The sequence below is a fragment of the Carcharodon carcharias genome, chromosome 16 (genome assembly GCF_017639515.1).
Source record: "Carcharodon carcharias isolate sCarCar2 chromosome 16, sCarCar2.pri, whole genome shotgun sequence".
NCBI lineage: Eukaryota > Metazoa > Chordata > Chondrichthyes > Lamniformes > Lamnidae > Carcharodon > Carcharodon carcharias.
Window position 1 is genome coordinate 42,992,965 of NC_054482.1, and position 60,948 is coordinate 43,053,912.

Consider the following 60,948-nt stretch of genomic DNA (forward strand, 5'->3'; position numbering starts at 1 on the left):
CTTGCAGTTCAAATTTAATGGGAATTACCAATTTAGGCCTCAGCATATTCTTATAAAAGCAACAGATTAAAGTTAAGACCTGAATCTACTTTTAAAATACTAGTTAATCTGCAGGAGCACTGCTAACAAAGATAAATTAATTTTTAAAAATTCTTTTAGTTCATTCACGGGATGTGATTATCACTGGCTGAGCCAGCATTTATTGCCCATCCCTAGTTGCCCTTGAGAAGGTGGTGGTGCGCTGCCTCTTGAACCTCTGCAATCCATGTGGTGTAGATACACTCACAGTGCTGTTACAAAGGGAATTCCAGGAATTTGACCCAGTGACAGTGAAGGAACGGCGATCTGTTTCCAGGTCAGGATGGTGAGTGACTTGGAGGGGAACTTCCAGGCAGTGGCATTCCCATCTATCTGCAGCCCTTGTCCTTCTAAGTGGCAGTGGTCGTTGGTTTGTTAAAAGGGCCTTGGTGAATTACTGCAGTGCATCTTGTAGATGGTATACACTGCTGCTACTGTGCATCGGTGGTGGAGGGAGTGAACGTGGTGCCAATCAAGCGGGCTGCTTTGTCCTGGACGGTGGGCAAGTGGGGAATATTCCATCACACTCCTGACTTGTGCCTTGTAGATGGTGGACAGGCTTTGGGGAGTCAGGAGGTGAGTTATTCGTCGCACGATTCCTAGCCTCCGACCTGCAGTTGTAGCCACAGTATTTATATGGCTAGTCTAGTTCAGTTTCTGGTCAATGGTAACCCACAGGATGTTGATAATGGAGGATTCAGTGATGGTGATGCCATTGAACATCAAGGGGCGATGGTTGGTTTCTCTCTTGTTGAAGATGGTTATTGCCTGACACTTGTGTGGTGCAAATGTTACTTGCCACTTGTCAGCCCAAGACTGGATATTGTCCAGGTCTTGCTGCATTTGGACATGGACTGCTTCAGTATCTGAGGAGTCGTGAAAGGTGCTGAACATTGTGCAATCATCAGTGAACATTCCCACTTCTGATCTTATGATGGAAGGAAGGTCATTGATGAAGCAGCTGAAGATGGTTGGGCCTACGGCACTACCCTGAGGAACTCCTGCAGTGATGTCCTGGAGCTGAGGTGACTGACCCCCAACAACTACAACCATCTTCCTTTGTGCTAGGTATGACTCCAACCAGCAGAGAGTTTTCCCCCTGATTCCCATTGACTCCAGCTTTGCCAAGGCTCCTTGATGCCACACTCGGTCAAATGCTGTCTTGATGTCAAGGGCAGTTACTCTCACCTCATCTCAGGAGTACAGCTCTCTTCTCCATGTTTGAAACAAGGTTGTATTGCGGTCAGGAGCTGAATGGCCCTGGCGGAACCCAAACTGGGCATCAGTGAGCATATTATTGCTAAGCAAGTGCCGCTTGATAGCACTGTTGATGACTCCTTCCATTACTTTACTGATTTACTGATGATCAAAAGTAGACTGATGGGGCGGTAATTGGGCGGGTTGGATTTGTCCTGCTTTTTGTGTACAGGATATACCTGGGCAATTATCCACATAGCCGAGTAGATGCCAGTGTTGTAGCTGTACAGGAACAGCTTGGCTAGGGGCGCGGCAGGTTCTGGAGCACAAGTCGTCAGTACTATTGCCGGAATATTTTCAGGGCCCACAGCCTTTGCAGTATCCAGAGCGTTCAGCCATTTCTTAAAATCTTAAGAAATTCAGGTGGAGTGAATCGAATTGGCTGAAGACTGGCATCTGTGATGCTGGGGACCTCCGGGGGAGGCCGAGATGGGTTATTTACTCGGCAGTTCTGGCTGAAGATTGCTGCAAATGCTTCAGCCTTATTTTTGCACTGCTATGCTGGGCTCCCCCATCATTGAGGATGGGGATATTTGTGGAGACTCCTCCTCCAGTCAGTTGTTTAATTGTCGTCCACCATTCACGACTTGATGTGGCAGGACTGCAGAGCTTGGATCTGATTCGTTGGTTGTGGATCACTTAGCTCTGTCTATCACTTGCTGCTTATGCTGTTTGGCATGCAAGTAGTCCAGTGTTATAGCTTCACCAGGTTGACACCTCATTTTTAAGCATGCCTGGTGCTACTCCTGGCATGACCTCCTGCACTCTTCATTGAACCAGGGTTGATCCCCTAGCTTGATGGTAATGGTAGAGTGGGGGGGCCATGAGGTTACTGATTGTGTTCGAGTACAATTCTGCTGCTGCTGATGGCCCACAGCACCTCATGGATGCCCAGTCTTGAGTTGCTAGATCTGTTTGAAATCTATCCCATTTAGTGTGATAGTGCCACACAACACAATGGAGAGTATCCTCAATGTGAAGGCAGGCCTTCGTCTCCACAATAATTGTGTGGTGATCATTCCTACCAATACTGTTATGGGCAGATGCATCTGCAGCAGGCAGGTTGCTGAGGATGAGGTCAATATGTTTTTCCCTCTTGCTGGTTGCCTCACAACCTGCCACAGAGCCAGTCTAGCAGCTATGTAATTTAGGACTCGGCCAGCTTAGTCAGTAGTGGTGCTACCGAGCCACTCTTGATGATGGACATTGAAGTCCCACCCAGAGTACATTCTGTGTCCTTGCCACCCTCAGTGCTTCCTCCAAGTAACGTGGAGGAGCACTGATTCATCAGCTGAGGGAGGGCAGTACGTGGTAATCAGCAGGAGGTTTGACCTGATGCCATGAGACTTCATGGAGTCCAGAGTCGATGTTGAGTATTCCCAGGACAACTCCTGACTGTATACCGCTGTGCTGCCACCTCTGCTGGGTCTGTCCTTCCGGTGGCACAGGACACACTCAGGGATGGTGATGGTGGAGTCTGGGACATTGTAAGGTATGATTCCATGAGGGTGACTATGTCAAGCTATTGCTTGACTTGTGTGTGAGACAGCTCTCCCAATTCTGGCACTAGCCCCCAGATGTTAGTAAAGAGAACTTTGTAGTGTCAACAGGCCTGCGATTGCCATTGTCATTTTCGATACCTAGGTAGATGCCAGGTGGTCTGTCCAGTTTCATTCCTTATGAATGAAAAAATGTTTGAATGAAAAAATGTTTATTTTCTGCTTGTCTGTTATTTAATTCTGTCTTTTCATGTATGTTTTCCTAGCTTCCACTCTGCCTATACCCCTCTTCCTCTCTCTTTATTTCACACGTACTTTCTCTAGCTGTTGTCTTGGTATCTGTGTTTTCCTATCATTCTTTCTTACATTTCCTCTCCTTTTCTGCTTGCACTTGTCACTGTCTCTGGTCTTCTGTCTTTCACCACCTATTGCAGTTTCACCGCCTATTGCAGTTTCACCACCTATTGCAGTTTCTGTCCTTCTGCGCGTGTCTTTTTTTATCTACACATCACTCTCCCTGTTTTTCAGTATGTATGTCTGCCTGTAACACATTTTCCCTTTCGGTCTATATGTTTTGCATACTACATTGCTTTTGCTGTGCCTCACTACCTCAAAGACAATGAATGAAAATAGATAAAATTAATTTAAGCTGCTAAACAAAATCCTCACTGATGTCACTGCACCTAGGGAGTTGCAATGGGTTGAACTTCTCAGGGCAGTTTGGGGCTGGTTTGGAAGTGGGGGGGAAGGGTGTGTAAAATTGGAATGGAAGTCGTTGTTTACAGATTTTACAAATGGCAGCTGTCATTGGAAAGCAGACTTCCCACATCAACATGGCTAAACAGTAATTACTTAACAAGCCAGTTGGCTGGAGATTTGCACCACATTTTCAATTTTACTGATGGCGCATGGGAGCCACATGGCTTCAGATCTTCACCTGGTTAAAGAAAGCAGCAAGGAAACCAAAACTGGCTCTCCCTGGCAGTCATCCAGGGTGGTGCACAAAGGACACCAGAAACCAAAGGCAGGTGGGAGACAAAAGGTGCACGTGCTGTGTCGATGTGCTGCTAGGGTGCCTCTGGGGGCAGTGAATTTTGATCCAAGTAAAGGAATGAAGGAGCGGTAGTGGGGGTAGGGGGGTTCTCTTGATAGGCCCTGCATAAGGAGAGATGCCAGATGCATCCTTGTGCCCCTACAGTCATTCGCTCATCTTCTTGGATGGGCACTACTGCTTCGGCATCAGTGATAGCTCAGTCACCCTAGTGCCCCGCCTCCTTCTCCGTGGGTGTCAGAATATGTAGGTCTACCAATCTTGGCCCTTTCCTTAGTATCATGTGCTGTCTTCTCCTCCAAGCACAAAAAAGAGCAATTTTAGTTTCCCCACAGAGACAGGAACAACACATATGCTGGTGCAGCACAGCTGTCCATGATGGGGGCACAGCAATATCAACTACATGTAATTCTCAAGGGACTTTGGAGGTCAGCAATGTCAAATAAGTGCTTCTCACTGAGATGCAGCCATGCCTCTGGCAGCATGTGCTACTGTCTGACCACATTACCACCAACTGAGTGGTCACTACCCTTGCAAGCATACCCTCTCGCATTGCCGCATGCAAGGCACAAAAGGGAAAAACTGTAAAGAGTACTCACAATGGCAGACTGAATGAGATGATTGATAAACTTGTGGCACTGGATCCAGGTTCTTATGGTGACCCCATGTTTGCTGATCTCCTTTGCAATCTCCATCCAGGCTGGTCGCCTCCTCCTGTCCCTCTGAAAGAGTACCATCCACCTTGCCCTGACAGCCTGGAATAGGACATGCAGGGAGCTATCATTAAACCATGGGGCCACCTGGCATCTTCCAACAATCACTGTAGCTACAGGCTTCCATTCAGCTCCATAATCACAAGGCAGGCAGTGATTGCAAGACTAGCAGCTCTTGTGGTGCCTTCAGCTAACGCCGCCTCCACTGCCTTTCTTCCCGTCTCTACAGTGTTAGTCAACAGCCCCTTCCCAGAGTTTATTGACCAGCTGCCCTGAGATTTTGAGCAGCCGGCTGCTGAATGCATGAACCTGTGGGTTAGCAGCAAAATTCAATGGCGTAGTATGGTGCAGAAGGATGCATCTCATTTGTGGTCTCTACCTGTCAATTTGCTACAATATAATTCATTTCTTTACTCCTTAACAGTGTAATTGCAGCTTTGTCTGCTGCGGTGGATATTGCTGAGTATAGGCTGTGTTACTGCTGCCCCATACTGCTTCATTCATGTTCCTACATTTATTAATTCGCAGAAAATACCTTATTTCATAGCCTAATGTAAAATGTGTACCACAGTGCTGCCGCATCACGATTAGACTTATCCTGTATTCTACTTCCTGTGCTTATGGCTATTTGATCTAAGTTGATATAAGTGCAAGAAAAGATGCACTGAACCAATTCCAATATTTCTTTAAGTGCTCTCACTCACATGCATTCTGGAAAAATATTTGTCTTAGATTATGCAAATGTGTACAATTTGTCTGTTTCTCTTTACAGTTTAGTTTATTTGCTTAGGTTTTTCTTCTTTCTTCTCTCTTTCCTTTAAAATTTTCTCTCTCTAATTTCTTGGTCTTTCTGTCTCCCAGTTCTCAGGACTATTTCTTCTCTGCATTGGTGAAATTTATTTAAGGATTTAATTCTTACATCTCAGTCTGTTTAGTCAGTCAAGCTGCAATTGAATCTAACAGCTTATCATGCAAATATAAAGTAGTAGAGATCTGAAGGGAAAGGCAAGTGATTTCACTATACATTAGTGATAATATAAACATAGCTGTAAAATTTCATCCAATTGCTATTTCTGGTGAAATGATAAACCTGGTCTCTTTTATGAAACACTTCTATGATTTCACTAGAAATAGCAAATATAGGAAATTATTCCACTACAGTTATGATTCTGTTTACTAATAGCGATTAGAGAAAATTTGCTACCCCATCCCCAGTCAGATACAAGGCTATGCCAGAAGCACTACAGTGAATCTTAGCCAATAAGCTTGCCCTAACAATGAGATTCATCAATAAGACTGCCTGAACTCTCTCCTTTATTTTTCTGGCTTTGATTGTTTCACTCCATGTATGAAATTTTATAGCTGATTGTTTCTTTCAATTTCACACCCTATCAGTTACTGGCATATGGTTCCATGAATACTGGGAACTCTCTGGCAGCTCACTCAAATAACCATTTCTTACGAGTAGAACTTTTAACTCAACGTGTGGGCGCGCACCCAACCTGGTCGAACACAAAATCGTGTGAGATGATATCGGGCGAGCGTCACAATGTCATCTTGCGCTTGCGTGATATTTCAATCAGCGGGTGCATGCAAAAGTCAGAAGCGCGCCCGCTGACAACTAGGAAGGCAATTAAGCCCATTAATGGAGCAATTGACTCAGATTTTTTGTCGTCCATCAAAACTTACGGTTGGCGGATGGACGAATTGGCCAGGCAGACTTTACGTTTTTCATGAAACCTCATGAAAAGGAAAAATCTACGGACAGCATTTTTATCATATATGTGTTCAGGTAACTGATTGTGATGCTTGGACATTTTATTCCTGATTTTAAAAACTTTATTTAATTGTTTTCAAGTCTTCAGCTCCCTGAGGCAGCTCCCTGCCATCAGGAGGCTTTCATTCAGCACCCGCCCTCCTCCTGCCCTGATCCCGGCAGCACTGAGCATTTCAGCATGCGCTTCACACTGGCTGGCCGTGTGAATTTTGCCCCATGTGTCAATCTAATCATGGATGAACTCTTCAACTTTGCAAGGTCTTACAGAGCTCCATCCTCTCCCCATCTGACATATACACATCATCAGCAGAGATCACTTGATCAGGAGTAGGATTCCTAGTTGTTTATCTCTTCCCTAGCCTAGAACAGCCATGGTTAATCAGTAGAAAAACAAGTACCACCCCAGCTGAGGGCAGCTAACTCAGCGACCTTGAAATGGGCAGCTAAAATATTTAACATTGCATGATAATTCAGTAGAATGTGCTTCCTTTAATAACTTACATAGGATGTACAGCACAGAACAAATCATTTGGCGCAACTGGTTAATGCTGGTATTTATGCTCCACACAAGTCTCTTCCCATCCAACTTTATTAGCACAACCTTCTATTCCTTTCACCCTCATGTTGTTTTTCTAGCTTCCCTTAAATGCTCTATGCTAATCAACTACTCCAGGGTAGTGCGTTCCACATAATAGCCACCTTCTGAATAAAGAAGTTTCTCCTGAGCTCTCTATTTGATTTATTAGTGACTATCTTATATTTATGTACCCTAGCTGTGGTTTCAACAGAAATGGAAACATCTTATTCCAATCTACATTATCAAACTCTTTCATAATCTTAAAGATCTCTATCAGATCACCTATCACCCTTCTCTTTTCTAGAGAGAAGAGCCTAATGCCTGTTTAAACTTTCTTTATCCTTGTATAAGCCTTGTCTAAATGTTTTTTGGGGGGGAATGGTAGTGCAGTTGCAATGTTACTGGACTAGTAATCCAGAGGTACAAGCTAATAATATGGGGGCATAGGTTCAAATTCCATCACATCAGCAGTTGATGGAATTTAAATTCAATTAATAATCCAGAATTGAAAAGCAAGTCTCAGTAATGGTGACAATTGTCATAAAAACCCATCTGGTTCACTAATGTCCTTTAAGGAAAGAAACTTGCTGTCCTTACCTGATCTGGTCTATTGTGACTCCAGATCCACAGCAATGTGATTGAATTTTAACCGCCCTCTGAAATGGTACAGCAAGCCAATCGTTTCAAGGGCAATTAGGGGTGGGCAGCAAATGCTGGCCTTGCCAGAGATACCCACTTCCATGAAACAATAAAGAATAAAAACATTCTCCACTATCTCTATATCCTTTTTATAATAGTCTGTAAACCAGAATTGTTAACAACATTATAAGTGTGGTCTAACCAAGAATCTATACACATTTCTCTAATTTTCAATACCAGCTCTCTAGGAATGAATCCCATAGCTTTTATTGCTTTACTTACGACCTTATTAACTTGCATCACCACTTCTACTGATTTGTTGTTTGTACCCCTAGAGCTACCCATTTTTTCTGCTCCCACCTCATTACCATGGTTGTAATATGCACTCAGCAGGGCGCTGAACAGTATTGTGCATTGTGCTGAGAGCATGTATTCTAGCCTGCTCTGTTCTCAAAGTAATATTGGGTCATTAATTGGGCTAGAAGAGGGATGCAATGGTTCCACTCGGCTATGAAATAAGGTATTTTCTGCGAATTAATAAACAGTAAACACAGCCTATACTCAGCAATATCCACCGCAGCAGACAAAGCTGCAATTACACTGTTAAGGAGTAAAGTAGCAAATTGACAGGTAGAGACCACAAATGAGATGCATCCTTCTGCACCATACTACGCCATTGAATTTTGCTGCTAACCCACAGGTTCATGCATTCAGCAGCCGGCTGCTCAAAATCTCAGGGCAGCTGGTCAATAAACTCTGGGAAGGGGCTGTTGACTAACACTGTAGAGACGGGAAGAAAGGCAGTGGAGGCGGCGTTAGCTGAAGGCACCACAAGAGCTGCTAGTCTTGCAATCACTGCCTGCCTTGTGATTATGGAGCTGAATGGAAGCCTGTAGCTACAGTGATTGTTGGAAGATGCCAGGTGGCCCCATGGTTTAATGATAGCTCCCTGCACGTCCTATTCCAGGCTGTCAGGGCAAGGTGGATGGTACTCTTTCAGAGGGACAGGAGGAGGCGACCAGCCTGGATGGAGATTGCAAAGGAGATCAGCAAACATGGGGTCACCATAAGAACCTGGATCCAGTGCCACAAGTTTATCAATCATCTCATTCAGTCTGCCATTGTGAGTACTCTTTACAGTTTTTCCCTTTTGTGCCTTGCATGCGGCAATGCGAGAGGGTATGCTTGCAAGGGTAGTGACCACTCAGTTGGTGGTAATGTGGTCAGACAGTAGCACATGCTGCCAGAGGCATGGCTGCATCTCACTTATTTGACATTGCCGATCTCAGGAGTGACTAGTGGTAGATGGCCAGGGAGGTCAATTTCTGATGTCTGGACCCAAGGACCTGGCAGCTGTACTACAAGTAGTCAAATGACCTCATGCGGTGGTAAAGGTCAGTGAATGCAACTTCACATGACACCTCCTACCCACTACACCATTAGCCTCTTATGCTGCTCAATGCAGCCATCATTCACCCAGCAAAACTCCTCACATTAAAATCCAGATACTCCATATCACCCTAACACACCTACCAATGCTGCCAGCCTCAAACTCACCCCTTGTTGTCTCCACATGCCTCCAGCTATTCAGCAATGGCAGGCATATCACACAAACACAGCACTATTCAGTCATCCGAACAAGGGGCAGGAGTAGGCCATTCAGACTGCTCCGCCATGTAATAAGATCATGGCTGATCTGATAGTAACCTCAAATCTGCATCCCACCAATAACCTGTCACCCTCTTGCTTACCGAGAATCTATCACCCCTGCCTTAAAAATATTCAAAGACTCTGCTTCCATCACCTTTTCAGGAAGAGAGTTCCAAAGACTACGATCCTATGAGAAAAAAAATTTCATCTCATCTCTGTTTTAAATGGGCAGCCCTTATTTTTAAACAGTGACCCTTGGTTCTAAATTCTCCCACAAGAGGAAACATCCTTTTCACATCCGCCCTGTCAAGACCCTTCAGGATCTTACATGTTGCAACCAAGTCACCTCTTACTCTTCTTAATTCCAGTGGATACAAGCCTAGCCTGTCCAACCTTTCCTCAACCCACCTATTCCAGGTATTAGTCTAGTAAACCTTCTCTGAACTACTTGCAATGCACGTACATCCTTCCTTTAATAAGGTGGCCAATACTGTACACAGTACTCCACTTGTGGTCTCACTAGTGCTCTGTATAACTAAAGCATAACCTCCCTACTTTTGTATTCAATTTGCCTTGCAATAAATAATAACACTCTATTAGCTTTCCTAATTACTTGCTGTACCTACATACTAGCCTCAATTGGCCATTGACAGGATGGCAGGCGCACAGCTGATATTGCTGCGCCCCTACCTACCTGAAAATTTTAATGGGGCACCGTGACATCAGGAGTTCCACTGAGCCCCACCCCCCCACTCGCTGATGGGAAAATCCTGCCCTTTATTTCATTTGCCAGACCTTTGCCCATTCACTTAACCTATCTATTTCATTTTGTAACCTCCTTATGTCCTCCTCACAAATTACTTTCCTACCTATCTCTGTGTCATCAGAAAATTTGCCAACCATCCCATCCATCCCTTCATCCAAGTCATTCATATAAATTGTAAACAATTTAGTTGAGGTCCCAGCACTGATCCCTGTGGCACACCACTCTTTGCATCTTGCCAACCTGAAAAAGACCCGCTTATGCCTACTCTCTGCTTCCTATTAGCCAGCCAATCTTCTACCCCCTATACAATGAACTTTTATTTTCTGCAATAACCTGTGATGTGGCACTTTATCAAATGCTTTCTGGAAATCTAGCACAGTACATTCACCAGTTTCCCCTTATCCACAGCATATTACTTCCTCAAAGAACTCCAATAAGTTGGTTAAACATGATTTCCCTTTCACAAAACCATGCTGACTGCCTGAATACACTGAACTTATCCAAGTGCCCTGTTATAGCTTATTTAATTATAACTTCTAATATTTTCCCTTGGCAGAGTTTAAGCTAACTGGCCTGTAGTTTTCTACTTTCTGTCTCCCTCCCTTTTTGAATAATAGAGTTACATTTGCTATCTTCCAACCTAATGGACCCTTCCCTGAATCTAGGGAGTTTCAGAAAATTAAAACCAATGCACCAACGATCTCATTAGCTACTTTTTTTAAGACCCTAGGATGAAGTCCATCAAGACATGGGCACTTGTCATCCTGCAGCTCCAACAATTTATTCAGTACCATTTCACTGACATTCTGTCCTCCATCTCGCAGGACAATATGACACACAATAGAAGGGAACAGATAACTGTTGTGGGACAAGGATGCCTGCATCCCCTGAGCCCTACCGAGCAGACGGGTCTCCACATCACAGGGCCAACAGTGACAGAGTCCACGGCATCCAGCACCACTGAGAACATGGAGAATGATGGTATGTTCCTGCCTTATGTCCCTTCTCAATTCCCAGATCACCCTCATCCTGCGATGTGGCAAGTTAGCAAGCTGCTGATGTTGAGACCATGGACCACTTGCTTCCCACATCAACCCCCTTCCTTCACCACAGCCTTCCCCTCTCTGATTTTCTATCTTCAGGTTCTCAAGAACTGCTGCCTACCCAGCCATGGCATACCCCAGAAGAGGAGAGTGAGCAACAGCACAGCACCAATGAGGCCCATCACTTGATCTGACATTCACAGCCATCAGCTCAGATCCTGGCACTGCACATACCTGTGACAAGTATAGAGTTGGGACTAGCAGATAGTGAGTCATCAAGGCACAAGTGGGCTGCAACCAGGCCAAGGGGAAAGGATAGTTTCCACCTCAACAGAAGGTGAAGTCACAGGAATTTTGCTGAGAGTTCTTAGAAGAGGACTTCGATAGGGTGGCATACAGCAGTGTGCAGAAGGGCATGTACGCTGAAATGCTGGATACATTGGCTGGCCTGTCAGGCAACTCACTGTCATTGCCACTATCAATGAGCACAGAGGAGTCTGGGTCCATGTTGGCACACAGCATGGTGTAGAGCTTGTCCTCTCCACAGCCTATGCTCCATTTCCCTGTTGTGCTGCTGACCCAGAGGCATTGCAACGGCAGCCACCATACCTGTTGCAGCCTTTGAGTTGAAGGGTCACCCTTCTACCCATATGAGAATGCAGCAACGCTCTGGCAAATTCAGAAATTCACCACAACATTTGCTGAAACACTCCGGAATGCTTCCAGACACCTTGCAATATGGAAGTTCTTTAAAAAAATGACCTTATCTGCCGTTTGCTTGCCCTTTAAGGAACATTAGTGGAGGGCCCATCTTACAGTTTAATACAAGAGTGATATGCAAATTTGTCGCTTTGACCCATATGGGCCAAATTTGGTAACCTGGCCTCACAGCATCTTATTGGGCTGTATGGTATCAGGATAGCATTTATTCATAGTCTTCCGGTGCACGCTAGAGACACTGATGCACTGCAAGAAAATGCAGGATGCACCAGAAGTAATTGGAGGTGCAGCATTCCCTACTAAAATGGTACTAGGACTCAGCTGGAAATTCTTGCCCTAATTTCCAAGCATTACATGGCCTCCTTAATCTTCCTACAAAAATATAGCACCTCACACTTTATACTACAGAAGAAAAGGGTGCTGACTGGTTAGCAACTCAACTCTGATTGGCTGCGATGTTGCCACAGAGAATGCATTGGGGAACTATAGACTCTCCATGCTTCCAGGTAATTCAAAAAATGCACAAGGCTTGAATATATTCATTTTGTTTGCAGAAAGCATGTCCCTGCATATGAATGTATGCTGTTTCTAGTAAGCATAAATGAGCCATGTTAGGAGCTTTAGTGTAGCCATTGGCACACTTAGGATTGTTCAGCAAGTGCTGCCCATTCATGGAATCACATTTAACAACAGGTCTTTTGTTTTAGGTTTTGCAGGCACAGGTTGGTTGCGTACATATTTCATTTACTAGTTAACACCCTTTTATTCTGTAGCATGAATTGTTGTTATTGTTTCAAATTTGGTAGTGCTGCATTTGTCCTGATGAATGCAAGATGAAAGGCTTCAGCAACATGTATCAATTTTCAGTAAGACAGAACTCGTGAAATATCTCCATCCATCCTTCACTGTCATGAAGCTGTTAATGTATATAATATTATTGGAAAATATTTTTCTTTTAAAATAGAGGTTTAGTCTGTGGGTGTGGCTTAATTGGATTAAAGCCAGCTGGTCTGCGTGCTTTGATATGTACTAGTTTTGATATGTAAGAGAGATAGAGTGTATCTGCATTTTTTGAATAGAGCATTAAAGAAGTGGGGTGAAAACTACCACCTAGCTAGTAGATACCAAACAATATGTTTATATTACTAATAAAATTGGTACTATGAAAGGAGTTTTACTGTTAAAAGGTGCAGTTCAAAGAGGCTTTTGATACAATGAAAATGTATATTTAATGATTGGTGCTTAGTATAACTTCAGCAGTTTTCGTGTGTGCAGGGCAGAGGCAATGTAGGATAAAAACCTGTAAGCCCACCACTGTGTATACAAGGAACCAAAGTAAAAAGAATTTCGTTTTGAATTTGTTAGGTGAAAATGCTTTTGCTGGTGTCTGGTTAAGTCTATGTGTTGTTGTTGCCTTAATGGAGATTAGTTTGGGAATTTGTTAAGTTATGATAGTATTAATTTGTAGTCATGTGTATATATATTTTAATCTATGTAAATTAATAAAATGCTTCAGCTAGTTTAATGTAAAACCTCGAGGACTGGTGGTCTGATTCCTGAATTTAGAGTCACATTTCAAACACTTAAAATTATAGGTTATGACAGTTGTTTAAAGTTTCCCTCTAGGATTTTTAAATAACTCAGCTTTACCAACAGCACTGGTCATAACAATCACACAAAGACTAACATAGTGAAACAAAGCACAAGCTTAGCTTGACCCAGGAATATGAGTGAAAAACTAGGAAAAGGGTGAAGTAAGTGTGAGTAAAATTCAGATGTCTTTCTTCTGCCAATTAATCATATTCTCTCACCCAGAAAGTGAAAATATGATTTCATTTGAGAATATGCAGGAAACATTAGCAATAAATGAACTTTTTGTACTGGCATTTTTCAACAGACAATTAAAGGCTCCAAAAATTGTATTCAGACTAATGTTGCAGTCAAACCATTTCCTTTCTAACACAGTCCAAACGTTTAATAAGACTTTTGTTCATTTAGTGAGTGAAATATTATAAAATAAAAGTTGGCTTCTTGTTTCAATATCAATTAAGTATAACAAGTTTTACACACTACAATGTCTCTTTGAGGATGCTCTTCCCTTCCTCATCTTACAACTTTTGAGCCATACGGTGCCATTTTTCTCAAAGGTAAGCACTAATGCTGCTCTTAAGTCAGACACCAGAAGGCCTAGGACAGCAGTCAGACTACGGTTCTTGCAATATTCTCCTCTTGCCTCCTTATGGGGGATAGGAATCAGAAAGTCAGGAGAGTTGGAAGAAAGACCAACTCCAGAGTATCATATATTAATGCTTTGATGTTCTCTGCTACCATGCCATCTCTTCAACAGCAAATTCCTTCACAAGGTCACATTGTATGAAAAGACCTTTTGGCCCATTTGCTTTCATGCACCCAGAATACCCAACACTTTCTTCCAACTAATATACTGACATCATAACTGGGGAGATGGTGGCGTAGTACTAATGTCACTAGACTTGTAATCCCAAGGCTTACACTAATGCTCTGGAGACATGGGTTCAAATCTCACCTTGGCAGCCAGTGAAACGTAAATTCAATTAATGATAAAAGAAACCTGGAATTGAAAGCTAGTCTTAGTAATGGCGACGATGACATAACAATCAATTGTTGTAAAAACTATCTAGTTTACTAATGTCCTTACCTAGCTTGAGCCAAATATGTAGGACTCTAGGCACACTGCAATGTTGTTGACTCTTAATTGCCCTCTGAAATGGATTAGCAAATCACTCAGTTTAAGGGCAATTAGGTATGGGCAACAAATGCTGGCGTTGTCAGAGACATCCACATTCTATGATAGAATAAACAAAAAAAATCATTCCCCTAAATAGACTAGATTTCAGTTCAGCAGCACACCTAAAGAAAGGCATCTCCTGACAATGCAGAGCTCCTTCAGTACTGCATAGGAGTACCATGCACTCAAGATCAATGTGAAACTTAATGTGACCCAGAGGTAAAAGTGCTGCCAAGTTAGCACACTGAAAAATAAACACTAAACAGCTTATTTTAAAAGTACAGAAACTAATTTAATTAAGAAGTTAATTCTAACTTTGTGTCTTGTTTGGTAAATTTTGTAAGATTATTTAGCCACTTATAGAACACTTCTCTGCATCCTCTCCTGCATATGAAATTAAGTACTCTGTTCACTTGGAGATAACTTTTAATGTGAATAGGATGCTGATGGCAGATAACATCTGTTTTTTTTGGTGGCTTTGGGGGTTTAAGCAGGAGCACACGATTATTTCATGTTGATTATTCAACGTCATCAGAGGGTTAGCGTCAGAGGATATAAGACCTAGAATAACATGGAAAGGCTTAGTCTATAAGGGAACAGTCTGTGCAGAACCACAAAATCGAAGCACCAAAAATAAATTCCACAGCTTTCTTCACCAACTGAGTATCTGCATGAGGACTTGGAGAGGTGAAGACAGGATTGTGTGCACAGAAGAAATGATTTGATACGTTTGTTTTTGGGAAGGATTCTGTTGATCCATAGAGCAGAAAGCATATGACAAAACATTTTAAAATCTGTGCTTCCATATATAGTGAAATATGAAATAAATATATATATAATAGTAAAGAAAAGCAGTATTGTGCAAATATGATCTGAATTTTATTTCAACTTCCTTGATGAGATTGTGAATAATGTTTTAAAGAAAGATTTGTATTTTTATAATGCTTTGCATGACCACTGGATGTCTCAAAGCACTTTACAGCCAATGATGTACTTTTGAAGTATAGTCACTCTTGAAACGTAGGAAATGCGGCAGCCAATTTGCACACAGCAAACTCCTACTAACAACAATGTGATAATGGCCAGATAATCTGTTTTTTGTGATGCTGATTGAGGGATAAATATTGGCCAGGATACTGACGATAGTGACCCTGCCCTTCTTCAAAATAGTGCCGTGGATCTTCTACAACCACCCAGTATGGCAGATGGAGCCCCAGTTTAACATTTTATCTGAAAGATGGCACCTCTGACAATGCAATATTCCCTGGGTACTACACTGGAGCATCAGTGTTGATTTTTATGCTCATGGCCTGGAGTGGAACTTAAACCACAACCTTGTAACTTAGAAGGAACAGTGCTATCAACTGAGCCACTGCTGACACTAAGTACGTATTAACATGTACATTATGCTGGAGTTTGTCACTAGAGTGCATTTTACTGAGTAAAATGTTTAAAAATGAGAGGGATAAGCCACATCTTTTCTGCAGTTGCTGCATGAACCAGAACAAATAGAAGACAACACTGACATTTATCAGCAGGAAAAGCACTGGATCAAATGGGATGGGTTTCCAGAATTTTCATTGTAACATTATTACTGTATCTTCTCCTTCTAGTTTTGTTAATTTTAATGTCTAGAAATTACTGCTGGCTTATTAGCACTCAAAAGCTTAACACTTTTGAATGATTCCACGCTCCAGTATTTTAATATAGGTGTTAGTCCTTTTAAATGAAATGAGCTAATGCCTCAGTCAAAGCAGTGAAGAGCCACAGCGTATTGTCTTTCCACTAATATCACCAAGACTAATTTCTCAGCTAATATTTCATTGTTTTTTCATTGGAGTCATTTTTTTCTAATTTTCCAAAAAGAAAGCCTGTCAAAATTGAGTAAAATGTTTCCAGTCTTTGAAACAAGGAGTCGTGGCCTGTGATACATTTGAAAATGTTACTCCAGGAGTTACAAGTATTAACGTTTATAAAATAAAGTTTTATTTCAAAATACATGTAGGCAAATGATTTTTTTTAATGTTGCATTCTAGTTTTATTTCCTTGAAATAATAATATATTGACGGGTTTCTCTTCAATAGGCATCTTGCATGGAAACCCATGGAAAGCAAAAGCACAGTCAGCCTCAATTATGGCTTTTAGTGGCCATCTACAGTAAGGCTTTATTCTTATGCTAAAGCCAAGCAGTGTTCAATTTATTTTAACACTGTTTCCTTTCAGTGCTGAGCTACTGGAGAGAACAGGGTGGGAAGAAAGGTTAAAGGGTGCCAACAAGCAGCACAATAATCAGAGAGGAGTTCAGGAAACTTATTCATCATTTACACTTTAAGTCATTTACACTTTAAGTCATTTACACTTTAAGGCACTTTAAGTCATTTACACTTTAAGGCAGCTCACAAAATTAACAAAATTACAGAGATGTTGGCATAGTGGTAATGTCACTGGACTATTCTCAGCAATAATGATCATGAAAGTATGTGATTGTCCTAAAAACCCATCTTGTTCATAATGCCCTGCCCTTTAGGGAAGAAAATCTGTTGTCCTTACCTGGTCTGGCCTACATGTGATTCCAGAACCACAGCAATGTAGTTGACCCTTAGCTACCCTCTGAAGTGGCCTAAGAAGCCACTGAGTTAGGGATGGGCAATAAATGCTGGCCCACATGCCATGAAAAAATAAACAAAATAACATCTGCCAGCTCTTGTACACAAATCATATGTACCCCTTGCCACACCCAACTCCTTCCAAAAAACAAACATGTTGGCACTCACCGAAGCACACACTCACTCACTCATGTATCACCTATGCACTCACTCAATCACTCACTCTCCCACCCACCCACTCAGCCACTCTCCCACCCATCCACTTACTGACCCTAAAAAGAATTGAGACCTGATTTTGTAAAAGGGGGGCATATCCTCTGCACTGCTCCTCTTTGCCAGTGGATGGCTGCTCCGAGGCTTCATTTTCCAGCTGGGTTTGGGTGTCCTGACTGAAAGTGCACAAAGCAGTAAGGACACAATGATGTCCGCAGGCAGCAGCCAAGTGGCCAGCATCACTGTTGATTGGAAGATCTGGCCTAATGTATTTATTTTAAATGGATTAATGCTTCTGTTAAAAGAGTGAACAGAGGAATTTCACATGAACATGCAAGGGCTGGTTTTTTAATTGTTAGTACTGCATGTGCAGTACTACATGGGATAAAATGACATTGGAAATGGGTCAAAAGACAGGGCAGAACTTGCAAATGGTGTGGAGATGATGAGGAATTGATGCTTTAGTGCTTCCTACCTTATTACACATTGCTGGTTTTCTAAGCTAGCATGTATGTGGGGAAGAGGCTTTGCAGTTGAGTTCTTTGGTAATGTAATGGGTGATGAACTAAGTTTTATTTCACTGCAGCTTGTAGTTGCAGATGGAGTCTGTGCTCCCTAATGATTTAGGAACAACAGTTGAAATTTTCTAACCCAACTGCGTTTTAACACATTAAAGGGCTTATGGGGTAACACTGGCATTAAAATACCATCTGTCTGAAAATCTAGGGTACTGAATCCAGTGTGTTTATTATCTGATTTCAAATTCTGATTTTTAATCTGATTTCAAGCATTTTCATTGATAATTAATACCTATTAGCCATTTTTTTATACTGCCTTTTAAAGTCCGGCAGTGAATCTCCTTTCTTTCTACTGGATTGGAGGTAACTCATGGGCTATAGACTTCTGTCAATTAGAACTTAATGTTTCAACAAGAGAAGGAGGGCTGGCCCAGCCAGCTTTGTCTCTCCCACTTTTGTCATCAGGCTTGGCACTCGACCATTCTTGTTGAGAATTCCAATGCTTAGCCAATGAACATTAGTGAGTACCAGTGGCTGTCTAGACTTGGAGTCAAATTCATAAAGTTCTGCTTGAGCAGGCAACAATCTTGTGGGAACACATAAATTGCAATTTGTTTATGTTACAACAAGTTCAGGCTTTACAGGGAAGTGTATTATCTTCACAGAACTAGCAGTTTGGGAAGGAGTCTACAGCTGGAACTATAGCCATTCAACAACAAATATGGCTTGGCCAGATGCCAGAAACCATTGCCAAAAGTCCTTCACTGACCTCATTGCAATTCAGAACAATGAAGAAAATAATTATCTGAATATGGTGTTACCAAGAAATCCAAATTATTACTGGATTGGAATAAGAAAGATCCATAACGTTTGGAACAAACAAAACACTGACTAAAGAGGCAGAAAACTGGGCTAAAGGTGAGCCAACTCTTGGAGCAGAAGATTGCATAGAAATTTATATAAAGAGAGACAAAGATTCAGGAATGTGGAATAACGATCCCTGTGCAAGAATGAAACGAGCAATATGTTATTTAGGTAAGATCAAAATCTTATGCATTTATCAGAGCTTGGTGATTCCAAGACTGAATTAACTGTGAAAATCAGTGAGAGGTGATGGAATTTCTAATCCATTGTCTCAAAGACAATCCATTTTTCAGCTCTAATCTCCAAGCGACCTCTCTCTCTGACTCAGTTTTATTTATCAATAATGTTAAGGTTAGTGCTCCTCAGAACAATCCTGTTCTCATGAAGCCATAAATATACTGTGCCAGGACCATGTTGAAAACAAGACATATGGCACACAATGTCTTAACTCACTCTTTCTCAAGTTGGGGAATTTCTTTGAACAGGAACTACATAGCTTCACTGCCCATGTGAATCTTCACTAGCTGCAGTTGAGGATCAGGAATAAACCAGGGTAAATAGTGAGAAACTGTTCCCACTCAATACAGCATCAAGACTTTGAGGGCACAGATTCAAAATAATTGGCAAAAGGACTAAAAGTAATGTGAGGAAAAGATTTTTCACCCAGAGGGTGGTTAGAGTCTGGTATGAACTCCCTGAAAGAGTGGTGGAGGCAGGTTTGATCGAGGTATTCAAAAGGGAATTGGATTGCTATCTGAAAAGAAAAAATGTTCAAGGTAATGGAGATAAGGCAAGGGAGTGGGACTAGGCAGAATGCTCTTTCAAAGGGTAGTGCAGGCTTTTTTGTCTGAATGGCCTCCTTCTGTACTGTAAAGATTCCATGATACTTGCGTCACATGCAACATTATCAACAAATAAAGTCAAGGCAGCAAAAGAGATGTTATGGCCCTGATTATTTTATCTGTGTCTTTTTTGTCTGCTTGTCTATAATAAGGTGCAATGCTAGAATCAAAGTCTTGCAATTTCTGCACTTCATGCTTCATTTTTCTCCCTTCTATAATCTACTGGACCATCTAGGTGTGACATGGCTACTACTTGCTGAATTACATCACCTCCTTTAGGTTTTAGTATTATCTACAGATATTGGTCCAAAACCATGTGATTTTACATTCAAATAAGTTTCATAATTTTTAAAGATCAAAACAATAAAATGATAATTCTGTTGCATTCTTTATGTGTCTTTAGATAAACAAAGTTACAGAATTTGCAGTAGTAATAATAGTAAGGCTGTCAGCACTCACTATTACTACTGAATAAAACTGACAGCAACTTCTGGCATCTGCACATGTGTAGTTGGCAGAAATACAGAAGTAGTTGTCAGTTATTTCGTGCTCCTCCACAGGTTACATTGTCGCAGTCTTCACAGAATGAATCATTGCAAATCACTGACTTGTGAACTTAAACTATTTATACATTATTCTCAGTGTAAAATATAATGGAAATGTGAATCCTTGTTAATCAAAAGTAACTAACTTTTGAGCAACCTCTCTAGTCTTGAAAACCTAATTATAAAAGTGTGGAGCCTCATTCCCTCAGAATATTTATAAAAATAAGATTTTTGCTAAAATATATCTTTTTGAAGGTTTTGTTCTGATGTTTACATTTCTCCTTTAAGCCCACTTATATGTCCCAATTTTTGTTTTCTTTTCTGAACAATGATTTAAATGTGATTTATATGAACTGCTTTTTACTTATCTGCTTTGCTATCTTGGAGGATTATTTAATCTGATTGGCAGATGAGCCTGTCTGCTGTATGACCTGATGCTGGAAGCCACAGATCCTCTGAGAATGGTGCTAAATTGATGCTGCAAATTAGGGAATATAGTCCTAGTGTCCACTAAACTGTGTGGGCATCTCTGTCTTGGGTCAGTGCCTACCGATAGCAGAGCCAACCAATTTCTGTCATTAATTTAAATGGATGAAAAATCAATGTAAGCCCCTTATAAGTCAATACCTCTCACTGCCTGATTTTCTTCTGTACACTGTGCCCAAGGGATCCAATATGCTCAAGTGCAGCAGCAGGAAAATTTGTCCCATTATGATCTTTAATTGGCATAATTAGTCATTTCTAGCTGAAGTCTCTGGTTCACTATTCTGTGCTCTCAAGTTTTTTTTAATTCAGTCACAGAATGTGGGCGCTGCTGGCTAGGCTGTGATTTATTGCCCAATTCTAATTGCCCTTGAGAAGATGGTTCTGAGATGCTTTCTTGAACCGCTGCAGTCTATGTGGTATAGGTACAACCACATTGCTGATAGGGAAGGAGTTCCAGTATTTTGACAAGCGACAGTGAAGGAATGGCAATATAGTTCCAAGTCAGGATGGTGTGTGGCTTGGAAGGGAACTTGCAGGTGGTGGCATTCCCATTCGTCTGCTGCCCTTGTCCTTCTAGATGGTAGTGGTCGCGCATTTGGAAGGTGCTGCCGCAGGAGCCTTGGTGAGTTGCTGCAGTGCATCTTGTAGATGGTACACACTGCTGCCATTGGTGTATCAGTGGTGGAGCGAGTGAATATTGAAGGTAGTGGATGGTGTGCTAAACAAGTGGGCTTCGACGGGCTGGATGGTGTTGAGCTTCTTGAGTATTGTTGGAGCTGCACTTATCCAAGCAAGTGAAGAATATTCCATCCTAACTTGTGCCTTGTATATGGTAGACAGACTTTGGGGAGTCAAGAGTTGAGTTATTCTCCACAGAATTCCCAACCTTTGATTGGCTGTTGTAGCCATAGTCTTTATATGGCTGGTCCAGATCAGTTTCGGGTCAATGGTAGCCCCCAGGTTGCTGATATTGGGAGATTCAGTGATTGTCATGCCATTGAATGCCGAAGGGAGATGGTCGTTGCCTGGCACCAGTGTGACACAATGTTACTTGCCACTTATCAGATCAAACCTGAATGTTGTCTACGTCTTGCTGCATATGGGCATGGACTGCTTCAGTACCTGAGGAGTCGCAATGGTGTTGAACATCGTATAATCATCAGTGAACTTATAATTTTATGATGGAGGGGAGGTCTTTGATAAGCACCTGAAGACCTAGGCCTAGGACACTACCCTGAGGAACTTCAGCAGTGACAATCTGGGACTGAGATGATTGACCTCCAACAATTAAAGCCATCTTCCTTTGTGCTAGCTATGCCTCCAACCAATGAAGAGTTTTACCTCTGATTCTCATTGACTCCAGTTTTCATAGGGCTTCTTGATGCCACACTCAGTCAAATGCTGCTTTGATGTCAAGGGCTCTCACCTCACCTCTTGAGTTCATCTCTTTTGCCCATGTTTGGACTAAGACTGTAATGAGATCAGGTTATGAGTGGCCCTGGCAGAACCCAAACTGATTGTCAACGATCGGGTTATTGTTCAGTAAGTGCACTTGATAGCATTGTTGACAACACCTTCCATCACTTTGCTGATTAAAGCTGCTATCATAGGCAGCTTTCCTATTCATTTCACCAGGGAGTTCATGTGATGTGCTGGACATTATGATAGTGAGAGAAGAGATTTATCACAGCAACCAACAGCTCAAACCATGTAATGATAGATTACAGAGCAGGATTCCCACTGAAAACTACACCATTCTACCAATTACAATTTACAACCATGGTGACAGTTCCCCCGCCTGCTATGAGCAACAAATTTTTAAATTTGAAGTTATGATTTCACTTTTCATACTAACATCTTTCTTAAAATATTCCTAAACCTACTGCTCATCATCTATAAAACAGTGCTGCTTGTTCTACAAACTATACCAGAAAGGAGGAAGAGCGGAATTAAAAGAAATAGACATACTAAATGATAAAAGAAACACTGCCAAGACAAAAGTGAGAGGATGATTTCTGGACACGATCTGCAAATTGTTACACTATTCGCGACAGATTTTTCCCACCATTTCCTCTTGCCCACCAGGCCCCCCAACCCCTCCATGACACCAAATCACAACAGGATGCACCCACTCAGCCATTTTGAAAGGTTTTAAAACTTTTATTTTGTTGCCATATAACAAACATTATTTGTCATTCCAATTTTAATATATGCAGGGGGTTTGAATCTGGAATTGTTTGCTTCAGGGCTCACTGGGGATAGTGCGCTGTAATATCAAACCCCACTGTTCCCTGCCCCAATTCTACCTTACTGTTTAATTTAGGTTAACAGAATATGAGCACCAGGTTTGTAAACTTAATAAGTAAATAACTGTTTATTGAGCAAACTGTCATTGCTCCAGTAGCAAAAGAATTAAATATGAACTGCTAATTTATAACACTATAACTTAAACTTTACCCCCTTCTTAAATCCCTACAAACACACATACAAGACACACAAAAACATGGATTTTAAGGATGGGATAAAAGAACTCAACAGCACCAATTCCAGAGTACAGGATTTGATGGGTTGATTTTGATTGATGTCTTCCAAATTCCTTTCAGTTCTTGTTGATGACACGAGGTGGTCTTCCAGCACTTTCAGTATTTAGCTCACTGGCTGAGCAATTGATTTTCAATGTCCCTAATGGTGATTTTCTCTTTTGCCTCTTGACAGGGCTTTTCAGAGAGAGAGAGCAGGTTATAGAGGTACAAGAAGAAAAAGCCATCTAGCTATTAATGTGGAATTACTGGAAACTTCTACACACAGGAGAAAGAAGTTTTAAGTCTTGTTCCTTTCAGGCTAGGAGCTATTCTGCTACTGTTCTTACACAAAACATGGTCACCTGGTCAGGAACCAATTAAAATGCCGTTATCAGGTAGTTCCCTTGGTCCAGGACTCCTTTCTGACACTATCCTGTCTTCCATGACACACTCTGTTCCTGGACTGCAACATTGTATATATCTCTCATCCTGTTCCAGGGACATGCCTTTCAAACTGCAGCCATTGTAATTTTAAATAATGGTTCAACAGAATATAAAAAGGTGTGTTCCTCAGATGTCTCCACCCTTAAAAGAGATGAAACACCATTTCAAATATATGTTTCATCACAAGGTATGTGACACATGGACAACAAAACACGATACTTACTTTCATTCATCCTTCCTCCCCCTTATACAATCTTCAGCATTCCGTGATCACATTATCTTTCCCGGCAATGTGAACAATCTTTACATTGAATAATTGAAACAATCTAAACAGTCTCGCATTTCAAGTTTAAAACTTTTCAATGAACACCAATGGATTGTGGTAGGTGTAGATTAGTGTTTCTTTGTTTATCATGAAGGACATAAACTTCAAAGTGTTGAAGAGACAACAACAATGCTAGAGTTTCTTTTTCTACTGTAGAATTCTTCCTCTGATATTGATTTAGTTTTTTGCAAAAGTACCCCACCTGCCTCCCTATCCCTAATTTATCATCTTGTAATAGGACTGCAGCTGCCCCCAAGTCACAAGCATCAATTGCCATTTTAAAAGGTTTGGTAAAGTCAGGAGCAGCCAACACTTATTCATTTATTAAACTTGCCTTCAGCTTTTCAAAGGCTACTTGGCCTTCTGCTGACCATACCACTTTTTCCTATTTTCCTAACAAATTGGTGAGAGGTAACAGCTATTGTGCTGTCTAATTCTCCCTCTATCTTGCCCTTATTGTCTCTGTCATCCTCCATTACTCTTACCACCTGGCACATTTCTTTGTCTTATCATCTTCTCTGCGATGATGTTGCTTCAGCATGTTTATGTGACATAACCGTTTCTTCTTCCTACCCTCAGGAGTATCTATCAGATAAATCACTTTACTAACTCTCCTAACAATCTTGTAGGGGCCTCTGAATTTCACTTTCAGGGTTTCACCCTGCAAAGGTAATAACATCAATATGTCATCTCCTGCTTGGAACATTCTAGTTGTAGCATGTTTGCCTGCCTGTTCTTTCATTTTGGCTTGGGAAATTTTTAAGTGTTCTTGCGCTACTTTACAAGCTCCTGTGAGTCTTTCTAGAAACATGGACATGTAATCCAACATGGAAGATTCATCTTTCTGCTTTGGGAACTTTTCCTTTATTACTTTTAATGGACCTCTTATTTCATGGCCATAGATCAATTCAAATGGAGTAAATCCATTGGTAGCAAATAGTAAGAAATCTAATCCTTTGTCCCAATTCTTTGGGTAATCATCACAATAGGCCTTAATCATGGTTTTGAGAGTCGATGGTATCTCTCTAAAGCACCCTCTGTTTGTGGGTGAGAGGTGGTAGACTTTACTTGTTTGATACACAAATTGCTGATTATGTCCTGGAAAATTTTAGACATGAAGTTAAAACCTTGATCAGATTTTATTTCAATTGGTAGGCCATCACAAGTGAAAAACTCAGTTAACTTTTCCACTGGCACCTTAGTCGTCCTTAAAAGAATAGCTTCTGGAAATCGGATTGTCATATCCTTGATTGTAAGGATATACTGATTTCCTGTTTTCGTTTTGGGTAATAGTCTTACACAATCTACTGATACCCAACTGAATGGTTCTTCAAAAACTGATTTGGGTATTAAAGGAGCTGGTTTGATTAAATGTTGAGGTTTACCTATTACCTGACATATATGACACATTTTACAAAATTGCACCACGTCCTTATGAAATCTTGGCCAGATAAAATGCCTGTTTATTGATGCTTTGGTTTTCTGTATTCCTACATGTCCTGCCAAAGGGATTTCATGTGCTACTCGTGATATCTCCTTTCGATATTTGGGCAGTATCACTATCTGATGAACAACCATCCATACCTCATTCGCAGGTCTGTGAGTGTGTCTCCACTTCCTGATCAGAGCTCCATTTTTAAGATAATAGCATGCCGGAACTCCTTCTGCCTCAGCTTCAGTGTGAGCTGACTGTGCTAATTTGTTTAACTCTGGAGCTGCTTTCTGAGCCTCAATTAATGAAGACATGCCAAACACGTCCTTTGAATTATCCTCATCCCTAAAGAAAGTTTTGGCTACTCTAACATCTGCTCATGGTATTACTTTGACCTCTGGTGATGGACTTTGTTTAGCCATTGCTCTGGAAAAATACAAGGAACTTGTTATTGTAACTGTTCCATCTCTTTAGCATCTCTCAGATTTTCCATAATTTTGGGTGAAGCTATAAACTTTACTCCTCTGAATCATTCCCCAGGAGTAGATTTCTTAACCACTCCTACAACCACCGATCCAGACAACAAATTGCACTCCAATTGCACTTTGTACAATGGAACCGGGATATATTCTCCACTTACAAAAACAGAAGTACCTGGAAAAACTCAGCAGGTCTGGCAGCATCGGCGGAGATGAAAAGAGTTGACGTTTCGAGTCCTCATGACCCTTCGACAGAACTTGCGTTCGAGTCCAAGAAAGAGTTGAAATATAAGTTGGTTTAAGGTGTGTGTGGGGGGGGCGGAGAGATAGAGAGACAAAGAGGTGGGGGGGGGTGTGGGGGGATGTGGTTGTAGGGACAAACAAGCAGTGATAGAAGCAGATCATCAAAAGATGTCAACGACAATAGTACAATAGAACACATAGGTGTTAAAATTAAAGTTGGTGATATTATCTAAACGAATGTGCTAATTAAGAATGGATGGTAGGGCACTCAAGGTATAGCTCTAGTGGGTTTTTTTTATATATAATGGAAATAGGTGGGAAAAGGAAAATCTTTATAATTTATCGGAAAAAAAAGGGAAGGGGGAAACAGAAAGGGGGTGGGAATGGGGGAGGGAGCTTACGACCTAAAGTTGTTGAATTCAATATTCAGTCCAGAAGGCTGTAAAGTCCCTAGTCGGAAGATGAGGTGTTGTTCCTCCAGTTTGCGTTGGGCTTCACTGGAACAATGCAGCAAGCCAAGGACAGACATGTGGGCAAGAGAGCAGGGTGGAGTGTTGAAATGGCAAGCGACAGGAAGGTTTGGGTCATTCTTGCGGACAGACCGCAGGTGCTCTGCAAAGCGGTCGCCCAGTTTACGTTTGGTCTCTCCAATGTAGAGGAGACCACATTGGGAGCAACGGATGCAGTAGACTAAGTTGGGGGAAATGCAAGTGAAATACTGCTTCACTTGAAAGGAGTGTTTGGGTCCTTGGACGGTGAGGAGAGAGGAAGTGAAGGGGCAGGTATTGCATTTTTTGCGTGGGCATGGGGTGGTGCCATAGGAGGGGGTTGAGGAGTAGGGGGTGATGGAAGAGTGGACCAGGGTGTCCCGGAGGGAGCGATCCCTACGGAATGCCGATAAGGGGGGTGAAGGGAAGATGTGTTTGGTGGTGGCATCATGCTGGAGTTGGCAGAAATGGCGGAGGATGATCCTTTGAATGCGGAGGCTGGTGGGGTGATAAGTGAGGACAAGGGGGACCCTATCATGTTTCTGGGAGGGAGGAGAAGGCGTGAGGGCGGATGCGCGGGAGATGGGCCAGACACGGTTGAGGGCCCTGTCAACGACCGTGGGTGGAAAACCTCGGTTAAGGAAGAAGGAGGACATGTCAGAGGAACTGTTTTTGAATGTAGCATCATCGGAACAGATGCGAAGGAGGCGAAGGAATTGAGAGAATGGGATGGAGTCCTTACAGGAAGCAGGGTGTGAGGAGCTGTAGTCGAGATAGCTGTGGGAGTCGGTGGGTTTGTAATGGATATTGGTGGACAGTCTATCACCAGAGATTGAGACAGAGAGGTCAAGGAAGGGAAGGGAAGTGTCAGAGATGGACCACGTGAAAATGATGGAGGGGTGGAGATTGGAAGCAAAATTAATAAATTTTTCCAAGTCCTGACGAGAGCATGAAACGGCACCGAAGTAATCATCGATGTACCGGAGAAAGAGTTGTGGAAGGGGGCCGGAGTAGGACTGCAACAAGGAATGTTCCACATACCCCATAAAGAGACAGGCATAGCTGGGGCCCATGCGGGTACCCATAGCCCACCTTTTATTTGGAGGAAGTGAGAGGAGTTGAAGGAGAAATTGTTCAGTGTGAGAACAAGTTCAGCCAGACGGAGGAGAGTAGTGGTGGATGGGGATTGTTCGGGCCTCTTTTCGAGGAAGAAGCTAAGGGCCCTCAGACCATCCTGGTGGGGGATGGAGGTGTAGAGGGATTGGACGTCCATGGTGAAGAGTAAGCGGTTGGGGCCAGGGAACTGGAAATTGTTGATGTGACGTAAGGTGTCAGAGGAATCACGGATGTAGGTGGGAAGGGACTGGACAAGGGGAGAGAGAAGGGAGTCAAGATAACGAGAAATGAGTTCTGTGGGGCAGCAGCAAGCTGAGACGATCGGTCTACCCGGGCAGTTCTGTTTGTGGATTTTGGTTAGGAGATAGAAACGGGCCGTCCGAGGTTGGGCGACTATCAGGTTGGAAGCTGTGGGAGGGAGATCCCCAGAGGAGATGAGGTCAGTGACAGTCCTGGAAACAATGGCTCGATGTTCAGTGGTGGGGTCATGGTCCAGGGAGAGGTAGGAGGAAATGTCTGCGAGTTGACGCTCAGCCTCCGCGAGGTAGAGGTCAGTGCACCAGACAACAACAGCACCACCCTTGTCAGCGGGTTTGATGACAATGTCAGGGTTGGACCTGAGAGAATGGAGTGCAGTAAGTTCAGAGAGAGACAGGTTAGAATGGGTGAGAGGAGCAGAGAAATTGAGATGACTAATGTCGCGCCGACAGTTCTCAATGAAAAGATCGAGAGAAGGTAAGAATCCAGAGGGAGGGGTCCAGGTGGAGGGAGAATATTGGAGATGGGTAAAAGGATCCGTTGAACTGGGAGAGGACTCCTGCCCAAAGAAGTGAGCCCGGAGACGAAGACGGCGGAAGAAGAGTTCAGTATCATGCCAAGCCCGAAATTCATTGAGGTGAGGGCGTAAGGGTATGAAACTAAGTCCTTTGCTGAGCACTGAACGTTCAGCATCGGAGAGCGGAAGGTCAGGGGGTATAGTGAATACACGGCTGGGGTTGGGATTGGAAGAAAGGGTGGGGACGGAGGAACAGGCAGGGGTGGGGGTTCCTAGATGGGTGTTGGTGTCGATGAGTTGTTGTAGCTTGCGTTCCTTAGCACTTGAGAGAAAGAGAAACAGTTTCTTGTTGAGGCGTCGGATGAGCCGAAGGATAAAATGAAACTGGGGGCACGCGCAGCTTTGAAAAAGGGTACGGCGGTGCTGCTGGAGGGAGAGTTCGAGTGTGTTCATATGGCGGCGCATGGCACTGAGTGTGGATTTCAGAATGTGACGGGACTCACATTCTTTCTTGGACTCGAACTCAAGTTCTGTCGAAGGGTCATGAGGACTCGAAACGTCAACTCTTTTCATCTCCGCCGATGCTGTCAGACCTGCTGAGTTTTTCCAGGTAATTCTGTTTTTGTTTTGGATTTCCAGCATCCGCAGTTTTTTTGTTTTTAAATTCTCCACTTATCCTGTTTACCAATACTTTAGCTCTCACTGAATTCTCTAGTGGGAAAACCAAGTCCTTTTCCAGCAAAAGAGTTTGAGTAGCTCCTGTGTCCCTTAATATAGTTATGGGTTTAGCTGCAAGTTTTGATGATAAAGGGGTTATCTTTTCTTTTGACAAGAACCCTTTATATATAAAACAAAAACAGAATTACCTGGAAAATCTCAGCAGGTCTGGCACGATCGGCGGAGAAGAAAAGAGTTGACGTTTCGAGTCCTCATGACCCTTCAACAGAACTGAGTGAATATAAGGAGAGGGGTGAAATATAAGCTGGTTTAAGGTGGGGGGGGTGGGGGGTGGGGGGCTGGGTGGTGTGGTTGTAGGGACAAGCAAGCAGTGATAGGAGCAGATAATCAAAAGATGTCACAGACAAAAGAACAAAAGAACACAGGGGTGTTGAAGGTGGTGAAGGTGCTAATTAAGAATGGATGGTAGTGTTCTCTTGTTGTTATCCCTTTATATATATCTCATCTACATTATTCACTTCACCTGCAGTAACAGCAATGGTTACAGCCAGATCCTTATTTGTAGTTAAAGCTACAATCTGGCATTTTCTTTTTAAGTTCCCTTTACGGACTCACTCTTATGAACTCCAATAAGCCCCAAGGGCTTGCCCCGCAATTTCCAGCATCCTGAATGAATGTGTCCCACTTTGTTACAATAGAAACACTTAGACCTTCAAGTTTCATGTTCACCCTCAGTACCTTCCTTCCTGATCTGGGGAGGAGATCTCAAAGTATTCCTAGCTATGCATTCTTTACCCTGGTTACTTGACTTCCTTTCATTCTCCCACTTTCTACCCTTTTCAAATTTATGGGGGTGATGGAAAATAGGTTTGGTTTTATGGATCAACTCAATCGTCAGCCATTACTGCTGCCTGCCTAGCAGTTGCAACCCTTTGGTCTTCAATATAGGTTCTTATTACAGAAGGTAATAAGTTCTACCAAGGGAATGGTCCCTCTGAGAACATCATAGGCAGTTTCAACTCCTAATGCTCGCTTCCACCTGTCAAAACTACTTTGCTTAATCCTTTCAAATTCAATGTAAGTTTGCCCAGGCTGTTTCATCAAATTTTGAAACTTTTGTCTGTATGCTTCAGGGACCAACTCATATGCACTCAAAATGGCCTTTTTCATCACATCATAACCCCTAGAAGCCTCCTCTGACAGTGAAGCATAAATTTCATGTGCTCTACCTGTCAATTTGCTCTGCATGGGCAATGTCCAGTTTTCCTTGGGCCAATTCATCTGTTTAGCTATCTTCTCAAATGAAATAAAGAATGCTTTCAACATCCCTTTCCTCAAATTTTGGATGAGCTTGTACAAATTTAAATATCTTAAAGACTGGTTTGTCTTTTTTAACTGTCAGCATTTTAAGCTGGAATTCTCTCTCTTTTTCTCTTTCCTCCTTTTCTAACTTCGCCATTTCTAATTCCATGTGGAGGTCAAGTTTTCGCATTTCCATTTCTCTTTCCTTTTCTTTTTCTAATTCCTTTCTTGTTTTCTTTCCTTCCTGCCTTTCGGCCTGTTTCCTGTGGAATGCGCTTTCTTTTCCTGCTGCCTCTAGTTCCAATTTTTTTATTTGCAAGTGAATTTAAGCCAATTCAAATGAACCACCCCTTGTAGAACTTGGTCTCTTGGGTATTCCTTCCAATTTCAAATGCTGTGCCATCTCTTCGATTATCTCTGCCTTCCTAGCTTTGGCAGACAATCTTAATTTACTTGCCAATTTGATAACCTGGCTTTTGAGATCCCTTGTAAAACCGTTAGGGATATCTTTTCTCCTCGCAGGAAAGCTTTAGCAGTTTCCAGCACCATCTTATATTTGACATTTCAAACCTGGTGTTTCCTTTTAGTTTTTATGATTTTCTAAATCTACACCCTAATCGTCTTGTCTTTTGTGCCAAAACATCCCGGACCCAAGCCCACAAACTCTGTCATGACTCACTGGAGATAGTGCGCTGTAATATCAAGGCCTCACTATACCCCGAGCTGCGACAAATATGAAAAGTTTGACCAAACGACCAAATTGCCAAAATTCGACTTAACTGTTCAATTTAGGTTAACAGAATATGAGCACTAGGTTTGTATACTTAATAAGTAAATAACTGTTTATTGAATAAGCTGGCATTAACCAGTGGCAAAAGAAAGAAATATGAACTGCTGATTCCTAATGCTACAACTTAAGCTCTACCCCCTTCTTAAATCCCTATACACACGTGTACAAGACACATAAGACACACAAAAACATGGATTTTAAGAGTGGGATAAAACAGTTCAATAGCACTAATTCCAGAGTACAGAATTAAATGGATTGCTTTTGATCGATGTCTTCCAAATTCCTTTCAGTTCTTGTTGATGACACGAGGTGGTCTTCCAGCACTTTCAGTATTTGGCTCACTGGTTGAGCACTTGCCTTTCAATGTCTCTAATGGTGATTTTCTCTTTTGCCTCTTGGCAGGGGTTTTCAGAAAAAGAGCAGGTTATAGGAGTATGAGAAGAAAAAGCCAGCTAGCTATTATACTGGAATTACTGGAATCTTCTAAGGATGGGAGAAAGAGGTTTTAGGTCTTGCTCCTTTCAGGATAGAAGCTATTCTGCTACTGCTCTCACACAAAACCTGGTCAACTGGTCAGGAGCCAATTAGAATGCTGGTGTCAGGCAGCTCCCTTGGTCCGGGACTCATTTCCGGCACCATCCTGTCTTCCATGATACACTGTTCCAGGATTGTAATATTGTATACAACTCTCATCCTGTCCCAGGGGACTTGTCTTTCAAACTGTAGCCAATGTAATTTTAAACCACAGTCCAACAGAAAATAAAAAGATATGTTCTTCACAACAGTCCAACAGGTATAAAAAGATATGCTCCTTACATCAGTCAAGAAAGAATTTAACCATTGCCCCTTGACATTCAATGGCATTACCATCATGCAATCCCCCACCATCAACATCCTGGGGGTTACCATTGACCAGAAACTGAACTGGACTAGCCAGATAAACACTGTGGCTACAAGAACAGGTCAGGGGCTAGGAATCCTGCAGAAAGTAACTCACCTCCTGACTCCCGAAAGCCTGTCCATCATCTATAATGCACTGGTCAGGTGTGTAATGGAATATTCTCCACTGGCCTGGATGAGTGCAGCTCCAACAACACTCATGAAGCTTGACACCATCCAGGACAAAGCAGCCTGCTTGATTGGCAGCCCAGCCATAAACATTCACTCCCCCCACTACCGAAGTACAGTGACAGCAGTGTGTACCATCTACAAGATGCAATACAGGTACTCTCACCAAGGCTCCTTAGACAACATCTTCCAAACCCATGATTGGTACCATCTAGAAGGACAAGGGCAACTGATACATGGGAATACCACCACCTGGAAATCCCATTCCAAGCCAATCACCATCCTGATTTGGAAATATATCACCATTCCTTCACTGTCCATGGGTCAGAATCCAGGAACTCCCTCCCCAACAGCACTGTGGCTGTACTTACAGCACATTGACTGCAGTGATTCAAGAAGGCAGCTCACCACCACCTTCTCATGGGTAGTTAGGGATGGGCAATAAATACTGGCCTAGCCAGCGATGCCCAAATCCCATAAATGAATTTTAAAAATGTTAAGTCAAATTGGGAGCTCACTTCCATTATGTGTTCTATAGTTCATGCTCATGAGTCTCTATTACAGTTTTTTTACAGGATGTCAATTTTTTTACAATGCCAATAAGTCACAAAAACAGAAATAAACCTCTGGAGGTTTAATGTCCTCTGCTGTGAGCATGTTAATTGGTGCACCAGAAAATAACTTGCTGTGCTCTTCCAGAAGCTAATAAAATAAAAGGAGTAAATACTGCATTAAGAGGGAATACAGTGTTTTATATGTGGAAGGAGGAGAAATTAAAAAGACCAGAAGAAATCAAAAACACTTAGAATTATACTGAGTTGCAAGCAAAATTAAATTCTCAATGCTCTACCCATTATTCTTTATATCACATTGCTTATAAGCATATTTTCCTGAACATATACACATTTCTGGTTTGTTGTTACTTTTTTTAATAGCATCATGCAAGTCTACTTCATGCAGTGGAAGTGGAGAATGTGTGGAAACTATTGGAAATTACACCTGTCGGTGCAATGAAGGATTCTATGGGTCAGAGTGTGAATTTGGTAAGAGTCATGTTCTGTGATACCCTGAAACCAAAAGCAAAGGATTAAATAATGGACACACTGTCATTATAAATGACTCAGAGTCACAGAATCACAGAATCACACAGTGCAGAAGAGGCTCTTCGGCCCATTGAGTCTGCACCAACACATGAGAAATACCTGACCTACCTACCTAATCCCATTTACCAGCACTTGGCCCACAGCCTTGAATGTTATGGCATGCCAAGTGCTCATCCAGGTACTTTTAAAGGATGTGAGGCAACCTGCCTCCACCACCCTCCCAGGCAGTGCATGCCAGACCATCTAGGTAAAAAAAGATTTTCCTCACATCCCCCCTAAACCTCCTGCCCCTCACCTTGAACTTGTGTCCCCTCTTGACTCACCCTTCAACTAAGGAGAACAGCTGCTCCCTATCCACCCTGTCCATGCCCCTCATAATCCTGTACACCTCGATCAGATCGCCCCTCAGTCTTCTCTGCTCCAACGAAAACAACCCAAGTGCATCCAATCTCTCTTCATAGTTTAAATGTTTCATCCCAGGCAACATGCTCCTCTGCAACCCCTCCAGTGCAATCACATCCTTCCTATAATCTGGCGACCAGAACTGCACACAGTACTCCAGCTGTGGCCTCACCAAGATTCTATACAACTCCAACATGACCTTCCTACTTTTGTAATCTATGCCTCGATTGATAAAGGCAAGTGTCCCATATGCCTTTTTCACCACTCCACTAACATGCACCTCCGCCTTCAGAGAACAATGGACACACACGCCAAGGTCCCTTTGTTCCTCAGAACTTCCTAGTGTCATGCCGTTCATTGAATACCTCCTTGTCAAATTACTCCTTCCAAAGTGTATCGTCTCACGTTTTTCAGGGTTAAATTCTATCTGCCACTTATCTGCAAATTTGACCATCGTACCTATATCTTCCTGTAGCCCAAGAGACTCAACCTCACTGTTAACGACCCAGCCAATATGTCTGTCATCCTTCAGCTAAATAATTTGAAATTGGTAGAGGTCATTAGAGTCACTGATACTCCCCTCTTACTTGAGGGAAACTAACCGGTCTTCAACTAGTGCCATCCCTGTACTCTGTTCATGAGATGAGGAACTCTTGTCCTACACATTCGTGGGTGAAATGGGCTCCTGCAGATACTTTCATTTGATGCCCCACAAAAGTCAGATTCTGTAGGTAAGCCCATGCATCCTCTGGAATCAGCAAGAATATAATGTGGGATCGAATGTCTTTTGTTCAGGACTTGATTGTGGTCTCTGAATTGGTCACTATGTACCCACATCACTTCAGAAAATGATTAATATAACTCACACAAGACATTTACATAACTGACTAAATAATTCATCCAGAGTCAGTTCTATAATGGAAAGTTAATATCGTGATGACCTTGGACCCTGAAGCAGTACAGTAAGGAAAATTTATAATTTCTTTAAAATGCATGTGGATTCTCTAATTGTTCTTAAGAAGTTTTTAATTGTTTTGAACATAACATAAAGAGATTGAATAAATTGTAAAAGGATCAATTATAATTTTCTTGGAAAAATTAGAAATACTGGTCCATGTGACCTGGTGGTCCTTCACCTGGCAGCAGTGGCAACAAGAAGGAAGCTAAGATACAAAGAAGCCATGTGGCCAGACACAAAGGAGAGCTACAAGCAGGAGAGGGGGAGGGTGAAAGCTATCAACACACAGATGCAGACACAAAGAAAAGACAGACAGACACAGAAAGAGGAAAACAGAACTCGTGTAAGGAGAAGTCAGCAAAGCTCTATGAAAGGGTCAGTTTTCTGTCTGGCAGCAAGAAGAAAAATAGAATTCCAGCAGCTCCTGGGGAAGTGACGTACAATTGAGTTAAAGGCGACTGAATCTTAAAAAGTGGTGCGCATAGCTCAGGCATGTGAAAGAGCTGAGATTTGGTATCAGGGGATCAGATCATAAACCTGGTGTTGTTGGTTGATCTGTTGAAAAGGAACTCTGGAAAGCTATACCATCAAGACTGACGTAATCCGAGTGAGAGAAGGTCCAGAGGAGGGTTATCAGGTTAGTGAATCTTAAAGACAGGGAGCGATGAGGCCATGGGCTGATTAAACACAAGAACAAAAATATTAAATGTCATGTTTTAGCAAACTATTTAGGTCAGCATGACAGTGGCGATGGATGAATAGGATTTGTGGAAGGATGGGATAACGGCAGAAGAATTTTGGGTGAACTGAAGTTAATTAAATGAGAATAGGAGGCTGGCCAGGAAACCACTGGAGTAGCCAAGAGTAAAGGTGATAATATCAATCATCAGGATTTCAGGCTGAAGTGGACAATGTTACAAAGTTGAAAGTAGGCAGTCTTAGTGACAGAGAGCACATGGGATTGGAAGCTTTTAAGTTGTAAATTGTTTGACTTCATCTCAGCTAAAGTTCTGTTACCATCCCATGGCCTGATAATCAATGTTAAATGTTCTTGTCATCTATGTAGATATTGCAATTACCACTTGTTAAGCAGAATAGTCAAAGATGGCTCTGCCCTTTGAAACAACACCAGTACATGAAGAAATATAAAATAATAGTTACAGGACGGATCTCTAATCTGTTACACTCAAGATTAACTTCTCAATGGTATCAACACAAGCAAGTATTTGATCTTACATACCTATTATAATAATTACATAATAACTCATGAATTATTCTGATACTTCCTATCCAGTTCAACAGTGTTCCACTCTCAATATTCCTGACCAAGCGACTATGAACTGCATCCATCCTAATGGAAACTTCAGCTTCGACTCCACATGTGACTTCCAGTGTGCAGCAGGGTTTACACTGCAGGGGTCACAGAGTCTCTGGAGCAATGCGACAGGAATATGGACAGCAAAGTATATCCATTAAAAGAAAGAGAAAATTCTGAAGCAGGTTTTAAAATGTCAACTTAATCAAGTAAATTAGTAACTTTTGCATTTGTTTATATCAAATTTCTTAATGTTTATGCTTCAGTTATAAAATGTGCGAATCTGGAAACTCTTGGAAATGGATTCATGAGCTGCATGCATCCCTTCAGGCCTTTTAGTTACAACTCTTCATGTGACTTTAGCTGTAATAAAGGATTTGAGCTTCGTGGATCAGTCAGATTTCAGTGTGGAGCTTCTGGACGATGGATAGGGCAGAAACCCAACTGTGAAGGTACAAATAGTTAAAGTAACACTGGAAAAGATAAAGATAGGTGGAAGATGTCCAACCTGATTAGCTTAATTTAATGTATGCTTTCTTGAAACATATTCTTCAGTTGTACAGTGTGGAAGCCTGCAGATTCTTGGACAAGAATTGATGAATTGCACACATCCCCTTGGAGAATTCAACATCAACTCGACATGTCACTTTAGCTGCACTGAAGGGTTTAAGCTTTATGGATCTGATACGTTGGAGTGTGCAGCTTCTGGAAATTGGACAGCACAGCCCCCCACCTGTGAAGGTACACACAATACTGGAATATAAGTGAGAACAAAGATCAACTATGATTTTACATTAGTCAGTAATTTATGTCTGTAAATATGCATTGAATTCCAAAATATATGCTTTATTGGTAAGACCCAGAGTCCATTCTATGTATGAAGTTTGAGGTTCAATCAATGAAATGAAGCAATGTGACTTACACTGGACTGAGCTTATGATTCTATTGCAGTTAAAATCATGATCAGTTCAAGACAGGAAACTGGGGTTTAGCCAGTGATTAAGAAAATAGTTGCATCAAGGTCACAGCACATTACGAAGGTCACTGATGAAATTGGTGCTTAACATCTTAGCAAGTCTGTTTCACAAATTATTTAAATGCTACTTAGTGAGTCACACTGGAATTTTGGGATCAGGACCATGGTAATGACATCAAATATTAGTGGAATTGTGACGTCAATTAGTCCATTATGTGGTAGAAACCTACAGTCAATTAATAAGCTCAGTGAAGGAAACATAATAATGATCCCAATGCTTTACCCCACTCTATCTTTAGGGGTCTGAGGTAAAACTGCAGCTTAAAACCTTTTGTAAAATCACAGTGTTAGCAACATTTTATCCAAAGTAAATTGTTGACCCCTTGTTGTCTATCAACATCAGATTAACAGTGGTGTTACTATGCCATCATCTTTTCCTACATTTTTAACTTATTCTCTAGTTTTTAAACTTTGCTGCAGTTCACATTTCAGACTGGATGTGGGAACGATATCTATTTACAGGAGCAAGGACTGGAATATTATTAGCCTTTTTCCTTCTGTCACTTATAGTTTGGGCTATTATTCGTCATCATAGAAAAGGTAAGATCTTATCATAACTTTTATTAATTTGTCAAATATGATTTTCCTTCTTGCTTAGATGGCTGTAGGCTTTAAGTTGCTCTTTCTTGTAAGCATGGACAGGTGAGCTTGCTAATAGGCCTCTGGAAATGCTGCTGTATGGCTCAACCATAGGAGATGAGGGACAGTGGTTTAAAGTTTTTTCTTCCCTTTCTCTTGGTGGTTTAAGTGACATTAGGAAATAAAGGAACCAACAAACAAACTTGGATTCATATGGTGCCAGCACATCATCAGGACATTATGAAATGCTTCACAACCAGTGAACTGAAGTCACTGTTGTTATTTAGACAAAGATAGCAGACCAATTTTCACACCACAAAACAGCAAATGAGATAAATGACTAGTTAATCTGTTTTGATAGCAGTGATGGAAGGATGGAAATTTTCCAAGACACAGAGAATTCTCTTCAAAATTGTGCCATGGGATCTTTGGTGTGACAAGGCATGAGTCTGTCACAAGGAGAAACTGCTAACAAAGACTATAGGGATTTTCTTAGACTTAAGATTTTCCTGGGTCAATGCTATGGTGAGCAAATTTCAGAAAATCAGATTAATAAGAGCATGTGTGCAAAGGAACACGCACAATTTTCCTTCCATTTCAGTTAATAGAAGAAAACTGGAGTGGGTTCCTTTATAGGCATGCACTCGGACATGCCGAAATTTCTAATATTCATTGGTTCAGTCAATCCAGTTTGTCTGAACACAGACCTAGGATAATCTGCCTGAAGTATGATCTCAGAACAAGGAACTGAACATCATTATGTGCTACTCTCGTACATCCAATTGGGTTGCTCAAGAGTAACAATGACAGAGTTCTGGGAGCAAGTGACCTGCTTACAGCTGTGAATGCAGAATGTGGTGCAACACAATAGGGGACTGAAGTGGGGAGGAGAAAAAGGAATTATGTAAGTTTTTTAAAAGCCATGATAACTACATTAACAATCATATTCATTTTCTTTTATAGTAAAACAAGAAAAACCTCCTATTGCAAGGTAATATTCTGCACACATTACATGGATAATTTAAAAATGTGTGCTATTGATAGACACCTTGCCCACTGGCATATCAGAAATTAGGGTGTGCAGTGCCTATGATTTTCTAGCCAGTAATGATAGGAAAAATTTGTGGGTAGTATGTGCAGGAATGTCCCACGTATTCTACTATAGGAAAGACTGTTCTTTTCCCAGCAACAAAACCTAGTGAATTAATCTCTTATAGTTTATGTTTAGAGGATTATAAGGAAACTGGAGAGTGTGAAATTGTATTCGCTTACAAAAGAAAGACTTGCATTTTTATAACAGCTTTCACAATGTCAAGATATCCCAAAGCAGTTTACAGCAAATTAAATAGTAATGAAGTGTTGTCACTATTGTAACGTAGGAAACACAGCAGCCATATAATGCACATCAGGGTCCCACAAACGCCAATCAGATATGTTTTAGTGATGTCAGTTGAGAAATAAATATTGGCCAGGACACTGGGGAGAACCACTCAACTGTTCTTTAAAATGCTATGGGATCTTTTACTCCCACCTTAGAGGGCAGATGGGTTCTCGGTTTAACATTGCATCCAAAAGATGGCACTTTCATCAGTGCAGCACCCCCTCAATACTACACTGCAATATCAGCATAGATTTTATATTCAAGTCTCCGTAGTGGGATTTAGCTTATAGCTTACACCCTTCTGGCTTTGAGGTGAGGGTGCTAACACTGAGTCATGGCTATTAAGATATCAACCAACCTACATTGTGAATACTAGATGGGAAGTTCAGAAGTCTTTGCTTCAATAACTGGAATTGAGGGTGGGACATCATATTCAGGATTCAAAGATCTTTACCTTCTGAAAGCTAGCTTAATTTTATAGGGATTTTCCAAAATCGATGCCAAGTTTTTGTTTGATCTTTTCTTTCATCCTCATCTATTCTTTGACTAATCACTGTAGAAAGTCGCCTGCTTCCACTCCACTTACAGTTCCAAGCTTTTGTCCTAATGTTTCCAATTTGTGCTGCTTGTCTTTCGTACTCCCACAGCTGTCCACCACTTCATTGATTTTTCCTGGGATATCAAAACCATGGAACCTTGTTTCCTTCAATCTCATCCTATGATTAAAAGGACCCAGACTTTGTGTAGTCTTAGCACTTCTTTATTTACCCTATTTCCTTGCCTCCTACTTTCAATCTTGCCAGTGACTTGCAGAATGGGACTTAAGCTTTTCAAAATTAAATCAAATAATTTCATTCAAATTTGCTTTGCGCTTTGGAGAATTATGCATTGCACAATGTCAGGGAAATTCTGGAAAACATGGCTAATTTCAGCTCAGCATAGTGAAGAAACTGCAGAATGAAACATAATCGCTGAGAACAGAAATGTTAAATGATAATTACCTCAGATAAAGAGTTTTGATGCCTTTAATTATATCTTCAGACTATGTAGCTGGCTACTTTAAATAAAACAATGAGTTTATCATTTTTATTTATTCATTCATTCATGGGATATGGATATCATTGGCAAAGCATATCTCTAACTGTCCTCAAGAGGTGGTGGTGACAACTAAGTTGCTTGCTAGGCCATTTCAAGGATAATTAAGGGGAAAACTTGTTGATGTGTGACACAAGTGATACATGGGCCAGACCAAGTGAGGATGGCAGATTCCTTCCCCGAAAGGACATTAGTGAACCAAATGGGTTTTTAGGATAATCCAATAATTTCACATTCACCATTGCTGAAACTAGCCTTTTAATTCCAGATTTATTTAATTAACCAAATTCAAATCCACAAACTGCAATGGTGAGATTTGAACTCAAATTTCCAAATTATTTAGTCCAGGCCTCTGGATTACCAGCTCCGTAGCATAGCCACTATGCCACCTTACCCTTTAACAGAAGGACAGTTTTTAAAATTCACTTACAGGGTGTGGGCATCACTAGCTAGGCCAGTCTATTGCCGGTCCCTAATTGCCCTCAAGGAGGTGGTGGTGAGCTGCCTTCTTGAATTATTGCAGTCCATATAGAACCATAGAAAAGTTACAGCACAGAAGGAGGCCATTTGGCCCATCTTGTCCATGCCAGCCCAAAGACACCCAGGTGCCCTTTCTAATTCCACCTTCCTGCACCCGGCCCATAGCCCTGCAGCTTACAGCACTTTAGATGCAGACCTAGGTACTTTTTAAAAGAGTTTAAAGTTTCTGCCTCTGTCACCAACTTGGGCAGTGAATTCCAGACACCCACTACCCTCTGCGTTAAAAAATTCTTCCTCATGTCCCCCCTACACCTTCTGCCACTTATCTTGAATCCATGTCCCTTGGTTCTAGAACTCTCCATCAAGGGAAACAATTTTATCCTGTCCACCCTATCTATTCCCCTCATAATTTTGTACACCTCAATCACGTCACCTCTCAGTCTTTGGTGTAGGTAGACCCACAGTGCTGTTAGGAAGAGAGTTCCAGAATTTTGTTTTTGTATTTTAAAGCTATAAAAGGAACTTCAAAACTGTTATGCAGTTAGAAATTTTATTCTGGATAATTACACAGCAAGTATGTTGAAGAAATCATTGAAGAATCAGCAAATGTTAAATAAGTATTTGCATAAATGAACTGGAGAATTTCATCCATTCTCCACAGTAAGTGAAATATTATTTCTATTGATAAAACAATGAAAGTAAATAATGAGGCTAACAAGTGACAAAGCTAGCAACACTCAAGCTCGACACCATCTAGGACAAAGCAGCTCACTTGATCATCATCCTATCCACTATTTTAAACATTCATGCCCCCCACCACCAGTATATAAGGCAGTAATGTGTACATTCCACAAGATGCACTGCAGCTAAGGCTCCTTCAACAAAACCTTCCAAACCACAATCTTTAATATCTTAAAGGATCAAGGTGCCAGATGCATGGGAACATCACCCACTTGCAAGTTCCCCTTCAAGTGACACACCATCCTAACTTGGAACTATATCGCCACTCCGTCACAAAATCCTGGAACTCCATCCCTGACAGCACAGCAGGTATACCTACACCACATGGACTGCAGAGGTTCAAGACAGCAGTTACTACTTCCTTCTCAATGGCAATTAGGATTGGGCAATAAATGCCAGCACACATTCTATGAACAAATATTTTAAAAAGTGACATTAGCTAAAGCTTCCAGTGTATATTGTTTAAATTAGATAGAAAACACTAATTCAAGGCTGCAACCTAACTAGTAGAAGTCATATGTTCCTAAATATGATGTTCTGTGAAAGCTCTTCACTTATTGAGCAACATCATGATATTCATTTTACACATACACTCAGCACCAGCAGTTAAAGCTTCAAATATTTTGTTTCCTTACAGAAATGAAGAAAACATGGAAACAACTGCAGTTTAACCATGCAATCGCAACCAGTGCTGAATTGATCACATAGGTAAAATGAAAATTTAGTAACTTCTAACAACATTTCAGTGACTTCTAGGACTGGTGCGATGTGATTTGTGACAAAAGCAACTTTCTAAAGAGAAAGACCCAACTCTGCAGAGATTCTGAGAGGCAACCTGTAGAACTCTATCCCTGATTAACTCTAATAAGGCTGTAGAAATTGTCACGCTGGTACAATGGAGATGTAGAGCGTTGCTCCAGAAGGTTCATTCCTGCTTTCAAATATTGAAAAATTAAAAAATACATATATATAATCTCAGGATGGAGGAAGCAGCTAAGGATTTCTCAATAGTAGTACTGATCCAAAATCCAAAAATTCAAGATTTGTTTTTCTTGTATATTTGGAAAGGAATATTTGCATTTTTAAAAAAATCTTTATTATATGTATCAGCTTTAGATACATGAATCCTTGGCTCCATGTCACATCACAAAGAATATTTCACTCTTTTGAGCCAAATGTGTCAGGTGATGCCAACTCCATATTTCTCAGCTTGGCTCAAATGCATGCTCGTTCTTGAGTCGAGGTTAGTAATACGCCTGAGTTTTAGAACACATTATCTGTGGACACATTCAGCATACCCAGCTATGCAGGTACAGCTTGCTTAATACATTAATCCTTCAAAGACAAATCCAAGTGTAGGTGAATTTCATTGATATTCGATAATCATCATCATCATATTGGATTAAGGACAGAGATAGCAAATGTAACGAACACTGAAAAACTACAATTATACCAGCTCTTCAGGGATCCAGATGAAAAGTCGGCTTTTGTGAATAATGCATTTGAGAGATTACTTAACTAAATGTAATTCTTGGATTCAACTTGGATTCCTGACCCTAGGTTTTTTTTTTAATCCCAATGATGCTGTTAGAGTAGGATATGTTTAACTAACACCAGGATGCTTTAATGGTTTATGCTGGCCAATTTAATTTCATTCCATTGCTCTTTTCTAATATCCCTGCTATTTTTTTCTCTGTTATGTATTTATCCAATTTCCTTTAGAAAGCTACTATTGAGCTCGTTTCCAACTCCATAATTACATATTGTGTAAAAAAGATTTTTCTCCATGTCACCACCAATATCTTTTTGGAGAGCGCAAGCCCTTTAAATTTTTGTGCCACCACACACAAAGGAGCCAACTTGCAAATGGCCTATGGCTTGCAAGCAATTGTGCAGCCAAGATGGAACAGTGGTTCTTTTGCTAATTATACTAAATCTGTGCCCTCTGGTTATTGACCTTTCAGCTATTGGAAAGTTTCTCTTTATTTACTCTATCTAAACTGTTCATGATTTCAAACACCTCTATCGAATTTCCCCTTCACCTTCTCTGCTCTAAGAAGAATAACCTCAGCCTCCCTAGCCTATGTAACTGTAACACCTCATCCCTAGCAAATTTCTTCTGTACTCTCTTCAAAGATTTCACATCCCTCCTAAAATCTGGTGGTCAGAATTGGTCATGATACTCCAGGTTGGGGTTGAATTATTAATGTTTTATAAAGGTTTAGCATAAATTGCTGGCTTTTGAATGCTGGGGCCTGAAATTGGGCTCCACTGCATCACTGCTGCTGGCCCAATGGAAGCCCCAATGGCCCGTGTGGCACTCACTTTAGGAAAGGCACGAGCACGGGCGTGCCATGCATGTTCCAAAAATGTCAGGAGACATTATTGTGATATTGCACAGCCATTCAGGCAGATCCACTTGCATCCATTTTCTCACCATGTACAGGTCCTGACTCTTTATGTCACCCTCTAAAGTTCGTGCAGTGCCAGTTTCTGAGCTGGTGAATGCAAGTGTCAAATCAAGTGATGGTGCTTCCTCATCCCTGCTTTGGGGTGGCTCCTTCTCTTCCTTCTGGCTATGTTGTGGAAAACCAGAAGGCAATTCTTGGGCATCTGAAAGCATAAAACCAGAGGGAAGGGTTGACGTGAGGGGGGCTGAGGGTGGGAAGGAAAGCAAGAGTCACACCATCTGCAGCTTGTACATTGTGCCGAGTTGCAGGTTGAGAGTTTGAAGGGAGTTGAAAAGAGCTTTAAGGCAGTAACATACCATCATTATGAATGGTCCTGGCAATAACAGATCCTACGAGCTTGGCTGCAGCTGGCCCCATGATATGGAACACCATCTCCTCTGTCAGGCTCAGTGGATGAAGATGTACCTAACCTTGCCAAGGTCCCCGCTGTTCCCTTCTACTGTGGGCTACTTTGTCCGCAACAGTGAGGGAAAAATGTCAGTAATTGTGTTCCACTGTGTTCAGGTGATGTGCCCGCCATAGATGAATAATTGGAGGTATGTGTAGGCAGCGAGAAGCGGTTGTGAGGCTGAAAGGTGTATGAAGTGAGGTGGCACATGTGAATGTTAAGGTATGAATCCTGAGTGCTAGTGAGTTCTGCTTGGTGCGTGATGGGGTTTTGGTGCATTAAGCAGTGTGAGACACCATGGTATGATGGGTTTAAGTTATCAAGTGAAGATGCATTTACTGACTTTGTCATTAAATTTCTTGTGGCACTGCTACTCAATCCTCAGTGGCAAACTCCAGGCGACTGCATTGAGGCTCACGGTGGAAACAATTTTTTCTTCCTTTTGACTACCTGCATGGTTAAGACCTCCAGCACTGCATTGGTAAACCATGGAGCCCTCTCTGTGCCCTGGTGATCCATTTCCCTGACATGAAATTGCAGCCTCTTGTGATTGACTGCAGCTTCTCTTTAAGAAGAATAGATTGCCTTTAAGGGCTGGAGGCTAGCTGCAATGCGTTCTAGCCTTGCATATTGTTAGGCTCCCTGTTGTGCATGTACCCAGCCTGCAGCTGGGCAGGATGCAGAAATCGTGGAAATGAGGAGGCAATATGAAGTTTGTGTGCTGACTGCCTCAATAGGAGAACATGTAGTTCACAAATTGTAACCCGGCCGCGCTCAGAAATGGTGCAGACCAATTTCCTATGGCTGTATTTATACATCCCAGGATCCCATATTAACTTATCCTGCCACCTTCCAAGATTGGTGCACAAATAAACATAGATCTCTGTTCTTTGCACCCTTTAAAACTGTACAATTCTCCTTATTCTTCCTACCAAAATGTATCACCTCTCACTTTTCTGCTTTGAATGGCATTTGTACGTGTTCATCCATTCCACCAGCCTATATCCTCCTGAAGTCCATTACTATCTTCCTCAATATTTGTGACACTTCTTAGTTTCGTATTACACAACTTGTATTTTTATAGTGCCTTTAATGTAATAAAACATCCCAAAGCACTTCACAGGAGCATTATAAATCAAAATTTGTCACCGAGCCACATAAAGCAATAGTTAGGGCAGATGGTAAAATGCCTGGTCAAAGTGGTAGGTACTAACGAGCATCATAAAACAGAAAGGAGACTGGAAGGTTTAGGGAAGGAATTCCATAACTTAAGAGTGTGGGCAGCTGAAAGCATAGCCAGCAATGGTGAAGCAATTAAAATTGGGATGCTCAGGAGGTGAGAATTAGAGGAGTGCAGATATCTCAGAGGGTTGAGAGGCTGGAGGAGATCATACTGGTAGGGAAGGGTGAGGCCATGTAGAGATTTGAATACAATGATGGGAATGTTACAAGAGTTACTTAACCAGCAGCTAGTGCAGATCAGTGAGCACAAGGTGAATGGGATTTGGTACAAATAGGACACAGGTAGTAGAGTTTTGAAAGTATCAATTTTACTGAAGGTAGAATGCGGGAGGCCTATCAGAAGTTGTTGGAGTAATCAAAACCAGAGGTAACAAAGGCATGGATAAGGATTTCAGCAGCAGATGAACTGAAGCACAGGTGGAGTCAGGTGATGCTACAGAACTGGAATTGGGCAGTCTTGGTGATGGCACGAATATGGGCCAGGTTGGGGTCAAATATGAAATCAAGGTTGTGAACATTTGATTCAGCCTCAGCTCCTGGGAAGCAGGATGGAGTCAGTAGGTAGGGACAGAGTTTGTAGCAAGGACTGAAGACAATGGCTTTGGTCTTCCTAATAGTTAATTGGAGGAAATTTCTGCTCATCTCGTACTGTATGTTGGACAAGCAGTCTGATAATTCGGCGACAGTGGAGGAGTTGAGAGAGATAGTGGTGAGATAGAGCTAGGTGTTGTCAGTGTACATGTGAAAATTAACACTGTGCTTTCAGATGATGTTGCTAGGACACAGCCTATAGATAAGTAGGAGGGGTCAAATGATCCTTGGGTTGGGACACACCAGAGGTAAAAGTTTGAAATCAGGAGGAAAAACCATTGCTGGTAATACACTATGATTAGAGAGTTACAAATGGAACCAGACGTGTGCAATCCCACCTAGCTGGACAACAATGGAGAAGCGCTGGAGGACGATGGCGTGTTCAATCATGCCCAAGGTTGCAGAGAAGTTGAGAAAAACATCTGCAATTTTAAAATAGTTTCTGTAGCCCCAAGTCCAAGTCATTTAATGTATATCAAAAACAGCAGTGGTCCCAGTACTGATATCTGGGGAATGCCACTATATGCCACTCCACCCCCAATCCAAAGCACAGTCACTCAACACAACTCTCTTATTTTTATTTCCTTGATCAATTTTGCAATCTATGCTGCTACTTCATATATATGTTTGTGCTGCTCCTTCAATCCATTGGGCTTCAATGATGCAAACAAGCTTGTAATGTGTAAAATCAAAATGCACAGTGTATAAGATTGTGTATTGGCAGAGACAATTATAATTAAATAATTAATGAATAGCTTGCATAAAACAAAAAGTTCAATAACCTATAGCTATAAGTAGTAACATTTACTCTTTTCATAAATATTTTAGACACTAAATAAAAACAGGATGAAGAATGTCAAGTTTATTTCTAAACTGTTCAGCGAATGATCCTAAAAGATATGAAAAAATAATTATGCAAAGCAATATCTGAATTCACTTTATATGTAACTAAAATTCTAGTTTTATTTGAAATAGTATAAAATTACATAATTTGTAACAAATTAGTCAGTGCGCTCTACTTAACTGTTCAGTCATTTTCCATAACTTATACACACCCACCCCACTACAGGAATATATTAGCTGATTACATAGAATATACAGCACAAAAACAGGCCCAACCAGTTCATTTCAATGTTTCTCTGTTCCACATGAGCCTTCTCCCATCTTTCCTAATCTAAAACTATCATTGTAACCTTTATTCCATTCTTCCTCATGTTTGTCTAGCTTCCCCTTAAATGCATCTGTACTATTCACTTCAACCACTTCCTGTGGTAGCGAGCTCCACATCCTCACCACTCTTTGGCGACACGAGTTTCTTCTGAATTCCCATTCAGATTTATTGCCATCTTATAATAGGCTCGAATTATACTCTTCCCACAAAACATTTTCTTTGTATCTACTCTATCAAAACCTTTCATAATTTTAAATTCCTTTATTAGGTTCCCCTCAGTCATTTTTCAAGAGAAAAGGGACACAGCCTGTCAACCCTTTCCTGTTATTTAAACCCATGCACTTCTGGTGTCATCCTTGTAAATCTTCTCTGCCGACTCTCCAGTGCTTCTATATCCTTTTTATAATATGACAACTAGAACTGCATGCAGTTATCTAAGTGAGGCCTAATCAAGGTTTGATACAGGTTTAACATAATTTCCCTATTTTTCAATTCTATCTGCTAGAAATAGATAAGTAAATTCTAGTAGAGAAATAAATTATATAAAAGCTCATGTTATAATACTGAAGTTTAGCGTCCCTTTAAAACTAAGGGCATACACAAGAAAGTAAAAATAAACAACAACGAGACTAATAAGCTAAAAATCACAGAAGAAATGTTAATCAATAAGCATTTTGGAAATAATTTACAAGTCTTTCTCATTAACATATAATGTCAGTAAAAATTGGTTGGCATAATCATGTACTGTATAAAACTGTATTAGAAGGAATTTATTGAACCAGTTACAGAACATATACATGCCAATCTTTAAAACTAAACAATTTATTGGTGCAGAAATTTGTAGGGGCCCTAACCTTGAGTGATAATTTCTCGAGTTCCATAAAATGTTCAGAGCATTTTAATGAAATATTCAGAAACGTGATGGAAATAATAGGATATATTCTTTAAAAAAAAGATTGCTCCTTAAATATAGTACTCATTATGATCACTGTAAATCCTCCAAATTTCAACTAGCTGTTTTTCCATATCCGTTATCACATGCTGTAATGCTGATCCAGGACAAAACAGCTGAGATTTCACATAACTCTGGTAATCGCATGGTACCAAATGCAAATACTAAAACAAAAATATTGCATGTTATAGTAACTTCTCGTATTAAATTCTTCAACATGCATCATTCCTATAATACACCATTGCTATGAAAGATCATTTTGATTTTCATTATTTGTTCAATGAAATACCACACTGTGCTGAATACAAGTATTGCATTAGTGTATTTACTGTAAATCAGAATACAGCACACGAACACACACTACCTGCTGCTATAAAGTAAGTTTTGTGATTTCTAAACCATTAGAAGAATTATAACCAATTCATACAAGTCCCTATGGGACATATTTGGCCATGTGACAACTCGGTATCAAGTGTCAAGCACTGGCTCAGTGGTAGCAATTTTGCTTCTGAGTCAGAAGGTTGTGAATTCAAGGGCCAACTTAGCACAGTGCAATGGAAGGACTGTTGCACTGCAGGGGGTGCCACCTTTCAGATGCCTGTCTGCTCTCTCAAATGGATGTATGTGATCTCAAGGCACTATTTGACAGGGGAGTTCTCCCAGGTGTCTTGGTCCTATATCCCTCAACCAACATAATTAAAACAGATTAACTGGTCATTATTTCATTGCAAACTTGGCAAATTGGCTGTTGCATTTCCCTGCAACAGTGTTGACACTTTAAAGTGCTTCAAGGCCTTTGAAACATCCTGAGGTTGGGAGAGGCATTATTTGAACCCAAGCTCTTTCTCTTATTTCCATCATAAACTGACAACTGTCCACAGACTTTTCATGGGCTTTCAAGTGGCAACTTACATTATTTAAAGGTCCTTTCCAGTGCAGCACAATCAACAGGGGACCTGTGGTATGTGAGACGAGGGAAAGCAACAGCATGGCTCTTCAACCAGACTGAAGAATCCTCACTGAGACACACAGAGTCTAAATCATAAAGTACACATGATAATATTTTAATTCATTGGAATTTGGTGCAGAAAGAAAAATAGTGATGGAAAGTTGGGATTAGGAGAGAGAGATAAAAGAGACAGAAGAAAAAGTAAAAAATATATATATATTTTAAATTTCTGGTAATAGTTAAATCCTGAAGGCTGAAGGAATGAGACTTTACATTTGTAAAATTAAAATGTCCAATGTCAGAGAAGTTGTTTGGTAGCACTTCAGACTTATCACACCATTAAAAATTCACTTTCACCTGTATGCACTTGGCCCAACTTTTTCTGGAATATTTATTGGATAAGTAAAGCAACTTTATTGCCCTTTCATGGATTTCAATGATGAGTCTCTTGGCAAAGTACAGGTGCAATACAGCTTGTGGAAGAGCAGGGCAATTCAGACAACAGCTTCTAGATTTCTGCAATTAATTGTGTACTCCGAACGGCCTCTGTCATCTTTGTTGCAAAATCTGGGCTATCATTGCTCTACACAGTGCAATCATGAAACATGAAAAATTCCATCTTTTCACGAGCTTTAAAACTTGACCATTGAACATTTGTCAGGAGCTGTATCAAACTAAAGCTGCTTTAAGGATTTCTGCTTTTAATCGTTTTGGATCAATTTGATTCACTGGTTCATAGTACAATGGTACCCACTTAGACAATTTTTGAAACATCACATGCACAAAATGTATTAACCAGTCCAAATAAATGCTACCATCTACCCTTCATATATCATGCAATACAGCTTAGCTGAAGGGGTGATGGTAAAAGTTCTCTCTGCTTTACTAGTTACTCAGACAGTCCAGGTTTTTCACTTTTGACAACACTCACATGAGTGTGTTATTCAACAACTAACATTTCTCACACTGGAGATATTTAAATACTTCACTTCATCAACACGATTCTTGTGAATCTGGAAGGCAGGAGTGACCCAACGACCACAGGAACACTGATCACCGTACCAGTTGAAAGATCCCAACTTAGATCTGCACTTTGGGCAAAGCAACTGAAAAAGAACAAATTAAGCATTAAAAAGAAATGCAGAAAATAAATAATGTATATTTTATCCATCATATCAAAGTGAAAGAAACATGCAATGTTCAACACCTATAAGAAGATTTATTTCTCTCTTTCTGACAAAATGAACAGAATTTCACTGCAAGTGTCATATTTGTCACCATTAGTGTTCCAGTAATAATAATTTACTTAATAAAGACAGAGAATAACATTTCTGACAGATGATCCATTTTTGAACAATTTTTAAAGTGATCTGGATTCAATTTTGGCTATTTCCTCCTTTCAGTCTCATACCCCAATGACCCCTCTTCAAACATGTTTGTCTCTCAAACCTTAGCCCAATCTGTCAGCTTTGAATTCTCCACCCATTGTTTTCCTCCACTGCCGCTCTTTCCTCCCTTTTTTGGAGAGGCAGGAAACGATTTAGCTGCAATTATTCCAGCTTTCTCTGTGCCAATGAAAGCAGAAGCTCCAGTACTAGGACTGCTCTCTCTCCACACCACCTACTCAATGGTCATGGAGAAAAAAGTAGGCACAGATTGAAGGTAAAGGCCAGAAATGTACAGGTTGGAAGGGGGATTGAGGTGCACGACAGAAAAAAAGGTGCTAAAGTCAGCAGGAGGTCATGGAAGATGTGAAACTGATCCAACACCCTAAAAAATGCTACATAAAGGTAATTCTAACATAGAAAATGTTTCAAAATACTTTACAGAGGTGTAATAAGACAAAAGCAAAACAAATAAATTGTCACCTGCTTCCTAATGGCTATTGATTGTTTGGGGTAATTATTAAATCGAAACAGTAAAGTTAATGAGTATGTTTTTCCACCAAGTCCTATATGTTTTTCCACCATTGCCCCTGAACTCACTGGCTTACAGTGGCTTAAACTGGTTGAGGAACACCTCGGTTTTAAAATTCTCATCCTTGTTTTCAAATCCCTCTGTGGCCTCACACTCCCTATCTTTGTAATATCCTCCAGCTCACAATCCTCCAAGATATCTTTGCTTCTCTAAATCTGGCGTCTTGTACATCATTAATTTTTAATTGCTCCACCATTGGTGGTCGAACCTTCAGGTGCCAAATGCCTAAGCTCTGGAATCTCCTCCCTAAACCTCTCTTTCTTCCTTTAGGATGTTCCTCCTTGACAAAGCTTTAGGTAATCTTCCTCAATGTCTCTATGTAGTTGGTGTCAAATTCTGCTTTATAACACTCTGTGAAATATGTTTTGCGATGTTTTATTATATTAAAGGCACTATATAAATATAAATTTCTGTTATCATTATTGTTAATTTGCACAAGCAATCACACCGTTTTTATTACTTTACTTCATGTCTATATTTGCCTAGCTTTTGTGTAGGAAAATAGTTCTTAAAAGCTGATAAATTTTGGTATTTCACAAATGTATATTTATTTGTTATGCATCCGCTTGGATTTTTTTTTGCAACAAAACCAATCCCTGCCTTATAACTAACTGATCTGCATTGTCAGCTTATTAATGGCTAGATGAAAAAGATTTACTGGGCAGTTTCAGATTCAGAGGGGATAGAAAATAATCTGCACTGTACATGGATCAACACAAATTATACTGACTTTTATGCTGCCATTTTATACAGGAAATAAACATTATGTTGTATGTCTTTTGACTGCCAACACTGTGAGCCTTTAGAAGTCAACAATAAATAGGTGCCAATCTCACCTGAACCTGTCAGATCAAACAGACATAGTAGTCTCCTTACTAGAGTCAGTTACCTGTCCATTCAAAACACCAAGTAGTGCAGGTTCCATCCATTGCACTGGCTCAATAAAATATGATGTACATTTGGTTTGGTCCTCTCTTCGGATTTGTGTCATCCTCTTGTGAGCGAAGGCAACTGGTCCTGTTCCAGGTGCATGATTCAAAATACTTGAGCCACGAAATACAGAACGTCTGAAATTATTTTTTTTAAAGAAATCTTAATGGGAATGTCTGCATCTTAGCATTCTCACAGACACACACTAACACACACACACGACCAAAAACAAGTTATAGAATAGTTACACAAACGAGGAGTTCACAGGAGGATATGAACTGTAAGACTGTAGCTTGAGGTATTGATCTCCATTGAAACAATAACACTTGTACTGGTAGTGTTAGATGAAGAGGGAGCAGGAGGCTTGTGTACAGCATAAATGTATATTGACCATTTGGGCCAAATGGTTTGTTCCTGGGCTGTGATTTAAGGAATTCCTATATAATTCAACATCCTTATTATTTTATTTTCTAATCTCCATAAAAGCACAACAATTAAATAGCCAAACAGTCGTTTGATAGGACAGAACTTGAGTATTAGTGAAAAAAGAGACACGAGTGCAAGACAAAAAGCTTAGACATGTCAATTTTTTCAGCAATAATTAAATAGCCGTTGCCAAGACCAGGAAGTTGTGGGAAGCTAACGGAACAAGATGGGGCAGGGAACAAGAAATACTAAACACTCAAAGTTACCATTCATTGTAAATTTTTTTAAAATGCTTTCCTCAGTGCCTTGAATAACGTTCTAAATGGTTTTGCCTAGTCAGCTAATCCTTGAGGTGGGACTTGAGCAGCTAGTAATCAAACTGACACAACTGAATAGCACATTATGTGAGAAACCACAAGGACAATCGGTTCCTCTGGTTTTGATTATTGTCAAATAGTACTAAGAAGTCACTGTTGTTTTCAGGCACATTTGTAAGATATTAATCAAACATACCCTGACCATCTTTTATCCTTAATTTTGAGTTTTGTGATCATTTTTAAAAATAGAAATATGAATTAAAAGGAAGAATATGACTCAACAACCTTGGAATGATTTAAAAAAACAATTAGATGCTGTAATGATGGAAACTGGGTTCTTTCTGGATAGATGAACTAAGATGGGCCAAATAGTCTTCCTCACCTGTAATTAACTTGTGACAGTATGAGAAGTTGCTCAAAATTAACACAGATCAAAAACAGTGAGACCAGCAAGTTTAACAACAAATCCACAGCAGCTGGAGTTTCAAGAGATTCAAGGAACCAGTACATCCAACACCAATGGATGCTCACTACACCATGACCCCACAGAAATATTTTTGCCTGCACTATTTAAAAATCATTTTGAAACAACACATACCCATATTTAACACTAAGTATATTGTCCATCATACTGACAAACCAGCAGTGTTTTTGAAGCTGTGGCCCATTAAGCTGCTGTTTCTGTTGCCTTGTAGTTTGGCAGTATAAAGTTGAGCTCATATAAAATAAATGGGGTATGAAAATATTTATAATAAATCCCACCAAAACAAACACTTAAATTCTTCACACAGCATTGTACAGCTACCATATGCAATGGCATTTTAGAATTGTGAGGAATGGCCTTCTCAATTCAGGCATAAGTTGGGTGCTCTGTTTCACGTATAGAATAAACAGAACATGATATTGCCCATTAAAAAAATTCTGCTCACCTACACTTTCTGCACCGGTAGAGAATTTCATCTGTTTTCCCTAGACTCATGGGATCCAATGCAAATAACTCCCGAGGTAAATTCTGCAACTCTGAATAAAGGAAACAGAGAGCTTGTAAGCAAATTATAGTTAAGATATTAATAGGTAGTAAGTTAGTTTAAAAACTCGTGGACCTCACAGCAGCGATAGCAGACAATACTAAATTAGAATTTGAATGATGAGAAGCATGGTATCCTTATGGTAGTACGTTTTATATTTATAAAACAGTTCAATTTCACTCAAGATCTTAATTGCAATTTGATAACGATGATTAGAGTAGTAGGGTTCTAGTACTTTTCTGATTTGTAGAGCAAAAAGAGCCAGAAATGCCTGCTTTCATACCTCTCTCTTTTTAAATACTGTTGATACTATGGGATATATAATGGGTTGGAGAGAGAGATATAGGTAAGCCACGAGGGGGAACTAAATCTTGAGAATTTATTTGGAATTTTTTCTAAGAATAAGACATTCAGAACTTCAGATGGTTCAGGAAACAAGCATTTATAACCATGTGTGAGATTTCAAAATGTTGAGGCTTAATTAAAGGAATGAATAAAGTAGATGTGCATATATACATTTTGAAAAATTATGGACATAACTAAGAAAGCAATGAGCTAAATGTAAATTAAGTAGTAGTCATCATGGTTAAGGACTGTTGGCTGTAGACTGCTACAACTTAATGAAATGAATGCTGACAATTGAAACATTCAAAAAGAACAAAAGAACAATTCCTCATCCAGCAACTACAGCAAGACTGGTTTTGGGTAAGGGAGAGGTATAAAATAGGCAATGTGACACATCCAAATTATGGGAATGATATGAATGGCTTTTTCTTGCTCTTGCCAGCAACCAGCCAGTAGTAACAGCAAATTACCAGGGTACTTGTCGATGACTTTCTGCAATCGATATTGTTTATAATCAGCACTTGTCAAATCCACTTTGCAACCCATCACTTCATACAACTTCAGCTGCTTCAAAAACTCATCATTTATCCTATAATAGATAACAGAAACATTTTAAAAGCTTTCCCATTAAAATACTAATAACTAGTTTAAATAGTGGCATAGAATCAGAGAAAACTAAATAAAAACTTACTTGACATCAGGTTTAACAGCCTGAAGTTTATTATATGCCTCTTCAAAAGTAAGGTCATCAGTTTTCATGATAAAAGCAGTTACTACAGTAGCACTTCTACTGACTCCTGCATGACTGATATTGGAGAAAAAAACATACATTTTACAATAAATGAAATAGCATCCTTAATACAAATTCCTTCCAACAAAAACTATAAAATGTGCAAAGGTTTGATTCTACTCTTAAGTTGGTGCATTTGTTTAAAACAAGACAAGGTCAAACTGGGAGTAGCCCAATAGAAACAGAAAATGCTGGAAATACTTAGCAGGTCATGCAGCATCTATGGAGAAACAGGGTTAATGTTTTGGAACTGATGAAAAGATCAATGTCCTAAAACGTTAACTCTATTTCTCTCGCTATGGATACTGCCAGACCTGCTCAGTAGTTCCAGCATTTTGTGTTTTTATTTCCGATTTCCAGCATCTGCAGTATTTTGCTTTGTTTTGAGCAGCATCAACAGCTTCCTGCACAAGGTTCCTTAATCTACTAGAGTAACTACTTTGCATCACTGAACTCTGGTTTCAACTGATATACAATAAAACACATTGCTCTCTTCCCCTTGTGTTTAATGACAACTGGCAGACATTCCAGAGTTCAACAATGAGGTCTAATATGCATGAGAGCCAAGTGCAATATCAATATCAAAAGAAACAATGTGTCGTGTTACTATGAAGATGCAATAGATAAAAGAAAAGGGGGGAGTGAAGAGTCCGAAGGTCATGGGGGGAAGTGAAGAGTCCAAGGGTCGGGGCTGGGGGGAAAAGAGTCCGAGGGTCAGAGCTGGGGGGAAAAGAGTCCGAAGGTCGGGGCCCTAGCCCTCGGACTCTTTCCCACTCCCCCAGCCTCCTTCCCCTTCCCTCCCTCGGCACTCGGACTCTTTTCCCCCCGCCTCTCCTGGTCCTCGGAATCTTTCCCCCCCACCCTGGACTCTTCACCCCACGTCCTTTCCCCTTGTAGGAGAGTCTAAGACCAGAGGGCATAATCTCTGAGTAAGGAGTTCCCCATTTAAGAAAGAGATGAGGAGGAATTTCTTCTCTCAGAGGGTAGTGTATCTGTAGAATTCTTTACCACAGACAGCTGTAGAGGCTGGGTGTTAAGTATATTCAAGGCTGAGGTAGACAGCTTTTTAATCAGTAAGAGAAACAAGGGTAATAGGGAAAAGGCAGGGAAGTGGAGTTGAGGATTATCAGGTCAGCCATGATCTCATTGAATGGTGGAGCTGACTCGATGGGCCAAATGGCCTACTTCTGCTCCTACGTCTTATGGGTTGGTAGTTCAGGAGGAGTCAGAGGGTTGGGGGAGTAGTGAGGGAGGCAAGAGAGTCAGTGAGGAGTTGGGAATGTGGTGGGTCAGATGTATAGTTACCCAAGAATTAGACTAGGTTTTTCTCTGTCTAATATTCCGTGGGTAATTATCCAGCTAAATCGGAACCATCCAAAGCCTGCAACTTTAAGTCAGAGTCCCAGACCTTTTTTGGAGGGTCCCGGAGACAGTAAGATCTGAGTTATTGTGTCAGTAGAAAGCAGTGACTGTACCAAGGACTGTACCAAAGCAGTGACTGTACCAATTTACCAGCACAACAGCACTGGCTGTAGACAGCGCCTCCTGCACGAACCGCACGCATTCATCCAGAAAACTCAGCAGGTCAGTGCACGGCTCATCCAGCGCGCGTACAAACATCGTTTGACGGTTTCCTACAGGCGGCGGTTCCTGCGAGTCCACGGTGAGCACATGGGAGATAGCAGACTCCGACAGGCTCCCGGCTTCAGCCAAATCGGCGGCGGTTCCGATGTAGAGGCCGCTCCGCACTGGAATCATGGCGGCGGGGAGGACTGACGTCATACGCACACTGACGTAAACCGGTGAGAGAAGCGTGAGCTTCACGCAGAAAGGAGTGGGGAAATAGGGCCTTGGGGATGTGGAGATGGAGCCATTGGATGTAGGGGGATGGAAAAACGGGGCGATGGGGACAGGGGGTGGGGATATAGAGAGATGGAGATGTAGGGTAATGGGTCTATAGGGATACAGGGGGATGGGGATGTAGGGAGATGGGGCCATGTGGATATAGCAGGGTTGGTGTAATAGGGGCATGGGAGAGGCAATAGTTGGATGGGGAGGGGTTGCAGGGATTTGTGGTTGTGAATGGGGATGGCGGTGGGGGGAGGCAGGTGAAATATAGAAACAGAAGAAATAGAATCAGGAGTATGCCATTCAGCCCCTTGAGCCTGCTCCATCATTCAACTCGATCATGGCTAATTTTTCGATTTTATTTCTGTCTTTTCTTTGTCCACCTGTGGCAGAACTTTGTCCTTGTCCTTCATTTTGATTTAATTGTTGGCCAGGTCTGTCTCCAGCGAAGCCTTAACTTGTTTCAGTTTTGTAATCGTGCTATTTGTGGTTTCAGTATCAACTCACAGCTTGGAAAGCTCTACGACTTTTCCTTTCAGTGCCTCCTCTTTTCCATTGAACTGCCTCTTCAGTCCCTTTTTTTGAACCTCTTGGCTTCCTTCTGGAATATTGAACATTTCTGAGTCCTCTCTGCCAACTGGTCCTTCAGTTCTTTCAAAGCTTCTATCGTAGTCTTCCAGAGAAACAAACTTTGACCTGAGGGATCTTTATGGCAAAGTTCCTTCGACAGGTTTTCTTTTTCTTTGTGAAGCTCAATTGCATCGTTCAGAGTTTTCTTGTCATTCAACATTTTTTATGCTGTTCTTCCGTTTTGAATTTAAGACAATCTTCATTTCTTCATGCTACTGAAGGATTATGTACTTTTTCGCATTTGATCTTGAAGGACGGTTTATTGTTCTGTCAACTGTTTTTTTTTTTGTTGACCTCTTGCCAACTCATACTGTGCTTCAGTGCATTGCTTTGTTGCTACTGATAGTTCCAAAGTAGCTTTTTCTAAAGTAGTGTTCAACATCTTTTCTAACTCTTCATGTTTTTCCAGGGCCACATATTGGTTCTTCAAAGAGTCTTTAAGGGCAGTGACTTATTTGAGTAAAAAACAAAAATAGAATTACCTGCAAAAACTCAGCAGGTCTGGCAGCATTGGCGGAGAAGAAAAAAGTTGACGTTTCGAGTCCTCATGACCCTTCAACAGAACTGAGTAAAATTAGGAGGGGGTGAAATATAAGCTGGGTTAAGGTGGTGGGGCTGGGGGGAGAGAAGTGGGGGGTGGTGTAGGGAAAAGCAAGCAGTGATAGGAGCAGATAATCAAAAGATGTCACAGACAAAAGAACAAAGAGGTGTTGAAGGTGGTGATATTATCTAAACAAATGTACTAATTAAGAATGAATGGCAGGACACACAAGGTACAGCTCTATTGGGGGTGGGGTGGAATAAGACTAACAGAGCATAAAAGGTATAGATTTAAAAATAATGGAAATAGGTGGGAAAAGAAAAATCTATATAAATTATTGGAAAAAACAAAAGGGAGGGGGAAGAAACGGAAAGGGGGTGGGGATGGAGGAGGGAGTTCAAGATCTAAAGTTGTTGAATTCAATATTCAGTCCGGAAGGCTGTAAAGTGCCTAGTTGAAAGATGAGGTGCTGTTCCTCCAGTTTGCGTTGAGCTTCACTGGAACAATGTAGCAAGCCAAGGACAAACATGTGGGCAAGAGAGCAGGGTGGAGTGTTAAAATGGCAAGCGACAGGGAGGTTTGGGTCATTCTTGCAGACAGACCGCAGGTGTTCTGCAGAGCGGTCGCCCAGTTTGTGTATGGTCTCTCCAATGTAGAGGAGACCGCATTGGGAGCAATGAATGCAGTAGACTAAGTTGGGGGAAATGCTGCTTCACTTGAAAGGAATGTTTGGGCCCTTGGACAGTGGGGAGAGAGGAAGTGAAGGGGCAGGTGTTCCATCTTTTGCGAATGCATGTGGAGGTACTCTAGGTGGGGGTTGAAGACTTATTTGAGTACCTTTTCTACCTTTTGTTGCACCTGGTTGTACTTCAGGTTGAGCTCTTCCAACTCAGCTTTGATACAATTTCCTGTTTAATAGCTTCATTTCCTTTTTGCAAGTTTTGCTGCTTTTGTGTTACATCAGATAACTTTCCTTCAATCACAACCATCTGCTCAATCCGCACTGCCACCTGCTGTTGCAATTTGGGTAATGTGTTAGCATTTTCAATAAGCTTTTCAGCTGCTATTCAGCCTCTTTCCACTGCACTAAACTCTTCGGCTCATGCACTTCATTGTGCTGACATGTTTTGTGACCATCTTGTGTTTTGCCTGAGTATTCTTGCCCTTGCCCTTGAGCCTCCTTGACCTTTTGGTGCTTTATTGGAGTGTTTTAATCCTTTTTTAAGGTCTGCGCTCTCCACAGCGTGAAGTTTAAAATACTTGTCAAATGCTTTTAATATCTCACCAACTGTGATTGAGTATTTATCTATACCTTGTCTGGATGCTTGCGTGGTTGAACACAAACCATTTATTGTTAAACCATAACTATCTACATATCTCCAGGGTTTAGCCCTAACTAGGTACTATCATCGTGCTGATTTCTCTCAGGCTTTCCCTGCACCACTCTGACATTGTTGTCAAATTCGCTAAGTAAATACAAGAATGTATTAACTTGCACATCCTCAATTTTCTACTTGATCCTGATATACCCTTGTAATCTAAATACTTTCTTCATGACACCCAATTTGGCATTTGGTTTGCCACTTGCATGAGCTCAAATTGGTCTGGTAGGTTTAATTTACAATCCATGGCTGTTTTTAAGAACAGGGCAGTACAGCTATAAATATTTTTCTTTCAAAAGGCATCGCAGCAACCGTTCTCTCCTTCCTGCAATTGTTGTGTTTCGGTGGGATCCTGCTGCGATTGCTGGCCCAATTCCCTAACTAATCAATTCTGCAAGAAATCTTCAAAACAAACCGTTTGCTCTGCCTGGTTAATGTCCTGGTTATTTTTAAAAGGTAAGTTCAAGCTTTTTCTGAATTTTGTTTACTCTTTTGTGATCTGGCTAGGTCCTTTGACTGTGTTTGATCAGGTTTGGCTTTTCATTTGCACGGTGGATTCTCCTGCCCTTCAGCCTTTTCTTTTTAGAATTTTGCTCTGCCTTTTTGTGAACTGGCTAGGTCCTATGGCTCTACGTTTGATCTGGTCTGGCAGAGATGCTTTTTTTAGGTGATGTCCAGCTGTGTCTTCAAATAGAGTGCACATTCGTTCAGGTCAGGCTTCACTTACTTTAGTTTCTCGTGCCTTGAGATTCTGGGTTCCTTCTCCAGCTTCTTTGAGGTTATGGGTTGATTCATGAGTTGCCTTGGGATTTTGGAGTCCTTCCCTCGCTGCCACCATGTTGTAAAGTTATTTGGTGTCTCACTAAAAGGTCTGGATGCTTGCGTGGTTGAACATAAACCATTTATTGTTAAACCATAACTATCTACATATCTCCAGGGTTTAGCCCTAACTAGGTTCTATCATCATGCTGATTTATCTCAGGCTTTCCCTGCACCACTCTGTCTCCTGTCTTCTGTCTTGTGTCTCTCCACACCATACTGTGGGTGGTACTGTTTCGCCAGCCCTCCTTTAATCCTTACTAGCACAAACACCCTTATACTACAGCGTAGATGAATGGGGGTATAGATGGATTGGGAGAGGAGACATGTGGAACATAGTAAATAGGAGCAGGAATAGGCTATTCAGCCCTTGAGCCTACTGTGCCATTAAACTAGATCATGGCTGATCTTCTACCTCAACACCATTTACCTGCACTATGCCCATATCCCTTGATGTCTTTATTATCTAGAAATCCATCAATCAATGACTGAGCCTGCACAACCCTCTGGGGTGAAGAATTCCAAAGATTCACCACCCTCTGAATGAAGAAATCCTTCCTGACTTCAGAAATGGCATACCCCTTATTTTGAAATGCGTGCCCTGGTTCTAGCACCACCCCCCCTTCCCACTCCCAGCCAGTGGAAACATCCTTCCTGCATCTACCCTGTTGAACTCTATAAGAATGTTGTATGTTTCAGTGAGATCACTCTCTCCTCATAGGACAATCCCGCCATCCCAGGATTCAGTCTGGTTAACCTTTGTTGCCACTCCCTCTATGGTAAGTATA

General features: G+C 41.1%; 2 protein-coding genes across 4 annotated transcripts; one reads left to right on the forward strand and one right to left on the reverse strand.

Moving 5' to 3' along the window:
* Positions 1-18,595: 18,595 nt before the first annotated feature.
* Positions 18,596-42,071, forward strand: LOC121288935 (L-selectin-like). The gene is given in 5 exon segments (XM_041207803.1): positions 18,596-18,747; positions 18,749-18,909; positions 33,209-33,316; positions 36,318-36,503; positions 42,001-42,071. Coding segments are annotated over 5 exon segments (678 nt in total).
* Positions 42,072-47,981: 5,910 nt separating this feature from the next.
* On the reverse strand, positions 47,982-56,716 carry dusp12 (dual specificity phosphatase 12). 3 transcript variants are annotated; one of them, XM_041207726.1, is made up of 6 exons: positions 56,445-56,716; positions 54,842-54,955; positions 54,621-54,739; positions 53,707-53,797; positions 51,994-52,171; positions 47,982-50,233 (listed from the first exon to the last, which is right to left on the reverse strand). In XM_041207726.1, exons 1-6 carry the CDS (start codon positions 56,696-56,698, stop codon positions 50,072-50,074), a joined length of 918 nt encoding a protein of 305 aa, XP_041063660.1. In that variant the 5' UTR covers positions 56,699-56,716; the 3' UTR covers positions 47,982-50,071. The 3 variants fall into 3 exon arrangements, with proteins under 3 accessions (XP_041063660.1, XP_041063663.1, XP_041063662.1); XM_041207729.1 differs by having other exon boundaries at positions 56,453-56,656; XM_041207728.1 differs by having other exon boundaries at positions 56,428-56,640.
* Positions 56,717-60,948: the final 4,232 nt, after the last annotated feature.

Bases quoted from the DNA above. Each gene is read 5' to 3' on its own strand.
- dusp12 (XM_041207726.1), bottom strand. From the start codon at position 56,698: ATGATTCCAGTGCGGAGCGGCCTCTACATCGGAACCGCCGCCGATTTG. The intron at 53,798-54,620 runs GTAATTTGCTGT...TCCTTTATTCAG, and splicing joins AGTCATCGACAAGTACCCTG to AGTTGCAGAATTTACCTCGG. The intron at 52,172-53,706 runs GTGAGCAGAATT...AAATAATTTCAG, and splicing joins TACCGGTGCAGAAAGTGTAG to ACGTTCTGTATTTCGTGGCT.